At 31.3% G+C, this 70,922-nt stretch overlaps 10 protein-coding genes across 13 annotated transcripts; 6 read left to right on the plus strand and 4 right to left on the minus strand.

Moving 5' to 3' along the window:
* Nucleotides 1-3,940: 3,940 nt before the first annotated feature.
* On the plus strand, nucleotides 3,941-8,707 carry LOC114164127 (probable nucleoredoxin 2). Its single transcript, XM_028048660.1, has 3 exons — nucleotides 3,941-4,180; nucleotides 7,067-7,567; nucleotides 7,700-8,707. The coding sequence occupies exons 1-3, from the start codon at nucleotides 4,058-4,060 to the stop codon at nucleotides 8,330-8,332; spliced, it is 1,257 nt and encodes a 418-aa protein (XP_027904461.1). The 5' UTR covers nucleotides 3,941-4,057; the 3' UTR covers nucleotides 8,333-8,707.
* Nucleotides 8,708-9,328: 621 nt separating this feature from the next.
* On the plus strand, nucleotides 9,329-14,755 carry LOC114162392 (RNA pseudouridine synthase 2, chloroplastic). The gene is made up of 7 exons (XM_028046261.1): nucleotides 9,329-9,774; nucleotides 11,224-11,367; nucleotides 11,515-11,772; nucleotides 11,899-12,101; nucleotides 12,519-12,597; nucleotides 13,456-13,631; nucleotides 13,731-14,755. The coding sequence occupies exons 1-7, from the start codon at nucleotides 9,424-9,426 to the stop codon at nucleotides 13,861-13,863; spliced, it is 1,344 nt and encodes a 447-aa protein (XP_027902062.1). The 5' UTR covers nucleotides 9,329-9,423; the 3' UTR covers nucleotides 13,864-14,755.
* Nucleotides 14,756-16,813: 2,058 nt separating this feature from the next.
* LOC114196125 (probable prolyl 4-hydroxylase 3) lies at nucleotides 16,814-21,996 on the minus strand. 4 transcript variants are annotated; one of them, XR_003606626.1, is made up of 9 exons: nucleotides 21,603-21,996; nucleotides 21,429-21,504; nucleotides 20,534-20,631; nucleotides 20,321-20,418; nucleotides 19,259-19,388; nucleotides 18,963-19,150; nucleotides 18,490-18,579; nucleotides 18,095-18,148; nucleotides 16,814-17,044 (listed from the first exon to the last, which is right to left on the minus strand). XR_003606626.1 is itself a non-coding variant. In XM_028086658.1 (9 exons), the coding sequence occupies exons 1-7, from the start codon at nucleotides 21,797-21,799 to the stop codon at nucleotides 18,506-18,508; spliced, it is 861 nt and encodes a 286-aa protein (XP_027942459.1). In that variant the 5' UTR covers nucleotides 21,800-21,996; the 3' UTR covers nucleotides 17,692-18,040; nucleotides 18,134-18,148; nucleotides 18,490-18,505. The 4 variants fall into 4 exon arrangements, 2 of the variants coding, with proteins under 2 accessions (XP_027942458.1, XP_027942459.1); XR_003606625.1 differs by lacking the exon at nucleotides 16,814-17,044 and adding an exon at nucleotides 17,692-17,979; XM_028086658.1 differs by lacking the exon at nucleotides 16,814-17,044 and adding an exon at nucleotides 17,692-18,040 and having other exon boundaries at nucleotides 18,134-18,148.
* Nucleotides 21,997-24,729: 2,733 nt separating this feature from the next.
* On the plus strand, nucleotides 24,730-26,736 carry LOC114195908 (pentatricopeptide repeat-containing protein At1g20300, mitochondrial). Its single transcript, XM_028086354.1, has one exon. It carries the CDS (start codon nucleotides 24,906-24,908, stop codon nucleotides 26,496-26,498), a length of 1,593 nt encoding a protein of 530 aa, XP_027942155.1. The 5' UTR covers nucleotides 24,730-24,905; the 3' UTR covers nucleotides 26,499-26,736.
* A 3,089-nt stretch (nucleotides 26,737-29,825) lies between these two features.
* On the plus strand, nucleotides 29,826-30,941 carry LOC114196318 (uncharacterized protein At1g76070-like). The gene has a single exon (XM_028086924.1). The coding sequence runs from the start codon at nucleotides 29,916-29,918 to the stop codon at nucleotides 30,699-30,701; it is 786 nt and encodes a 261-aa protein (XP_027942725.1). The 5' UTR covers nucleotides 29,826-29,915; the 3' UTR covers nucleotides 30,702-30,941.
* Nucleotides 30,942-38,694: 7,753 nt separating this feature from the next.
* On the minus strand, nucleotides 38,695-40,133 carry LOC114164155 (24-methylenesterol C-methyltransferase 2). Its single transcript, XM_028048698.1, has one exon. It carries the CDS (start codon nucleotides 40,037-40,039, stop codon nucleotides 38,945-38,947), a length of 1,095 nt encoding a protein of 364 aa, XP_027904499.1. The 5' UTR covers nucleotides 40,040-40,133; the 3' UTR covers nucleotides 38,695-38,944.
* Nucleotides 40,134-47,441: 7,308 nt separating this feature from the next.
* On the plus strand, nucleotides 47,442-54,881 carry LOC114162515 (hippocampus abundant transcript-like protein 1). The gene is made up of 14 exons (XM_028046432.1): nucleotides 47,442-47,753; nucleotides 49,706-49,817; nucleotides 50,121-50,233; nucleotides 51,279-51,401; nucleotides 51,497-51,702; nucleotides 51,793-51,868; nucleotides 52,367-52,453; nucleotides 52,577-52,657; nucleotides 52,735-52,767; nucleotides 53,000-53,053; nucleotides 53,188-53,229; nucleotides 53,390-53,468; nucleotides 53,547-53,617; nucleotides 54,602-54,881. The coding sequence occupies exons 1-14, from the start codon at nucleotides 47,589-47,591 to the stop codon at nucleotides 54,656-54,658; spliced, it is 1,299 nt and encodes a 432-aa protein (XP_027902233.1). The 5' UTR covers nucleotides 47,442-47,588; the 3' UTR covers nucleotides 54,659-54,881.
* A 2,050-nt stretch (nucleotides 54,882-56,931) lies between these two features.
* LOC114162149 (phospholipase D delta-like) lies at nucleotides 56,932-63,308 on the plus strand. Its single transcript, XM_028045937.1, has 10 exons — nucleotides 56,932-57,852; nucleotides 58,809-58,925; nucleotides 59,502-59,696; nucleotides 60,176-60,457; nucleotides 60,547-60,615; nucleotides 60,720-60,867; nucleotides 61,488-61,636; nucleotides 61,755-61,922; nucleotides 62,236-62,436; nucleotides 62,684-63,308. Exons 1-10 carry the CDS (start codon nucleotides 56,932-56,934, stop codon nucleotides 62,975-62,977), a joined length of 2,544 nt encoding a protein of 847 aa, XP_027901738.1. The 3' UTR covers nucleotides 62,978-63,308.
* Nucleotides 63,309-63,788: 480 nt separating this feature from the next.
* LOC114195932 (plastocyanin) lies at nucleotides 63,789-64,595 on the minus strand. Its single transcript, XM_028086380.1, has one exon. It carries the CDS (start codon nucleotides 64,482-64,484, stop codon nucleotides 63,984-63,986), a length of 501 nt encoding a protein of 166 aa, XP_027942181.1. The 5' UTR covers nucleotides 64,485-64,595; the 3' UTR covers nucleotides 63,789-63,983.
* A 3,387-nt stretch (nucleotides 64,596-67,982) lies between these two features.
* On the minus strand, nucleotides 67,983-69,373 carry LOC114196020 (ornithine decarboxylase-like). Its single transcript, XM_028086507.1, has one exon. The coding sequence runs from the start codon at nucleotides 69,270-69,272 to the stop codon at nucleotides 67,983-67,985; it is 1,290 nt and encodes a 429-aa protein (XP_027942308.1). The 5' UTR covers nucleotides 69,273-69,373.
* Between the last annotated feature and the right edge of the window lie 1,549 nt (nucleotides 69,374-70,922).

A 70,922-nucleotide genomic window follows, 5' to 3' on the forward strand; every position in this document is an offset into this window, starting at 1 on the left:
AATATTAGTAATTAATTTATAAACTAATTATAATTTTTTGAAATTATTTTAATTATTAATAATTTTTAATTTATTAATTACTATCTAAATTTGAATAATCATTTTTTATTATTAAAGTTTATCATTATTTACAGATTTTTTTAGTGTTAATATAACATTAAATACATCTATAAAAGTAAAATTATGACTAGTCAATATACTATCCTTTAAGCTATCTCTTTATAAGTAAAACTATATATCTAAACACACCTTTTTCACTTGAGCAAAATCTAACACGAGAGCACTACTATTTGCTCTTAAGATTTTCCAGTTTCAATGGTTACTGTATTGTTTAAGCACCTACCATTTGAGTGTTTATTACTCTTAAGTGACAACACTTGCAAGAAATATTCTATTAAATTTTAAACTCACATTCACATCTAAACGTACACCATGTACATCAGCATACATTTAAGAAACATATACATCTTAATCATATACTATTTCATAATTTTGTATTGGATCATAATCTTTTGACAAATTATTTTAAAAAATTTACTTTTTAACACACATCAAACATTTTTTCTTTTTTTAAATTATATCAAATTTTTATTTCATTCATTAAAATATTATTACACTATTACGGGTATTTTATCAAAAATTTGTAATAAAATATATTAATAAAACTTTTTCAAAACATAATTTTCCTTTTGTATTACAATCTTACAATACTATTATTTTGAAATTTTAAACATGAACAGGCAAAGTTTGACACGCGAAATCGTTCTTGGAGATTGGAGAATGAGTTCCCACCAGCTGGGTCTTGGAATATGTAATGTATTAAGTTCCTACTAATGATTTCAAGATGCGAACTGTTTTGTTAATGACAGCTCAACTAAACAAAATGTTTTACTTCCAAATGTTGTAATAACCTCAGTAAATTATTATTATTAATATACATTTTAATTTTCAGGATTTCAATAGTTAATTTGAGATACTAATCCTATTAGATATTAAGATGATATATAAATAGGGTTAAATATGTTTTTCTCTCGTAACTTTAAGTGAATTTTAGAATTAGTTTATTTTGAAATTTTGGACCAATTTAATCTTTTATCTTTTAGAATATGTGAATTTAATTTTTTTAAATAAATTTTGTTAAGTTTATTTGACATTTTAAGCGCGTTTCATAATAGTATTCGACTTAATATTAAAATAAAAATATGTCAAACATTATAAATAACTCAAATACAATATTGAAATGCGTACGAAACATCAAATAAACGTAACAAAATTTGATTAAAATGACTAAATCCACATATTTTAAAAGATAAATGATTAAATTGATTCAAAATTTTGAAATGGACTAATTTTAAAATTCACTTAAGGATAAAAATATATTTAACCCTAAATATAATGTACCTCGTTTTAGAAAGAATAAATATGAAATGAGAATAATATGATACGAGTATGTAGGATAAATTTAGAATCCTTTAAAAATTTACTAAGTTTATTCATAAAGAAATTATGTGCAACCGCCTTTTCACAGATCCACGTTTCAGCATTTTTTTGTAACACGACATTTGCCTTTAGTTTATAACTATATGAAAAATTTCCAATGTCGTTATGTTGATTAAACATAGGTGCATTGTCCACTTTTTTTTTTCTGATTTTTTCTATGTTAAATTAAGAAAAACTCATTGCTCGGGTCATTCTCTTACACGTTTGTAACATGAAAGAGACACGCGTTGCATTGTCATTTTTTTCTTCCCTTTGAATCTAAGAATCGATAAGGCACAAGTCGCAGCAGTGATGAAGAAAGAAGGATAAGAATAAGTTGCAGAATGTAGAACGAAGTGGAAAATGTCAATGACGGATGTTTTAAGGTTGGACTTAAGTCTCCCCAAAAAGTCACCATACCCATATAAAATAGACTTATATTTTGTGTGTTCGACTTAACATTTTAACATTTGCATTACAACAAAACCATCATTTGAGTGGTTTAGAGTATATTATTTTAAGAAATTTTATAAAATAACAAGTATACTATTGGTTTTGAAGATGAAAATTAAAATTTAAAATTAATAAAACCATCATTTGAGTGGTTTAGAGTAATTATTTTAAGGAATTTTATAAAATAACAAGTGTACTATTGGTTTTGAAGACCAAAATTAAAATTTAAAATTAATAGTAGTAAGTTGTTAAAAAAAAGGTAATATTTAAGATTAATTTAGGTTATAATTTGTAAATCAATTAATTTTTTATTAATAATAAAAATAATTTTAAATATTAATAATTTGTAGTTTATAAAATAGTATCTAATTTAGTTTATATTGTAATTATTTATTTTATTTGTTAAATTCAATTATAATTTGATGATTTTCTTGTACTGTATGTTAAATAGATCAAAAATTCTCGTGTAAAGATGCTCGTGTATAGATATTGAAAATCTGTTATTTAATTGTTTTCCAGTTATGACTGAAATGGTTATATGTATGTAATTTATGACAAGTTATAATAACTAATGACTGACTTATTTTTAATTGATTTAATGAAAAGTTTTTTTTTTTTTTTTTTTTTTTTTTACTTTCAATTTATCATTTTTTGACTTAGAAAGCATTGAACTTATTTATACATAACTAATTTGAGTAACAAATACTTTTTGCTGAGGTTTTTTAGTCATTCAAGCTTGTTACGAAAATGAAATTTTAAAAATTCAGAGAGGTCAAACTGTTTTAATTAATTTAGAGGATTAGGATTCATTATTACACAGGACAAATATATATATATATATATATATATATATATATATATATATATATATATATATATATATATATATATATATATATTCTCAAAATATGTTAACTTAGCCACTTTTTACGTTACGATTGTAATTGTGTGTTGATTTGATGCATGTAAATGGATTGTCACCGGTGAGATAAACTGAAAATTATAAATTGTGTGGATATATGCTATATGTGTATTTTTATAATTGCATTTATCTTGATAAATTAAAGTTTTATATTATAAAAAAATGTAAATATATTATATATAAATCACTATATACTTTTCTGAGATGATTAGTAAAAATATTAATCTGATATATTTGCGTCTAGGAGTGTTACATTCAGTGCGGATCTTCCAAATTTTTTTGAAGTGCAAGTATAAAAAGTGTTGGAGTGTTAAGTATATGAAATATATTAAAATTAGAAAGTAAACTTTTATTTATATGCCAATTTACATGTACAAAATATAAAAAAAAATGGGAGCCTGATATAATATCTGTGACATTTCAGCTATCATTATAAAAAGTTTATTTTAAAAATTCTTTCTTTTTTTAAATACACGTTTTAGAAACAAAGAAAAGGTGACAAACATCATTTTCGAAAATTAGAAGCAAAATATGCAAAAATAAAAATAAAATAATGATAAATTGAAGGTAAGGATGTAATTAAACGTGAAAATTGTTTGTAATAACGGAAAGTGTGATTTTACACGTTACAAACAAACCACAATGTACGGAAGAAGAGTAGGCTATGAAAGCTTGAGCAGAAAGAGAGGAGTGAGGAGTGAAAAGTAAAGAGAGGAAATTAAAGGAGTGACAGGTGTTGGAAGAAGAGTTTTGCCGTATTCGGCATCATCAATTTATTCAAATTCAAAAGTCTTTTATGACAACACGGACCTTCGACATCACCGTAGCCAGAAGATGCAGCAACTAATAATAACCCCATTCAGAAATCACCACCATACACGTGGCCTTCATTTTATAACTTCACTGCACATGGATGACGTTGCGCAATCAAAAAGGCTGCACCATCATTCCCCATGTGTGTGCGGTGTAGGCTGGTATTATCCCGGGGCGCAGATGAATGCTACGTGTGAAGGTGTTGATGTGTGATTTGCGGATGCATAGGATGTAATGATGTAGAAAGAATGTGATTCTATTTTTCTAATGAATATAAGTGTCTGAGTGTATGAGAACGTTCGTACTCTCCTCCTCCCGGTGCTTTCATCTCTAGCTTGCTACAGAGTACAAAACAAAGAAAAAAAAAAAGAAAAAAAGAGAGAGAAAGTGATGAGAGCGGAGATGAAGGAAGAAACTCAAGCCCTGGTAAATGATAATTCTAACTGCGGCAAATTCTCGCAACTCCTTGCTTCCCAAGATCGTGATTATCTTCTTTCTCCAACTGGGGTTCAGGTTCTCTATCTCTCTCATAACTCACTTGTTTATCAGAGTAATAGCTGAAGATAGATAGTATATTCTTTGTATAAACAAAAAAGAAAAAAAAACTAGGATAGAGTGTGCTTCTACGGTATAATACGTGTATCGTTTAGTTCACTTTTGGCTGAGATTGTGGTCACTGGTCAGATTTCGTCTTTTACAAATTGTCTTGTTCTTGATATGATTTAACATCTGTGTGCTTTATACGTTTTTACAGACTTCCTCATGGCCCTCCAACTTTGGTTCTTAGCAGCCGAAAATATCAAGATTTCTTTAGAAATTTAAAGATAATAATAACCAGAAAATAACGAGAAAGTAATTTATGGTAATATATATGAATATGTAAATCCTTCTATTTCTTCAGTTTCCTTTATTTCAAGCTCTTCGCTGTGGCTTCTGGTGGCCAGGAGTTAGTCTTGCAACGTTTTTCTCGAATTGTTAAATTTGAATAATTAAAACATGTTTGGTGGGTTGCTGCTGCAGACGTTGGTGGCGGGTGAAGTGTTTTTGTTCAGTCATTTAGTAGCTGCTAACAAAAAATGGTTTTTTTAGTTACGCTTATATCTGTACAATATTCTCCATATTTATGTCTTTTAAAACAATTGTTATATCAACCCAAGCCTGCTCAGTGAAGACCCACTGTGTCAGTTGTTTTCTTGTAGAGTTTTGAACAGGTAAGATGTTTCTGGATTTATCTATTTATATGTGATATGTTATATATATCATAACTTGGAACATTTGCAACCTCAAAAATATGAAGGGATTGGACCAAGTTGTCCCAGTGCTAATCTTCCTACACTGAAATCATAGTCTAGGGTTTAAAAACAACTATCATATTAGTCTTATTCAAAGGATGCAACTTCTCAATTTGAAAAAAACTAGCTCTGGTTAGTTATGATCTCTCTGATTATCTGTGAACTTGCATGCAGAATATGTTCATATATGTCTTTTTTTTTCTTTAAATGTGAATCGGATGGGTAAATCCACTTCCCATGACCTTTATTGCTTGAGAACCATTAAAGGGTATTAAGAGCCTGACCCGCCCGAGTCCTTTACCCGCCCAAATAAACGGGTAAGAATAAGGTGAGAGAAGCAAGTCTTTTTGTGCTGTCTAATGTGGCTTGTCTCTACTCTACTTGCTTTTGAACAGTGCATAGTGGTTTAGTCCTTACTCTTTAAGTTCATGAATCCATCCCCAACAAACCTAAGCTTACGATTCCACTGAGTTATAGCATGTTTACAAGTAATATACTGTACGAAAGAGAGAATGGGTTATGTGTAAAAAGGGTGTTGTTTATACGAACTGCAGAAAAAAGTTGAGACTCCTCCCTCCCCAATATGAAGCCAATTTTTTTGTTTTTACACAACTCTTCTTTAATCGTAAAGATAAAGCACCGTCAATGGAGCGTTGTACATACTTATAAGTGGGTCCCGTGCTATCGTAAAAAACGATTGCTTAAGTAAACTACTGTTGCTTTACTATAGTCAATTGGTTAAGAAACTGTTGTTTAAACTTTAAGGTTGACTGTCTTTGAAGTTGCTCAACTAAGAAACCTGCTTTTAATTTTAAGTTTAACTTTTATTATATCTATAAAGAAAGAGGGAAGTTGAAAAATTAAAATAATCAATGTAAATATTTTTAAAAATTTATTGGGTGTCATTCCTTTCATTAGTTTTTGGTTAACTAAGAAAGGTGGGTTATGTACCAGCATTTTTGTTGAATATATTTAGACACTTGTAACTGCCGAACCCAAATTTGGTTATTTTAAGAGTTGGAAATGGAATTAAAAAAGAATGGTGATGATATTCTTGTTGGCTATGGAGTTGTTCGATTAGTTGGATCATAGATGCAAAGCATTCACGAGGTACACATGTCCAATAGTTGTTGTCCCTATCAGTGTGTGATGGAGGACCAAGGATTGAATCGAAGGACATGTGTCAGCTAAACATTTCCTCTAGCGTTGTCCTAGCTATTACGCTTTGCGTTGGACACGTGGCCCATTATCCCCTACAAAATAAAACACTGGGCCATTTCGGTGGCCCGTCTCTTTCACAATTTCGGATAGCACTGGATTCTGTTTCTGTTGTTATGTACCCTTGCTTTTATATATCATTGTGTACTCGGTACTCCTTTGTCGGTGTTTTATTTCTACTTGGTTCTTTCAATTTCTTTCGTATATATATATATATATATATCTCTGAATTCTTATTAAGATAAAGTGACGCTTTTATGGTTTCATAGAAACATGTCATCAATTAATTGCGAAGTTTACAGAATATAATAGAAGAAGGTACATTGAGGAATGTGTTAAGAAAAATGGGTTCTTATCTATATCTTCATGTATCTTCGTTTCCCTGTCCCCATAGTTAATTGACACCTCACAGACCAGACACATGGTCATCGCTGGAAGGTAGCCGTACGTTGTCCGGCATGGTCTTAGACTGTGTTATGCCAGCGACACGTACGAACACGTATCCACGTGATGCCCTCTTTTCTTTCTTTAGAATTTTCGTGCAAACTTTTTCTCGTCATGTTAAACTCAAGTTCGTTGAAACTATATTAATTATAAGAAGTTATTTGTTTTTATTATTTACTTGGAAAATATATTTTCTTCTGATAATATTGCTCTTAAGATATTGCCGTCAAAATCGGTAACTTCAATTTCTCCACTTGGTCGTAGCTTATATACACAATGCACTATTTGAGATTGTTCAAGTATGATATATTCGTATACGATCTATTATATATTTGTAACAAATATAAAATAACCTATTAAGTTAAGTTAGATAATTTTTTTTGACATCTTGAAACTTCACTGTTTGGTTAAGTTGAGGTTGTTGGAAACGGTGCATCTTATGCAGGTGAAGGTCTGTGATCTTGAAGGGAAAGTAGTGGGTCTATTATTCGGTGCGAATTGGTACCCACCATGCCGCGTATTCACCCAAGTCCTAGTTGGAATCTACGAGGACTTGAAAAGCCGTTTCCCTCAGTTTGAGATTGTGTACGTGTCCTCTGACGAAGACTTGGATGCTTTCAGTAGCTTCTATGGGAACATGCCATGGCTAGCGATACCGTTCTCCGATTTGGAAACAAAGAAATGGTTGACCAGAAAGTACGAGGTGGAAGGCATTCCGTGCTTGATTTTGTTGCAACCAGAGGATGGTAAAGATGAGGGAACAGTTCGTGATGGGGTTGAACTTGTTTACCGTTACGGAGCCGAAGCTTACCCATTCTGTAACGAGAGGTTGGAGCAGCTGCGAAAAGAGGACAAAGTGAAGCGTGAAAATCAAACCCTCGTTAATTTGTTGTCAAACCAGCATAGAGACTATGTTTTGAGTCACACTCACTCTGGACTTAAACAGGTAAGTAACACTCTAGAGTGCATGCCACTGTTCCTATAGAAGTGCATGCAGAGGTTCCTGTTCCTATTCCTATTCATGTTCATGTTTATTCATGTTCCTGTTCCGCGTGACGGGTGTTGGTTTTGTAAACAGGTACCTGTTGCTTCTCTAGTGGGTAAAACAATTGCACTCTACTTCTCCGCGGAGTGGTGCGTGCCATGCGCCAAGTTCACTCCCAAACTGATTTCCGTTTACGAGAAGATTAAGCAGGAGCTAGCGGAGAAGGGAGAGGAAGACTTCGAAGTTGTGCTGGTATCCAGCGACCGTGACAGAGCATCGTTTGAGTCATACTACAGCAGCATGCCTTGGTTAGCCTTGCCTTTCGGAGACTCCGAGACGAAGAACCTCGTTCGACACTTCAACGTGCAAGGGATTCCATGGTTGGTGATCATAGGTCCTGATGGTAAAACAATAACAGTGCATGGTAGGAGCTTGATAAACTTGTACCAAGAGAACGCGTACCCTTTCACGAACGCCAAAGTGGAGGAGCTGGAAAAGCAGCTTGAGGAAGAGGCCAAGGATCTTCCGGCACTGGTTTATCACGAAGGGCATCGACATGACCTGAATTTGGTGTCTGATGGGAACGGTGGAGGACCCTTTATCTGCTGTGTGTGCGATGAACAAGGGTCTAGTTGGGCCTACCAGTGTCTCCAATGTGGTTATGAAGTGCACCCCAAATGCGTCAGAACAGTGGAACGTCAGAACAGTGTGTTAATAACTAATTAACTTGCTGTTCTAATTAACTGAGTCATCTCGTTTGTGGCCAAGAGGGTGAAAACTTGAGTTGGCTATATACATATATATCTATAAACACAGATATAAATATATATTCTAATCCGCACCAGGGTGGGGACTGGAATAATGTCCTTTAGTATTATTTAGATTCCATTGTGGAGCTTTATATGGGTGTTTTTCTACTTGTTGGGAATATACGTGGCCGAAACAAAATGACAATATGATAAAGCGAAAGGAGATACTACCATCGATAAGGAGTGGAAACGGACGTGATCTGAATTTAGGTTTGAATGTTGATTTTCTGTCGGAAAAATGGTCATTCCTTGTTCTTAAATGATTAAGACGTTTATGAATTTGAGGAATCAACTATTTTTTCTTCATAGCATTAGAGAAAGGTGTTGTTTCGTCTTCCATATTTTTTGAAACTAAGATTAAAATTTCTAATAATGTAATAATATGAATAGATATGATCAGAGTATAAACGAAATTGTCATGTACTTATGTGTTTAAATACGATTTTAATATATATATACGATTCTTTTGTTTCTTCAAAAAATTATGGAAAATTTAAATATAAAGTATTTTTAATTACTTTTATTGTATTTATGTATATCATTCCAAAGCACCGTCTAATGATTTTATTTTGTTTTTTTAGATAATAAAATTGATGAAGTTAAATGACATTAAGAACTAATTTTATTTAGTTGTATTCAGAGAGTAGTATTTCATAATTTTTTTTAATTTATTAATAAATAAATACGTTATAAATATTTACTTTCAATTGTGTCCAGAGTAAGAATGATAGGTGGTGGAACAGTAATTACTCAAAGTTTTTCTAATCCAAAAAAAAATTAATAAATAGTATTCTATTTTTGTAAATATTAATTCGAACGCTGTCTTTACTCAAACATAATTCTATTTTTATTTTGAAAGTGGGCCCGCGCCTCCTTACTTATGCGCAACAGTCCAGAATGGTTCCGCCTTCTTTTTAACCCAACTAACACGTCGTCGTTTGAAATTTTCCGTCACATTTTTTATCCCAACCTTCAACGGAAAAGTGAACAAGTATCGATCAAGTAGAAATGCTATCGTTTCACTCATGTGGATGTTGCCGCGTTTCAACATCCACAGCGTTCCATTTCCAGTTTCGTACCTCACCTTCTTCACTCTTTCTCTGTTCTACGAGCTATAAATTTCGTTCTACCACAGCGAGCGCTGGTTCTGGTTTCTCTGGCGACTCAGACTCCGATGGAGATAGAAAATTGAACTTCTCCGGTGTGCGGCTGGAGGAGGCTGTCGATAGCACAATAGGATCTACAAAACTAAGACTCGATAGTTGGATCTCTTCCCGCATCAACGGCATTAGTAGAGCACGCGTTCAATCAAGTATCAAATCGGGACTCGTTCATGTCAATGGTCGTGTCGTTGATAAGGTAATCTCAGAGCTGCGTTCATGCACTAGATTCTGAACCTGATTGTAACGTTCGTTTTGTACAGTACTAAGAAAAACTGCAATTACCTGTAGATGACCGGCTCGGATTGTGTGTGCGAGTGTTTTTGGTTTCTCTTAAATTGAGTTTCAAAGTTATTTGTGACAATTTGTGCAACGATATAAATCTGCATATTTCAGTTGTGGAAGATATCCTGTTTATGCGTAGCTTATACTTGAATAGAAAATGTGCAGTGCTTAAATTTTAGAAAATATTCCATTTCCCGGTTTTTAGATATTGGAGGCGCCTCCTTTCGGTAATGATAGCCTTGTTGAAATTGAAATTAATCTGTAATGCTGGTTTTCTTTGCTGCGATCGGAGAGTTTAAGGAATCACCATTACACAGGACTCGTACTTTAGGATCACAATGAGTAGAGCTTGGACTAGGCACTATACCGCAGTTCATGAATCCATATCTGCACACGTAGAAACTTTAGTGTCCATCCTTGTACCTATGTATATTCGTAGTATGCCTATATTCACACTCATTGACCTGACTGTTTTAGTTAAATGAAATATAATTTCCTTTTAATGTATTCTATTTTTGACAAACTAATAAAATAGAATGGCTATGTTAATAATAAAGTTAACTAAGACGTACTATTAACTGAGAATTTAACATCGTGCTGGACTGAAAAATGACTAACTACTCCTGAAACTAGATGACATAAGAACATTGAGCAACATAATTACCGCAATAGGATTTAGTCTTTTGAAATGGGAAGTGTACAATCTTTTAGACTTGTGACCAGTCACCAACTTATTTGCATTGTTGCGTAAGTATGGAATTCTTTTATAATTGTATACTAATAAACTATTAAATAATCAATCTGGATATTTAATTACTCAGAAATCCATTTCCTTAATATTTTGTGGGAAATACTCATGTCATATCCAGAGAAGAATCCATTTAGAAGATTATTTTTCTATCAATCATGAATATTTTTACGGTTATCATCTGAATCCAAATTTGTATGCCTTCTTCATTAAGATGTTCGATACAATGTTCAGAGTCTAACGACAGCTTTTTCTGAATCTGTTGACAAAAGACTGTAATAAATGATTGATATGTTCCACATGACAGTCAAAATGCAAAAATGATTTATTGATTCCTAGGTGATTTACAAACACCTGCACTTGACTGTATTTTTGACACTGGTATTTGTTTGGTAATTTCAGAAATCAAAGCATCAACCAGAGCAATGTGCTTTGGTTAGTTGCGGGGATTATAATTCTTGATTAAGTAATCATAATTTTCTTTTTCATTTGCAATAGCTGGATTCCTTCATTATCCCTTGATAGGTTTAATCGTTGTCCAGTCTTCCCACTTTTAATTTTAACTGTTTTGAACTACACAGATTAAGTTACATTTTTTAATTGACGTTTGAGCAGGCTTCTTTCAACGTCAAAGCTGGGGATCAGATAAAATGCACAATCGCAGAGTTGCAGAAGTTGAGGGCTGTGCCAGAAAATATACCTTTGGATATAGTTTATGAAGATGAGCATGTTCTAGTCATAAATAAACCTGCACACATGGTAATTCTGAACCTTACTTGTAAGATTTTTGTGAAGTTATCTATCTTTTTAACTCCAATTTCTAATCATGTAAGGACTATTCACAAGGCATAATTATTAGCAGCTAATACTGAAATTACCAATTTCATTATTTGGTCTACTACCTAGGTTGTGCATCCAGCTCCTGGAAATACGTCGGGGACACTTGTCAATGGCATTCTTCACCATTGCAATCTTCCAAATGTTGAATTTTCTAAAGATGAAGCTCTTTCAGATACAGAAGATTCTGATGATGAGGTTAATAGCTATGGCTCCATGGCAAGTTCTTATGAGGGATCACATTCTAGACTGTCTATGTCATCAATTCGCCCAGGGATTGTACACAGATTGGACAAAGGCACAAGTGGGTTACTTGTTGTTGCAAAGGTGTTTCTTGGACTTTCTCAAAACCTTGCATTAGCACCCAATTTAGCAAAGAAAGGAATTTCTTGTTTATTCGTTGAAAAATTGACATTCCATTTTGTTCCTTCTATTTGTATGATTTGCTATCAGGATGAGCATTCGCATATGAAATTATCCGAGCAATTTAAACAACGCACCATCAAGAGGGTTTATGTTAGTCTTACTGCTGGGGTACCCACTCCGGTTTCTGGGCGAGTTGAGGTTCCAGTTGGCCGTGATCTTAATAACCGGTTGCGTATGACTGCTGTAGCTGGACCAGTCAATTCTAGAAAGGCCCGTCATGCTGCTAGTAGGTGATTTATGGTCCTGATACACTTCATTTATATTTGGTTATTTGCTAACTAATGTGAACTATATTTAGTAGCCTCTTATCATATTCGACTTTTTGTGAAATTTGGAACATATCAATTGAAATTTACATAAAATACTTCAAATATTTACATGACATGGAATTCAATTTTTATCATTTAATCCACACGAACTCGACAATTAGTTTAACTTGTGTGACTGGCAAATGTGATCTGGAAGATATTTGATCCATGGGGTTTTCCATTAAAAATCGATCAAAACTAAAATCATTGAGTATTTCACTTTGTGTGATCCATTAAGTGGCAGGATGCCCATGAGGACAGGTATATTTAAGGTTTTATAGCAAGTGCTACACCAGGAGCATGTGTTCATCTAAAAGTTTTTTGTTTACCATATCTCAGGTACAGAGTAATCGAGATACTTGCTGGGGGAAGTTGTTCATTGGTTGAGTGGAAGTTGGAAACTGGACGCACTCATCAGGTACTTAATGACGCATAACTTCGGAGAAATGATGCATGGATAAATTACATTTTTTCCCCTGATGTTGAGCTCGTATACTGCATAAACACTAGTTTACCTATTTTGAACCCGTATGTTTGCCGAAACAACTTTCAGTCAACTTTTATAGTTAACCGTCTGAAGATGTATAAACACTACATGCTATCATCTAAAACACATGAATCTTCCCCATGGGAATTTGTCTTTTAAACTGGGGAAAACAAAAAAGGAGGGTTTTTGGAAAGTAAACTGGACTGAAGATATTTATGATTCTAGTTTTACTTTATATTGTAATTGGTGATTTGGAATTGTAATTTCTTTTTGGATGGCCATTTATCTGTTTCGCATAGTCTTAATAGAAGGTTTGCAGAATTCCCTGTGAAGTGAGTTTGGGAGGTCTGAGAGTTGTCAGCACAGGGTCCTTCACATCTTGTTTGCAGATTTTGCCGGTGGAATTTAAGTAGAGCTTTGCTGTCCTTTCTTTCTTCCTTTTACAAAAACTTCCTTTATATTTCAGTTAGGAAGTTAACTTCAGTTGAGTTTGAAGAAAAGCAATTCACTGTAGCTTTTAAATCAATTAGAGTTTAAGGTGAATTTTACCTTTAACTGGATTTGAAAAAATGTGTCAAACATGTTGGCACAAAAGTAAACTGGAAGTGGATTTGAACGTTCCAACTGAAATCCAAGGACACCCTATATATTTACACAATTGTAAACGAATAATAGATACCAATATTTGGAAGAAAAATCTCTAATGGCATTTAATATTTTGAAGAATATTATTCCACTAGAACTAGCTAACAATTTACCTCCCAAAACAATCCATATTTACTTTTGTAGATCCGTGCTCATGCTAAGTATTTGGGAGTTCCTTTACTCGGTGATGAGGTGTATGGAGGGACAAAAAGCATGGTCTTGTCTCTACTAAGGCCCCGAACTCCTATCAGTTTGCATGGCAAAATTGTTCAAATGGTTTCTAGGCTAGATAGGCCTTGCCTTCATGCTTTGACTCTCGGGTGAGATGATAAAAGCCTATTAACGTTTTAAACCTTGCTTCTTATCTCTTTTCATAACAAAGTTGTTAAGGTTTTGCGGTTATTCCTTTGTTTTTGTAGGTTTCAGCATCCCCATACAGGGGAGCTGGTGCACTTTTCATGTGAACCCCCTGTAGACTTCGATGAGATTTTGAGCCAGCTTCGTAGAATTGGTAGTGAGAGTGTTTCTTTCTCAAAGCGTTCAAATTTTTGACGAGGGCACTGCATTCATATTTTGTAAGCAGCTTCGTCTTGTCAAATTACTTCGCATTCTTTTTTTTTTTTTTTTATATCTGTAAACTATTGTTAGATAAAAGTCTAGATATGTGCATCATTTTGCATTTACATAATACTAGTAGTTCTTTTATCAATTTTAGCTTTTTATTTTTTTAAGTTGTTCAAAATTAATAAAATAAGACAGACTGAACAACAACAAAGTCAATGATCTATTTAAATGAAATACTCCGTAAGAACTTATAAAGGTTATGCTTAAACTAATCGGTATAAACTTTCACATATAGTTTTCCTAAATTTTAACTTACTGAAAAAATCATGTTATTTTTTTCTTTTTATTTTCCTAATTTAGAAGTCCCTAGAGATCTCCTTTGGCAATTTCCTCCAATGTCGTTTTTTATTCCTCTCCACCTTTTGACATGACAAACAATCATGCTACCTACTTTTTTTTTTTTATTGTAGTCTCTTTAGGTCTTGCTTGTAATGTGAAAATCATCTTAACTGATTTTATCAGCTTTACTCAAGCAGTGATGCTAACCTTTTCTTGTATTGTATTTTGCCTTTTTAATTTGACTACACTTAATATTTCAGTTAAATTACACTTACCTATGTCTCATTTTTTTCCTTGTGGTTAGTTTGATGTTTAAGGTACGATACATAATGATATTCTATTTTATTATAATTAAATTGTTTCAATGTATCAATATCATATTCTTTATCCTATTTTATTGGTGGTGTATTTTTTGTCTTGAAAGTAACTAGATAGGATAATTGTTCTCCCTTATCCTCTCTCTTGATAGCCCATCTTGGTTACAATAATTGTTGTATACAATCCCTGTCATCACCACCATTATTTCTATTGTTTTAATTATGTCGACCATATTGTAACTGCCATTACATTATTATTACCATTCACTACCTGTTTCCACCATGTTCATATAATATGTAATCATTGAACATTTGTGCAGTTATTTTTTAAGTAAAAGAGGTTGTGTGGTTACCCAAGTTATATAATTATCAAACAATAACTTTATCTTTATTTAGTAAAGATAAAACAATACAATTCAAAAGTGATCTCAAAAAAGTGATTATTTTTCTTTATATAAATAACAATTTAAAAGATTGTGCAATTACCTAATTTGTATTATTATTATTATTAAATAGTAGATTTATTTGTATTTGGTAAAAGGATAAAACAATCTAATCCAAAAGTGAACTCAAAATATAGTTATAAAAAAATGTTTTTCTTTTTGTTTATATAGTAAGACAAATTGGGAAACCACAACCTTCTTTTTTCTTAAGATAACTACAAACCTTCAATGGTTCCAAAATTTACATGACTGCAGTTTTTTTACATCTTAAAAAAAAATCATTCTTCTGAATTTGTATCCGTTTTCTTTTTATTTCTTAAAATTGTGTCATTTTAGTAAAATTTAAAGGTGACCACATCGTTCTTGTATGTCTGTTAAAATAATAATTTCTTTTTAAAAGTTTAAGCAAGTTCTATGATGTTAGTGCAAAATGTTTATATTATGTCAAGTATTAGTTCTTAGTGTAAATTTGAAATATTTAAGTAAAAAAATTGGGTTGCATGCTTACAGTTTGGTAAAAGGGAAATATTTTTTAATTAAAAATTAAATAAAAAATATTTAAAAGTTTTTTTTAATTGCATTAGTTGAATATTAGTTGAATGATAAATATTGATACTATAATTTAAATTTGTAACAGTTACTAATTAAATTCAGTTATTAATTATAATGAGATGATTTATTATGTTAAGCTAATAATTTTTTAGTTCATTTAATTAAACAAGTTAATAAATTAATTAAATAAAAATATTTGTGTTAAATTTGATTTAAATATTTAATAAAAAATAAAGTAATTTTTCGATGGAGTAAATCAGAATTGACAGTTATCTAAACATGACAAATACTCTGTTTCATTTTATTTTATTTTTTTACGAATCCAAAACAGAGTGATCAAAATAAGATCAACTAATTTGTTTTATCACCTTTAGTTTAGGATTATTTTTATACAATTTCTAAATATAATGATGTGATTATGTAAGAGTCTAAAAAATAATATAAAAACTACAAAAAATACTTTTTAACGAAACTCCTGTAAGAGGATCTTTCTCGACTCTAAAATTAATTCATATTCATTCCCATCTCAAAGTAAAATTTCAACTATATGTTTTATCCTTATCTATTTTATACTCGTATCGATATATTTAGTAAATAACTTTACAAAAATCAAGAAAAAAAATATTATGTCACTAAAAAATATAATATTAAAACTTTTCAACATTAAATAGTAATAAATAAACTATACTTTTTTAAATTTTAAAAGAATGCCAAATATATTAAAAGTGTCTTAATAAATTAGATAAACCACCTATATATTTATTAAATTATTTTATAAAAAATCTAAAAATAAATAAAATATAATGTCATTAAAAAATATAATATTGAAAGATACACATTTTATCCTTTTCAAAATGAAAGAATAATAATAAACAAATTATACTTTTACAAATTTTTAAAAAATATAATAAAAATCTAAAAAAAGAAAATATGATGTCATTAAAAAACATAATATTAAAAGATACACATTTTATCCTTTTCAACATTAAATAATAATAAATACTTTATACTTAAATAAATTTTAAAAGAATGCTAAATATATTAAAAATATCTAAATAAATTAGATAATACCTGCAAATATAGATTTATTTGTTATCAATATTATTCCTAAATATTTGAGATATTCATTTTAGGTTGTCGCCCTTACCCTTGTCATGGGGAGAATGTCGTAAGCGAATTTGAATATGCACTTGAGTTTATCACAATAATCCAAACTTAAACAAAAAACATATGAATATGCACTTGAGTTTATCACAATAATCCATACTTAAAAAATAAAAAAACATATGACTGTATAACCCACATCTTAAATGAACTTCAATTTTAGTAGACCACATCCACCTTATTGTACCCAGAAAAATAAAGTAAAGAATAATTCTAATATACTTCAAACACATTTTAAGTGTTCATTACATTAAAACAGAAAATTTAAAATTCAAATATAAAGTATAAAGTACATTAAATATTTTAGGTTCTTCCAATTTTCACTCTCAAACTTTGTTCATTATATCTACAATACTACATGCAAACAAAAAAATTGCCTTAATTTTTGTATTGAGACAAGAATAAATGTTTTGTATGTCAGAATCAAAGTAGCATAGTATATGCTGGAGGTGAGTTATGACTTTAAATTGAAGGCAAACTCAGAAAAACTATTTGAAATTCAAATGGAAGTTGAATGCAAATCGAAGTTTTTTGTTAGGTGAAACCCTCTCTAACAACACAGAATTAAAATCCTAATAAATTGGATTGTAGCATTAGACTTCTTTTTCCGGGGATGAGGGTAACCACGGACTCCACGTGTAAAACTCATTCATTTTTTAGCTAAAAAATGCAAACTGGCACTAGCTTAAAAATGCAAACTGAAACCCACAAGGCTTACATGGGTAGGTAGTACGCTGGCCTTTGCCTAGATACCCAGTTCTAACCCAAAAAACATCTAAATTTTCTGTAATAAAATTTAACTATATGTCACCCTAGACAATAAATCATTTCTATAACGACTAAAGTATGTGAATGTGATTTTACTTATACTTATGCACAACTACAATGAATAGTTGTGCAACATAATAATCATACTAATAAATGAGATTAACTATATAATGGTGACTTGATGACGAACATTTAAACCAAGAAACAACACATAATAAAAATTACACCAATACTGCTGGAAAAATATTCTTTTTTACAAACTAAAATTTGTTTCTTCTCCAAATATGTTTTTCTTTCTTCTTAGAAACACATCACATTCTCAAAAACTTCTCTATGACCGATATGCTATCCTTTCACTATGTTAAATTACAAAATTATCTCTACTTGTATTCAACCCATCACTCCCTAGTGAGCCTCTTACCTAGAGACATCTTCCCTTTGAAAACTCTATTAAGACTAAAAATTGTAACTCCAATCATTAACCATAACCACTCTTTTTTCCCTCAGCAGCGCCAAATTATCTATCCATGGGGAAAGAAAAAGTAAATGATTGTATTCTACATGTGAAGAAAACTGGCGCACCTAAGCAAAGGAAAATATCACCAGGTATAAGAGGTTAGTATGAATGAATTGAACCTGTGTTTCTCCAGTCCAAAAAAGCGATGAAATACTCACTATACCACATTAACCCTGCAAATATAAAACCATCAGGTGCTCGGTAAATGTGTCAACTGAGGAGGTTCAATGATCCAACAACCACAGTAAGGTAGGTGCTACAGTGTTTACTATGTGAACATTCATATATACAATGAGATGTTTTGCAAAACAAGGCAAAAAATTGTTTTTGGAGAAACAATGGCTGACCATCCCTGGACTTTTTTTTTGGTACATAGCAAATATATTATTTATATATAATTGAGAAGTCCGGTCTAGAAAAAGGCGGGAGGTGAATTTTCATCTGAAAGTTATCTTAGATCATATGTGACTATTTACAAAAAAAGAATACCTTCATAATTGGTATCTAGAAGTACCTGCAAAGATGATGGCTCAAACCTTGTACTCACGGAGATGCATCCACTTCGTCGAAGACCATTTATTTCCTCTAATTACTGGACAACCACCTGGAAGCAAAGATAAAATTTAAATTAATTTACAAGTCATTGGGTTCCTGGAACCAAAAGAAATTGTGAGAATAGAATAATGTGTCGTGTGGCTTTTAATTTCCACAAGTGGTAAGAAAAAAGTATGGAATGACATGGCAAGAATATTCTCAACATATGGTTCATATATAACATATTCATTATAATTTTCTCAGAGGCCTGAAATAGAGCAAACATGCAGAAGAATAAACACAGCAGCAAATGCATACATCAATCAGAGCCTAAATGTAAAAAAATGGCTCATAATTGAATGTGGTAAAATATGTATAAATTTGAACTTAGCGCACTTTAGTAACAATCTGTATTTACAGTTCATCTGGTGACAATTATGAACAGTTTCTAACCATGTAAACTGGATGGATCTAATGTGGCATCAGGCCTCATGCTCCAAAATAGCAGAGCATCGCCTCTTTTTGGTTTCACGGACAGACCCTTTCTTGCACATTGGGATAAATCATTCCACCATGGCACAGAGCTAAAATTTGCATTTGCTGCAGGAAATACAGTCTCACCACCTTCTTCAACATCTGAACTGCAGATAAAGCAGAAAAAAAAAACGTAGGGACATATCATGTTTCAATCTAAAATCCATTAGAAACCACAGGCAAGAACATAATTTGCAAACACAATGACAGCTTACAGGTACATAAGAACTGTAGCAATCCGTTGGCCTCCATTCTTAGTGTTGAACTCATCAAGGAAGTAATCATAGTGAGGCTCGTATTTTTGCCCTACTTCGTAATGAAGAATTTGAAGTCCTTCTCCATTCTCTGAAGATGTTAAATTTAAGCATTAGTAAATGAGAAAAAATAAATAGTCAAATCATGCCCACGGATTGGAAATGCTATTAACAAACATAAAATGTTTTTGACAAATACATATGCATATACACAGTGGCCCTTAGTCCAGCTAGGCATAGGTTCATGGAGCCCTGTGTCCAAACCCAGAAAGGACCTCCTGTGTTTCCATTTGCCCCATGGACCTCCCAAGTCATGAATCTCAGAATATAACAAAAATAAATGTACTGAGACAACTTCATTATGACATTAAAAAATACTCTGGTTATGATCTCCATCCCCTATATACAGAACAATTACTACAATAATTTAGGGACCTATAAACAGAACATGGGAATTTAGAGAGCAATGTGAATACGGAAAATGAAAGAACTAGAAATAATACTTCAGTTGTTACATATTGAATGACAACAATGAAAAGAGAACAATTCTCCTCCAAGTATTTTCACTTTCTACAAAAAAATTAAAATAAAAAATAAAAAATACAAACTAAGTTCCTAAATGCTAACAAGTCTTTATAGATCTCCTTCTATCACTCTAACTATTAAAGTGATGCCCTCGCTCTTCCCCCTATAATCACCAAACTAATTCTGTAACTACTTTGTAACTAACTCCAACATCCCCACTTCACAAATTCCATTGAATCCTAATCTTATTCTGAATGGGGAAAAGTAGCAAAACAGTTCAGAATGCCAGATAACAAGCAAACTCACCTTAAGATAATTATGATTTTCAAGTTTAATGATAGATGTAAATAATTTCAAGAGCTTTTATGTAAAAAAACTATAGTTCCGCTTAACCTGAAATGCGAGCAATTGGTATACCAATACCTTTTGTATGGCTAAGCAACATATCCAGCTAATCAAACCAAATGAACGAAAAAAGGAAAGAGATAAAACTCATACCTACAGGTATGAAGGTAAAGTCAGCAATTCGTTTCTCTATATCCTGAACAACTTTGTCCCTTCCTCTCTTCAAAAACATTCCTGAACTAGTTCGAACCCTACAAGCAGGAGATATCTAGATTAGTTCATTGCAACTAGACTCTCAAAAATGTGTACAAAAATGAAACCCACAATTATTGGTTCCATTAAAAAACACAGGACAAAAGATCAAACCTGCTTTCTGTACTCTTCCCAGTCTTGCTATCAACAACACTTGATTTTACCATGTAAGGTTTGGCAAGTTCAATCAAGTACTCACATTCTTCTTTTGACTGCTTCAAATGATAAGTAAAATTAACATTTGCATAAAATATAAATTTCAGCAGTTTGCAACTGCAAGAATTTACAGCAGTAAAATACAATCTCTCAGTAAACCCTAAGTCTTTCAGCAAGTTTGAGTTAACCCAAAATCTAAATATTACACACGAACACCAGAAATTTCTTTTATCCCAAACTAAACAGAAGATCTCACTTATAACTCAGTCATCCCTGAGCCTAACCAATAATTGCAAAGATTTCAATTGGAATACCACAATTTTCCTTGATAGTTGACACAGACGCATCATCATAGATTTAGCACTGTATTCTATACTTTGAACAATTTGATCATACAGAAAACATTGAATGAACGAAATATTCGCGATCTCAACTGTACAACAAAAAAAAAAAAACAAGACCTACTAATTGGAACACCTCAATTTCTTGTATAGTTGATACGGACACAGAATCATAGACTTAGCACTCTAATCAGTGCTCGAACAATTTCATCATCCAAAAAAACATTGAAGGAACGAAATATTCGCAATCTCAAGGGTTCAACAACAACAACAACAAAAAATGACCTAAGAATTGGAACACATCAATATTCCTGTATAGTTGAAACGCTCGCAGAATCATTATCAGAATCATAGACTTAGCACTCTAATATACGCTTGAACAATTTGATAATCCAGGAAACCATTGAAGGATCGAAACATTCGAATCTCAACTGTTCAACAAAAAACTCATGACCTAAAAAAATTAAAGAACGAGAAGTGGCAGATCCATAAGTAGATGAACGAAAACTGACCAGAAAATTGTGATAGATAAACGCTCTTGGCTCCCAGGAGAGAATTTCGGTCCACTGCTCCGGATTTTTCTCCAAACTTTCACCGCGCAACAATTAAACACAAAAATTACGATTAAACGCATGTTCATCTAAAATGAAATCGAACGGAGCAGAATGAATTCACAGTTATAGCACCTTTGAGAGGTCTTGCGCCTGAAGGCTGCGAGATCCGCGGTTGGAAAATCGTCATCGGTAGTCGGAAAATAAACAATGCCGAGAGCGAGGAGCACGACAAGGATAAGAGTGAGGAAGAAAAGCATCCACAAAAATAGTGAAAATGTTGACCACTTCTTCCCCTGTGCACGGGTATGCACATGCTTTCCCTTCGCCATGTGCTCGGTGAACAACGGAATCTGTTCCGTTCCAAAACCCTAACAATGAATGTAGGATTTACTCAGTCCTACTTAAACAAATTAGTCCTCAGAATGTTGTCACGGTTTGGTTGACTCCAGCAGTTATTCATTACTCAGCCAAAATATTTCCCCGGTTTTTTTCCTAACAAGTGCTCTTCCTCTTTCTTTCTAAATAATTTTTAAAATGTAAATTCCAAATGCAGAAAGTTTGTTGACATGTCGCTTTGGTGGCGTGTTGTATGTTTTTTTGTTTTAGTAACGCGCCACCAAAAATTTAATTTAAAATATAATCTGTCTTCTTAATAAATTGAATCGCATTAATTGATGTTATATGATCTTTTAATGCAGGTTTATAAGCTTTCCAAGTTTTATTATTAATATTATGGTTTTTTAATTTAGTTTTCTTCTCAAAAAAATAAAAAGGAAAATTAAGTTTAGAGCTATCAAAATGTTATAGAACCCACGAACCAACCCGACTCATCACGGGTTTGGGTCGGGTTGAATTAAATTTTTTTTATAAATTTCAATATGAATTGATTTTTGACCCGATTTATCCGGTTGAACCCGTGGTGAGTTGGGTTGGCTCACCAACCCGCAGATAAAAGGGTCACATAAGTGTTTTTATTTATTTTTATTAAGTTGAACTTTACATTTGGGTCATGTTAAGTTGTTTTTTTATCCAACACATAAATAATTTGTATTTTTTTTATTTTGGTTTGTATTTAGATTGTATTAAAGTTTATTTGGATTTTAATTAGAATTACAATTTAGTTTTGACGAAAAAAAATTAATATTTTTTTAATTAAGTGAACCCGTAAGTCAATCCGCTGTGGGCTGGGTTAGGTTTGAATTTTTTTGACTCGCTAAAAAGTAAGCTGGGTTGGGTTGACTCACTAAATCATCAACCCATGGTGAATCGAGTCGGATCAGACCAGATTATCCATTTTAACAACTCTGATCAAATTAAATATTAAAAGATGAAAGTAATAATCACTAGTAATAAAACATTTAAACAAATAAAAAATTTATTCTGACTGTTAAACAAAATAATCAATTTTTTTACAAGCTTAATACAAAATACTTAAAAGTTATATTTTTTATTTACTTTTACTATTTTGAATGTTGCTTTTTTTTTAAGCTAATGAGTGAAATATTTTTCATTCAGAGTTAAATAGTTAATTATGTTTTTAAGTCTTCAAACAAGTAAAATTGGATTTTTCTTGCTATAACTTTAAACTAATTTTATTCGAAATATATGATTTCTAGACAATCAACGTTATTAATAATTTATGATATAATAAATGACATTAAATAATTTATGATGTAATAAACCGAGGTTGTTAGATGAGATCATACATGATTTACATATACGATGAAATTCATACAAAATAAATAATTCACTTAAATTAAAAAATTAAATAAAAACATACTTCAATCTATAATGAAACATTGTTATAATTCACCAATAGAATTATATTAACTCAGTTAAAAAAATAAGATTTATAATTGTAATATGATATTTTATTAGCAAGCATTTTGTAAATCAATTTAACATATGTGGTATATTAACTCAATAAATTTATTAAAATTATTGCATTTTTTAATATGGTATTTTGGAAAATTATTATTTCATAATGAAATTATGTGACTTAAAAGTAATCATATTTTAAATTATTTAATAATGATTAAAACTTTTGTTAATAAAATTTGAAAATTGTTGAAGTTATAAATTGAATTGATTATTTAAATAAATATTGTAAAATTTTATTTCTTTAAATTCATTAAAAAATTATCTATAAATAATTTATGTTAAAATTTAAAATTATAATTTATTCAAATGATAGCGAAATTAATTTTCAAATTAAAAATAATAACTCAATAATATTTATAAAAAACTTAAATTTTTTTTTTTAAATAATAATAGAAAGGTCTTGCTAATGTTTAAGTCACTATATAAGAATAATTATAAATATTAAATTTTACAAAAATTTCATACACAATTGTCGTGACAATAATAACCAATGATGTAATTTATTTTATTTAGAAGAAAAAAATATTCAAAAATATTATAGAATTATAATTGATAATTTATTTGATATAAAAAAGAAAATAATAATATTTAAGTAATAAAATAATTTTAATGTTGGTGTACTGTTTATTTTTCTCTTTAACAGTCTATCTTTGATTTTAAGGTTGTTAAAAATTAAAACATAATTAATTACCAAGTCATAAAATGTTAAACATTTAAACTTTTTTTAACTTTTTTTTTAATTTTTTTTTGCATTAAATAAATTATCAGTAATATATTATTTATATCCTTTAAATAAAGTAAAATATGCATTAATGAATATAAAGATAAACAATTATTTATCAGGATAAATTACAATTGTATAACACTACATAATTATATTATTTTAATTAGCAAAATTAACTATTCTAAATTTTAATATAAATGTAATAAAATAGAATATCATTTGATTAATGTTAATTATTTAATAAATTTGTTAATATCAAATGTAATTTAAATACTCTTCTACTATTCGAGACTTTTTTTAAGAATAAAACCGTGATAGAGTTCCTCGCTCCAAAGTGGACAATATTTCAGGAACATAATGATTGTTTATACACAGGTGGGATTGACAACTCCCCTTGCCCTTTACTTGAATATTTATTCCAGTACACCCGATAAATCACACATTGCTTAGGAGTCAATGTCAAAACTGTGAAGGAACCCTCCATGAAAGCAAACGTAAGGTAAATTTAAATAATAAATCACTTAAAAAGATAATACTGATAAAATAGTTGTTTTTATTTAAAAATAAATATAAATAAAAAATATTTTATATATAGTACAAATATTAAATAATTATATAAAAATCCAAACAAATTATACCTGAATTTTATTTTAAATAAGAAATAGGAACTGTACATAACCTAGCCCAATTTGGGCATTGTGTTAGCTCTGGTCCACGACTATTTTCTTCTTCTTTAGCCTATTCGGCGCCACTAACATAGTTTTAGTTGAGTGATTCTGAATTCTCAATCGGAGGACACGAACGGCGCACCAGCGTTACTTGACCTATCCATGGCTTCTATCAAATCATGTGCACGGTTGCGCCACTCCCTCTCACCGCTCCTACCCTGCACTTTCAAGCAACACTGTTCTTCGGCTTCACTTCCCGAACCTCTTCTCCAACCCGATTCAAACGACACATTCCAAACTCCAATCCTATCCTCCGAGGAAACCACCTTAGCCGACAAACTCCACGCCGCCATCAAAGAACACCACCGCAGAAACCCCACACCAAACCCTAACGCCCCGCCCCCCACTCCCAACCTTACCATCCCAGACCTCTCCCTTGACTTCTCCGCGCTCTCCGCCGCTCACACACTCTCCCCCGCCGTCGCCCGCCGCGTCATCGAGAAATGCGGCGCTGTCCGCCACGGCATCCCCTTCCTCCAATCCCTCGCGTTCTTCAACTGGGCCACCGCACTCGACGGATTTCCCACCTCGCCAGAGCCCTACAACGAGATGCTCGACCTCGCCGGAAAGCTGCGACATTTCGACCTCGCGTGGCACGTGATCGACCTAATGAAGACTCGCGGCGTCGAAATCAGCGTTCACACGTTCTCCGCTCTCGTCCGCCGCTACGTGAGGGCCGGATTACCTGCAGAGGCGGTGCACGCTTTCAACCGCATGGAGGACTATGGCTGCACTCCCGACAAGGTTGCGTTTTCAATTGTGATTAGTAGCTTGTGTAAAAAAAGAAGGGCAAATGAGGCTCAATCGTTTTTTGAGAGTCTCAAGCATAAGTTTGAGCCTGATGTTTTAGTTTACACTAGTTTGGTTTATGGGTGGTGTCGTGCTGGTAACATATCTAAGGCTGAAGAGGTGTTTAGTGATATGAAGATGGCTGGGATTAAGCCTAATGTTTATACTTACAGCATTGTGATTGATTCGTTGTGCCGATGCGGGCAAATTACGCGTGCTCACGATGTTTTCGCGGAGATGATTGATGCAGGGTGTGATCCTAACGCTGTTACTTTCAACAATTTGATGCGGGTTCATGTGAAGGCTGGGAGGACTGAGAAGGTATTGCAGATTTACAATCAGATGAAGAGGCTAGGTTGTCCTGCAGATACCATTAGCTACAATTTCATCATTGAGAGTCATTGCAGGGATGAGAATCTTGATGAGGCTGTGAAGATTCTCAATTTGATGGTGAAAAAAGGGGTTGCTCCAAATGCGTCCACTTTCAATTGTGTTTTTGGATGCATAGCTAAGTTGCATGATGTGAATGGTGCGCACAGGATGTATGCTAGAATGAAGGAGCTGAAGTGCCAGCCCAATACTTTGACTTATAATATATTGATGAGGATGTTTGCTGAGTCGCGATCTACGGATATGGTTCTGAAAATGAAGAAGGAAATGGATGAGAATCAGGTTGAGCCTAATGTAAACACTTACCGGATTTTGATTTCGATGTTTTGTGAAATGAAGCACTGGAACAATGCTTACAAGTTATTGAAGGAAATGGTTGAAGAAAAATGCCTTAGACCCAATCTCTCAGTTTATGAAACTGTTCTGGAGCTGCTCAGAAACGCTGGACAGTTGAAAAAGCACGAAGAGTTGGTGGAGAAGATGGTTTCGAGGGGATTCGTCACTCGCCCTTTGTAGAGTTTGCTTCATCCACATTTTTTAGTTAGTGTTGAAAGTAACACAAATGGTGGTATCTGTTTATTAATTGGTATTGATGAGACAAAATGTGCCTTATTCTTTTAATTTAGGTGCTCTAGTCTCTATTGCTATTTTATGTTCGTAGTGTAGAATGGTGTTATAGCTGATTGAAATCTTCGATGGAGTATTTTTTTTTTTTTTTGAAGGAAAATTTATAAACGTGATGACCATGATTTTATTATTTGGTTTGTGGCCGAAATTCTGGTGTTCAAGAGGGAAAAGCACAAATGTGATTTGAAGCATTTTGTTGAGCCTAATTGATAAATGCTGTTATGTGAAGGGAACTCGAATGAGTTATTGTTCTCCAATTGGTAGTTTGCACATTTGTGAGGTATGAATGAAAGCCAATGAGACAATTGAAATTCATTATAATTGATGAATAACAGTTAAAGCATTTTTATGAGATAATTGAAATTCATTTCATAAGATACATACTTGTTTCTGGAGACGTTATCCTTGGAGTTTGACGCTGAATAAATATTCAGTGTGGTATAATAAGACCTTTGACCTATTTGATCAACGGCGCGTAACTTTTGATGACTTAGAACCCATCATGCGGCAATCATATAATATTTTTTTACACACTTTTTTTTCTTCCAAAAATATTATTTGTTAAACTCCTTACTCCGGTTATATGTTTGAAATGAAACCATTCACACGGTTACTGAGTGTAGAGTTCCAGAACAAACAACGTGGGAAAACCATTTCTTGCACGTGTTGATTACGCGGATGTGCACGTGCTCAATTAGCTGTTTCAGCGTCGTATATATTCCAATAACGAATGTGACGGTAGAACATTAGAGTTCAGTACAGCAAAAGCCACATGCCAAATATGCTTCATTATTGACATATAAAGACACTGGAAAACAAGTAAGATCAAGCAATAGGACAAGACATTTTTTTCTTTTAATTAAAGCATAAGCAATATATAAAGAAACGCCACAAATTTAAAATCTAAATTTATTAAATTAAGAAGGCCTAACAGAAAATTCTAAATAAAGTCAGAAAGTTTAGTTTCTCACTTAAAAAAAGTAAAATTAATTACAATTCATCACTTAAACAGCATTATTCCGTTCTTTAAAAGAATTATAATTTATAATAGATTTTAGTTTGAAGCTTGTAAAATTATAATAAATAAAGGAAATAGTTTTGTTTCTTTAAACTAGTTTACCTTGCATAAAATAAACGAGTTTACCTAAAACAACTTTAATTGATAATCGAGACTAAAGATATCATAAGTTTATTAGAAAAAAAGAGAGATGACACAGTTTAATTTGTTTCTTTAATTTGACTTTACTTACAAAGTAAAACTAAAGGATAAGTAAAACTACAGAGAGTGCTTAATTTATACCTAATTAATACTTATAAAACTCCTAATGAACAGTCCAATTAATGCAAAGGGTGGAATCTTTTCCGATGAAAATATCCTTTTATTTAACATTTATTATTATTATTATTTTATTTTTTAGTATTAATATATTTATTTGATGAGTATTACAAAAATATCCATTATAATAATAAATTTGTGTGATGTTACATCAAACAACTTGTTAACCTTAATTGAAGATTTTAAAAGCATTTCAAACATCGACAACCGATAATTTAAAATTCTGATGTGAAACTTTCTTGAAAAAATCCACGTTTATGTAGTGACTCTAGTTGTCTTATTTTACGAAAACTTTGTCTTTTTCTTTTCTTTTTCTTTTTTATTTCAAAAACCACATGCCCCGTTCAATGATTTAGGTCAAAACTTAACAAGTCAGAAATGGACCACATCAAGGGCGCAAAACATCAAAAATTTATTACAGATATAAACATATATTTAAGTATACTAGTTGTATTATTACGTCTTCTACCTAATAAAGTAAATAATGTTTTAATTTCGTATAACTATATATATATATATATATATATATTTGTAAATATTAATTAGATATGTTAATTTGATTTCAGTTATTACTATTTCTGAATTAATGGTATTGATATTGATTATTTTAGTTAAATATTTTCAGATAGCTTGACACATGCACGTTAAAGTTAACATGCAAAAATAACAATGTGACACTTAACATATTTATGAAATGTTGAATATAGACAATAAGAAAAAAATAATTAGAAGCATTAACTTTAAATCGCGTCATCATTGTTTTCTCCTCCAACTTGAAAGTTTTTATTTTTCAATTTTACAGAATATTATGTTTAGGTTGTAGAGTTAGACTACTACACTAGCTCCTTTGATGAAAACTGGCAAATGAAAGACTGTTATTGTCATTTAGCAAGTTGATTTAAATGATAATTTTTTTTTCTAAAGTTAATTAAGGATTCAAACTGAGTATATTGTTTCTCTTGGTCTTCTAATTAGAGAAATATTTTTAATATTTTAATTTTGTAAAATATTACTTTTAATTTGTTGTTGACATATTTTTGCGTTATTATTATTTAATTTCTTAATCAATATGTTCGTTCATGAACATTTCTCACTTTTTCTCACACATTGCAAAATCTTAATCACAAACACAATAAGAGTTTATCTAATCTAAGTCGTCACTATCCAATAAAGATCTTGATTGAAAATAAAAAAAATTAGAAAGAGGTGATAATCATAATTTATCAAAAACTAAAATCATTTTAACAATGATCAAAACAATATCCTTCTAAATAACATCAGAGTTAACAAAATTTAATAAATATTTTTCTTTTCAAAAACAATCATATTATTAAATTAAATTTACGTGTTAAATGTAAACATTGAATATACTTTGTGACAGATGATCAACATAACTATTGTCCTATAATAATCTCAATAACTAAAAATATATATATATATATATATATATATATAAAATATCACTTAACTAAATCTACACTAAATATTAACTTATCCATCAATGTCACATCATCATCTAATTCCAAGGATTGAAAGAATCATTTTGCAAAATCTAACTCCTACAAAATAAAAATTTTAATTCAAAAAAATTGTCCTCAGTTTTGAGTTACATAAACATAACCTAAAATAACACATATCGTAATTTAATATTAAATAAAAAATTGTAGTTATGTTACTAGCATTTATTGGCCCAAACTAACAGCTGTTTTTTAATTTGCCGAGTCACACCACTGGTTTTCTTTGACCAAAACCCGTTCTCAAATACCTACCTTTCTTGACACAATCAATGATTAATAAACTAATAAAAAAAGACTAATAACATGTTCCACCCTTATCCTTAGTCAAACAATCCAAGGTGATATATATAAATAGAGTCGATCCCATTGAAACAAAACACAACACAGAACATTATCAAACATTATCAAAATCCAACTCCAGCTTCTTCTACTGATCTTTCACAAATTGTGGCTATGGTGAAACAACTAAAACTTAGGAACAAAATCTTGAAGGTGCTGCCAAAAGCAGTTGCAGCAGTGACCATGACATTTCAAAACCCTCCGTTCAGCCCAGGAAGGGACCATAAATCGAAACCTATCGTGTCCATGATACCACACGAAGCTAGAAGAAAAACCCACGATAGAAATGGCATCGATGGAGTTTATTCTCAGGAACCCACTTCACCGAAAATCTCCTGCATGGGTCAGATCAAGCACAAGAAGAAACAGATAAAACAAGCCAAGACCAAGAGCGCGACCAGGCCAAAAGAAGTTGCTTGCAACAAATCATCGACTGCTTCAAGAGACACAGAGGTGAAGAAGCACGCTTCAACGTTTCAGAAGATGTTATTATTCCACGCGGCGAAGCCAAAATCCGAGGGAAGAAAGTCCAACGCGTCTGCTCCGGGAGATATTCGTGACAGGGATGATGGTCATGGTGCGGCGGCACGTGCACCGCACGTGAGTCAGATGAGAAGGTTCTCGAGTGGACGTGACGCTCTTGCTAATTTTGATTGGAGGGTGGCTCAGGCGGCGGCGGCGGCGGATGAAGAGGAAATTGATTACTATTCCGATGACTATAGAGTGGAGAGTAGTGACGGTGAAGAAGAGGATGAAGAGGTTATGATACCTTTTTCTGCACCGATTTTGGTTGGTGGTGGAGTTGGTGTGCTTAATTTGAAACCACGGAAAGAAATTAACCTGTGGAAGAGAAGAACCATGGCTCCACCAATGCCACTTCAGTTGCACGGGACAAACTGATTGTTTTTGTTTTTTTCGTGACAGCAAAATGCAAAAAGATTGATTTTTTCTTTCCATTTTTCAGTTGGTTTTGAAACACTTTATGTGAAGATGAATAGTTACTTACAGCCAAGTAATGCAATTGGCAAGGTGTTATGGTAGACGAGTATCGTAGTGTACAAAAATATATCATGGCATCAAAATTATGATCTTTACTCTATTCCAAGTTGAAGTTCATAGAGAACGAGATTCAAACTGTAATTTGTGGTTGTACAAAACATTTTCTACAAGTTATTGCTCAGAAATTGATAATTTCTCACTCACTTTTTTTATAAACAACTATTTAAATGACGAAAATAAATACATATAAAAATTTGAAATAAAAAAAGGGTTAATTATGTTTTTCGTTCCTCAATTATTGCTATAATTTTTGGTTTTAGTCCATCACCTAACGTTTGCACTATTTTAGTTCCTGACGTTTTGAATTGGATGAAATTAGTCCTCAATTTTAAACTCCGTTAATTTCATGTGACAGTTGTCAAATAAAATGGCATGTGAGGATCCCGTTTTCAGTTGACTTAAAGTTTTTTCAAATGTGGTTATTTTTTTTGTAACGTGTGAGGGTTTGTTCTGCGTGCACTGCTCCACCACTGGCACTACCACAATGGTTCCTTCTTCCTCAAAGTCTATGGTCACCACAGACAACCATCACAACACCCACCACAGGCGTGCCTTGCCGGCGTTAGCAGCAGACCTCCTCCTTCAGTCTCTCTCTTTTACGCGCATTCTCCAGAAGAAGAAGAATGTGGACGTGGATACTTGCACGAGTAACACGTACCATGGTGCTCGCAACTGCTCATCAATTCACCAACGCATCTCTAACCCTAGCTTTTCCAAAATCCCCAAATCAAGTTTCCCCCAAAATTTTCAACAACCCTCGATTTTTCTCCCCTAATTCCACACTCACCCTTGATGATGAGCTCTCACTGGATTCTTCAGAAAATGGCGGTGACAGACATCGCGTAGAAGAAGGTGACAATGGAGAAGGAGGCCCATGGAGTGTATGTGGTGGCAATGGAGAAAAAGAAACGACCACTGATGAGTACAATTAGCTTTTTGGTTGGCAAGCTTTGTGGACAAGATGAAACTGTTAAATTGGCTTTGGAGATGCTGGAGGATATCCCTGAGGAGAAGAGGGGGTGTGCGATAAAGCCGTTTATGGCGGTTGTTCGGGCATTGTGTAGGATTAAGGAAGTTGATAAAGCCACGAAGTTATTGGTGAAGATGATTAAGGATGGGCCGTGTAGCAGAGGACGGTGAGAAACGTTGAGAAGCCAGAGGCTGCGTTGGAGAGGACGATGGCAGGGCCCAAGTAAATGGAAATCTGCTCGAAGAAAGCCGATAATCTTGTATTTTCTTTAGGCAAAACTCCATCTGCCACAAAATCCTTACCATTTTTCAACACCCTTCCGGTTATCCTGAGAATCCAAGAAAGCTCCTCCACATCACGGAGGAGGCAAACACTCGCATAAAAGAGAGAAATCGAAGGAGGAGGCCCGCTGCCAATGTCGGCGAGGTGTGCCAATGGTGGGTGTTGCGGTGGTTGTCTGTGGTGGCCATAGTCTTTGAGGAAGAAGGAACCACTGTGGCAATGTCAATGGTTGCGCGCGGCACAAACCCTCACACATTACCAAAAAAATAACCACATCCGAAAATTTTTTAAGTCAACTGAAAACTGATCCTTACGTGCCATTCCGTTTGATAACTGTCACATGAAATTAACGGAGTTTAAAATAGTGCAAATGTTAGATGAGGGACTAAAACAAAATTTAGTAATAGTTGAGAGACGAAAGACATAATTAACCCAATATATATATATATATATTAGTATATAAATAATTAAAAATAAAAATGTAATTAATGAATTTGATATAGATTTTGTTTTCTTCAAATCTAAAATTAATGTGTGCAATATTTATATATATAAATAATATTTGTGTTTGGTGATATCTTTTCGTTAGTTTTTAGTTATTTTATGTAATAAAACCGAGTCCAGATATTTTACTGGTTTTTTGGGTGTTGTTCTCTGCTGAGCATTGAAAATACACTTTGTTGACATTTTAAATATTTTATTAATATATTTTAAAACATCAAAATTAGTGATAATCAATGTATTATGAAGACACAGCACAAAAAAACTCAACCGAGAATCCAAATTCAATAAAACCTTTATATATAGGATACATTTAGGAATTAGGATAAGTTTAGGAATTATTAACTTTGTGTTTATTAAATATAAGTTGTTACGTTATTTAATATGAAAAGAAGATTTACTCGCTATTCGTTTGTTTATTTATCAGGTAACTGTTTAAAATTTTTTTGTAAATTTGTTTAAAACTTGTGAATATGTGAGGGTATCCATACATACTTGTATACCCACAAATATTTAATAAAAATATTTAGTAAAATTTATAAAAATATAAAATATCATATAAATTTAATTTTAATTTTAAATTTTTATAAATAATATCTAATACTTATACCTAACTTATTTATAAACAAATATTAAAATCCTCATTATTCACTTATATTAACTATACACCACACATTTTATTCTCAAATACTCTCGGACAAATATACTTACTTTTGCCATCTTATATATAAGTTTTCCATCCGATAATCTTTAGCCAATTTCAATATATCTAAATTGACTTTCATTCAGATTAACTTGATTTCTAAAAATAGCCCAGAACATCCTGAACTTAATTTAAACTCACTTTAGTTAGTTATTCAATTATAAACTCAATTTTAATTTGAAAATCATCAACACAACCTTAATCAATTCATCCTGATGCATATCAATTGTGTAACTCAAATTTAATTGAACATTTTATCTTAGTCTTGATTAAAGAATTTTCAAAAGCATTCTGAATTAAAAAACTTAAATTCGATTTTAGTCAATTTATCTTTCATTGACTTCAATGAATATATCTTTTGGTCAATTATCTTAGTTTATTTCGATCAATTTTGATTAGAGAATTTTTTTCAGAAGCGTTGATTTATATATTTTTAACTTAATTTAATCTACATAATTTTAAACTTATATCTGATTTAAAGTATCGTTACTTTGATCTTTTAACTAAAATACTTTTACTTATACCTTAATGAATAAATCTTCATTTGGACTTCAACTAAGTTTTTTCTTTCACATTAGTTTATATTTTGAAATTGATTCACAGTTTAAAACCAAACTTAACCAAATTCAAAGTAACTTTTAAATTGAAGCCAATTTTGTGCATTTAAATATCTAGAACCATTTAATTGGATTCTATATCCTCCCCTCCGCGACACAAATACCCCACAGTTGAAGGACCAGTTAGCTAAACTTGGACTACCTCTTCCTGAAATCCATCGTTTTTTTTTTCCTCCAATCCATAAAATCTATAATTCTCAAACTATCTTTCATCAAAAATATAATAAAATTGTGTACTTTTTCTTTTAATTTTATAAATTTATGTTCGGAAAGGTATATTTCAGATTTAAAAATATTTTCTGAAACACTCAATTGAAAAAGTATAAAATAATATATTTTAGATCGTATATTTAGAAAAATATTCTTTTATTCCGTGTTCAAAATATATTTTCAGAATATCCTATTCATAATGTAATTTTTTTATATTTTTTAGTTTAAGTGTTTAAAAGGTATTTTTGGATTAAAAAAATTGGATGTTCCGGAACTCAAAAACCCACACCCAGCTCAACCATCTTCTCCATCTATGTCCACGAATATGTTGGTTCATGAGCTTCTTGACTAAGAGAGGTGCTTCTGTTTGGGAAGATCTTCTTCAGCAAAACGAAAATGGGGAGGTAAAAACAAAACATTTAGAAACTTGGTCATTGATGGTGGTGAATCTTTTAGAACATGGGGATTTAAGGGTTGCAACAGTGAGAAAAGAAAAAAAAAACATTGATTTTGCTGGGAAACACCATTGCCGGAAAACAAAAACTATTTTATATTCAAAAGCATCTCACCGATGAAGGAAATCGAGGTGAGTGTAGGAGATGAAGTAGAGGATTAAGTGATTTATTTTAGATTGTTTTATTGAATTTTTCACTAAGGCAATGAAGTCGTTTCAATAAGGCTATGGGGTGCAGGAAGAAAACAATGTGGTGCAAAAAAAAGCAGCCCTAAACTTTACACGTACCAACATCAGACCATCACTAGTAACCTTATTTTAGTCAATGTGTAGTTTCTTCCTGCATCTCCATATATGCATTCTATATAAAAAAATTTTCTAGTATTTTTTTATAGTGAAATTCATAAATTGAAAAAAAAAATCAGTGTATAATTTGAAGATTATTTTTCGTAGTTGTGGAATCTGAAATGACTTTTAGAAAATTAAATAAATTCTAAATTATATAATTTAAAAGTTATTTTTAATTTTCAAATTATATGATTTTAAAAGAATATATTCAATTTTTTTGTATGACTTATATTTTCAAGGAGACAAATTAAGAAAAAAAATGTAATTTTTCTTTAAAATTTTCTTTATAACTACTTTTTTTGTGAAAAATATATTTTTAACGCTACGTATATTAGATTAAATTCAGTTTTAAGATATGTTAATTTGTCACCCCAAATTTTGGTGACTTAAAATTGTTCTAAATATTGGAGTTATTTTAAAATTTATTAACGTCATGCTGACAATTTTTAGTTTTTATGTTACACAAATTTTGTTTCTATGCATATGCTAGAATTTTTTTTTTCTGACTATGTTCGGTAGTTTGGGTACCGTGACAGTTGGAATTTAAATAAATATAAATTTTTTAAACATGTAATTGTCGCTACTGTCTCAAATATCATTTTATTATTCATATCTTTTTATTATTTGATTATATTTTGAAAGGTTAATATCTTTGCAGAAAGAATGATAAAGACTGCATCATAATAATAATTTTATAAAATCAATTCACATGAGAAAAAACTCTACTTTCCTGTGCCTTTACTTTCCATGGAGAAAAAAAAAAAAAAGTCTCAAATTTTCCAGAGTGAAAGTTCCTTTCCACAGAAAAGTGGAATATGATTTTTACTTTGTTATTTTTTTTGTTCAGAGTTCGAGATCCTTTCCACACACTGAAAAAGAGCACCTTAATTTTCGAAATTGATGCTTTGATGTAAAGGCTAACTCTGTAATAAATAGACTCCTCTTACATCATTTATTTTCTCTTACTTCTGTTTTACCATAACTTCTAATAATAAAATATTATATTTACCTAACAAAAATAAATACAACAAAACCTCTAAAATGAAAGATAGTTTTTAAAGGAAGCATGTTAACATCACATGATTCTTTCACTTAATGGGTTGAGTTGTGTGCACGTGTCCCTGTCTGAAATCCATTACGCGGATAAATGAGAGTTAATCTTGGTTTAACAGTAAATTTAACAAAACTATCTTCATGTTAATTAAGTATGTTCTATTTAGAGCATTCATGATGGATAGAGCCTTATTATGTCACTTAAATTTTGATCATTTTATGTAAAAAATAATAATATTAAGATTATGTCAATTTATATAAAAAATTATTTTGATATTACCACCTACCTGTCTGCTTAATTAATTCTTTGAATCTTATCATTACATACCAACACTTAAAATATTTTTTATTAACATCTTTCCATTCTCATATGATTTTTTAAATAAATACAAATAACAATATTTACATAAATAATTTATTATCATATATTTTGATGATAATTTTATTAAATGACATTAAATTATATTCAAAAGTAATCCTATTAAAGAGGACATAAGAGGCACAAAAATTCCGTCACTTATGTCATCTTTTAGCACTCACTTAGTGCATATAAATAAAGATTGAGATGATTTTTTTTAGAGTAAAACTAATGAACACGCAATCGAGTTCTTCACACTTTAATTCTAAATTTTTTTTCTTTTTAAGAAGTAATTCTTTTTAGCGCTACTTTCTAATTAAAATTTAAAGGCAACTTTAGTAAAGCAATGTCAGTTCTCAACCTTTCAACATATTTTAGGCAGATCAACAAATTGAGATTGTAATTTGAAGTATTACAAAAAGAAAACATATAAAAATGAAGTAATTTTATATCCACAGAAAACTCTTATAGTAAGAGAATAAGAAATATACAAATAAATTCTAAAATCCAGTTTTTAAATTTAGTTGAGATGTTTTTTAAAATAGTTAAAAGTTAAAATTTATATTTGAATCTAATATGTTAATATATAAATTATAATTTTAATTATTTAGTGATTGGTTTTACAAATTTTACTTTTGAACTGTTTTCTTTTAAATGCTTTCTAAAATGATAAGACTATTTCTCATCTTTCTTTTAACTACGCGACACAACTTAAAAGATAATAGAGTTTCAGATATTCTAACTCTCTTTTTTTTAGAAAGTTTTATTCTCTCCAAATCTTAAGTTTTCTCTTTCCTATATAAGTTTCATGTTTTACATTTTATGCATCAAATTATACTCGTTGTTCTATTCCATTTAAAAACTATTTTCTCGCTAACATAAGTTCTTATGACATGAACATATGTAAATATCATGTTTGGTTAGAAACCTCAACTTTTCAGAGGTAAGAAAAAAAAAACACCATGTGGGTAACTCAACCACATTACTCAAGGTGGGGTTTGTTAAAAACCGTTGAAGATATAATTTTACATTATCTCAAAGTTAACACTCCCTACAAAATAATAAGTAGAAATATTATATTATTTTCAAGTAAATTAAAAAATGTATTAACTAAATTTTAATTTTTAAAAAATTAATAATTTAATAAATACTAGGAATTTCTAAACTTTTGGTCAAAATCTATAAACTTTTCAATTAATGCATTTAGTTCCATTCACTATAAAACATTAAATTATTTTATTGACAACTAAATTTTCATGAATTTTTAATTATACAAGTGACTAAATAATAGCTGTAGAAAGATACACGGTTTCATTACAGTTCACCTTAACTGTCAACACAATACTATTATTTGTGAACTTACTACAAGACAATATCATCCTCTCTCTTAACTTGTGTTGAATAAGTCATTTGTGAACTCAATAAAAACACATCTAACATATTTATTTACAAACTTCATCAAAATCTCTTTACAAGAACTAAGTGTCAGAAAACAACAATTTGTTCTTCCCAGACCCGACAAAAAAGGTTTATGCATGTCAAGAGAAATTGATACTCTTGACACATGTACAGGAACAACAAATACTTTTGGTAGTTATTATAGAAACTAGGGATAGGATCTTCCAATTGTGTTTCAATAGAGACTTGTTCATGAAGTATACCACTACTTAGTTATATATTAATTTATAATTATATTTTATAGACTCAAATTATAAATATACTATAATTTTAAAAACCCTGCACAAATACACATACTAGATAACTTTTATAAAATAGGTTTTAAATTTCCAACTGGGTTATAATTGATAGTTATTGAAAATCACTAATACTCAAATATTTCTTAAAACAATGTACCCATATATTAGTTATTGGTTTGGCAGATCTAAAGAGAGTGCGGGCCAGATGTCCAGATGTCACGGTGGGTGTGGGGGAAGTAAAAATGGAGGCAGAACGTGACAAGAGTAAAACCAAAAAAGCAACTGAGCAGGCATCGAGGGCAGATTCAGACACTGAAAGCTCAAACATAACCACGTTACAATACAACCAGGCTAATCCCATCCTCAGTGGTCTCCACCTAATCACACGCTAATATACCCATCTAACATGTGCTCTCTTCTGTTTTCTTCTGTTCTATCTCTGTTCTTTCCCTACCCTACCCTTCCCACACGACAAAACCCTTCTTCATTAATCCACTCATTAAAATATCCTCTTCAACAACCACCACCATAAATCCCAGCATTTCAGATACTTTTTCAGATTCCTCCACCAATTAATTAGCCCAAAATCAACCAGACTACCACTACTGATGCACATTTTCTCTCCCATTCTATTCGATTCATTCCCAATCAAAAACCGTCCTCATTCAAACAAATGTGATACATTGCAAAATTAAAATTTAAAATAGAAAGATCAAAATCCGAATTACACCAAGTTCATACTACTGACAGTAATAATAGAAGCTAAAATAACTTAATCAAAAGATAATAATAATAATTATTATGAAAATAAAAATAAAAAGTACCGGAGACAAGAAACGAGGAGGTGTTTTTGTTTTCGTTATCCAATTTGTCGTCGCCAACTCAACTCACTCAGGTTTGGACGTGGTCGTCGTCACTGTCGTGGGGCTTTCTGCAGAGGATCATGTGCATCGGAGAGAAAATCCCGGAATCGCCCCCTCTGGTCAAATAATCAGCTGTCTTGAAAAGCATCTCATGCACATCGACGGTCCCCTTGGGTGCGATTCCCAAGGCGGCAAGAACAGTGACCACGATGTGGTTCCGCCAGTACGCGATCCGACCCATCTTCAAGCGGCTCCACCAGGGCTGAGCCGGTGGCTTAGCCAGATCCCGCTCCTTAACCACGACAAACCCTACCTTACGCGCGGTTTCAGCTATGTCAGTGTGGCTTCTGAGACCAGGCAAGGCGTCACCTCTCTCAATGCCCTGAATGACCTCCACGTGTTCCGGGTCATCTGAGCGGTACTTATCCGTGGTTACCCACTCATACGAGACGTAGAGTGCACCAGGCTTCAACACGCGGAAGATTTCGGCGTAGACCTGTTCGAGCTTGGGAGCGTGACACGTGGCCTCGATGGAGTAAGCGCCGTCAAAGGAGTTGTCGGGGAAGGGCATGTTGAGGAAATTGCCGCAGACGACCTCGCAGAGGGAGTCCAGGCCTGCTTTCTTGTTGTGGAGGCGGGCGCGATTCACCTGGTAGTCGTTGATTGTGATTCCAACAACGTTCGCGCGGGAATGGGCCGCGATTGCGCGCATTGGGCCGCCCACACCGCAGCCCACGTCCAGGACTCTGTCTCCGGGGCCGGCCTGGATGAGATCCACTGCCATCTCCTCGTGGAGGCGCGTGGCTTCGTGATGGGACTTGCCGGGGATCGAGGGGGAGAAATGGAAGGACTGGCCCCACCCCCACTCGTAGATGTCGGTCACTAAATTGTAGAAGGTGTCCACGAAGTCCGGGACTTTCTCCGCCGTTTCGATCTCCTTCGGGCGGCGGAAGAACGACCAGTACTGCTTGTAGTTGTCCTGGACTTTCTCCGCCGATATGGACCCGCCGGACAGATCCGTGGCGCGCTTTCCCTTCTGCTCGGCGGGGCCCAGTACGCACACGAACCAGTAGAGGCCGCCGGCGAGGAGCGCTCCGGTGCAGAGGAGAGAGAAAGAGTCCATTGTGGTTTGCGGTTGTGGGAGTGAGAGTAGTGAAGTGAAGAGATTGAAGAATATGAAAAACGATTATTTGAGGTTTACTTTCTGGAGTGGGCCTGTGGGCTGGGTTAACCCGCTATTAATTGATCTACTGGACTTCTCCCAAATCCTGTTTCTCTTTTCTTTCCACTCCACGTGCTTGCGCGTGAAACTTCTTTGGCTGCTTTCTATTAATTTATTAAACAATCACAGAGTGAAACACAACAGAAACTATCATCTTCAATATTACTCTTTAGTCCAACACTACTGTTCTCATAATGTATATTCATAACATTTTTTAACTAATACCCTTACCTATATGTTTCAAAACATTAATTTCACCAAAAGTTATATTTGTGGAAGAATATATAACTATAATAATTATTGCTCTTTAATGGATGTGAACAGACATAGTTTCGAAAGAGAGAATGTACTAGCACTGCCGGTTATAATAATAAATAATTTAGTACTTTTATGGCAGTACTTAAATATGAAATTTATTTGTTACCAATATTTAATTTTCCAACGTATTGACTTTTCTTCTTAATTAAATAAATAGTATTAGAATGATTTCTCCTTAAAAAGTTACAATTATTTGGGTTTTTTTTTTCTTTTTCTCACTTGGTTTTCATTATGTAACCCTTTGAATCATCATTTCCCACACCCATTTCCTTTTTCCCACCTACCTTTATCTCTTTTGTTTGCCCTTTTAAGAAAAATCTGAATAAACTTCGTCTCATATAACCATGATGACATTTGTGTTTAGATCACTTCTTACCACATAAAATGTGATGGTGACCATCATAATTTCCACTTTCTAAAACTTCCATTTATAAACCCTCAACTTTCAATTCAATTTTCCACAATTTATATAAATAAAGTTATTTCTCTACTTTCATTTGCTTTTTCAAACACACGTCTCAAAACTGCAAAAGTCACCCTTATAAACAAATAAAGCTAGAACAATCAATTTTATCCGTACAAAAAAACAAAATTCATTAAACACAGCCTAACCTTTAATTTGAAATACAATCTTATAAGATTCTGAAACACAACCTTCAATGGCTTGGTGGTCCTTGATTCTGAAAATTTTTCAGCTTCACTTATTACCATTAAATATAAGATATTTATTTAATAAGATGTGAGACGATAATTTGTTTATTTACTACTGTTAGCTTATGTTTAAGCATGTAAACAATTGAAAAGGGTGAATTTAAAAATGAAAGTAGAATCATTTGTTGAAGTAAGGTGAGTTTAAGATACTCGTTAACATTGGTCTATCGTTATTTATAGTTAAATTACTAATATGAGTTGCTTAAAGTTTTTTTTTTATGAAGTGATTATAATTATTTAAGTTGTATTTGAATATTCAAAATTATTGAATTATAAACTGTACGATTAACCATGTATTAATCTAATCCTTTCAAATTATTCATGCTATTTTAGATGTTTAAATTTGTCTGAAAATATTTAAAATATCGAGACATTCTAAATAAATAAAATTTAATTATATTTTAATATTGTAATTGAATTTTCCTTTGTTATTAGCTTTTAAATATATAAAAGTTCATTGAAATTAAACACACTATAGTTTTTTAAATAACCATACAAATGAAAAAGAAAGCAAAACAATTCTTTGCAAACAAAATAATTACTATACGACATGAGTTAATAATGTTTTAATTAATTTATGTCTGTTGATGATTAAATACACTTATAATAATTAAAGACTTCATTCTAATGATATTTTGAGTCCTCATAAACCACTATGGTTCATTAGTAATAGTTGGAGTCATAATTCCATTGGAAGAAAAAGTGATGAGTAATTAAATAAGTGCAAATGATATTAAGAATTAAAAATTACTACTAGATTCTCACCATTGTCTGAGAATAGATTAATTCTACCGCAAACATAGAACATAAGACATTTGTAATGAGTTGTCTTAACGAAATTTAGTTCCCCAAGAACTGGTCCTCAAAAAACTAACCAGCTAAAAGATATCTCTTGCTGTCACAACGAACTCTTGTATCATTACAATGTTGAAAGAATCAACAACCATTTTCTTATTTAGAAATTGTACAACAACTTGGCAACATAGAAACCTCAGATATATGTTGTCCTCACACGAATTTTATTTGTCTCCTCTTTTTTTTTTTATTATTTGATTATTTTGTGGAGTTTTACTTTATCAAACTTGAAGTAAGTTGTAACTGAAAAGCATAAAGTTAATTTATGTTACATTTTTATATGTTCCAAAAAAGAGTTTATCCTATATCCATGTTGATACTTATTCATTCATTATACTAAATATTAATTAAATATTTTTTACCAAAATAAAAATCACAAAAAAGAAAAATTATTATATTATTAAGGGTTAAATATGTTTTTGTCCCTTAATTTTGAGTGAAAATTGAAATTAATCTCTCTTTGAAATTTTTGTTCAATTTAGTTTCCCAACTTTATAATTTTGTGAATTTAGTCATTTTCACCATATTTTGTTAAGTTTATTTGATGTTTCAAATGCATTTCATGATAGTTTATTAGTTAACATTAAAGTAAAAATGTGTCAAACGGTGTAAACAACTCAAATATTATCACCAAACGCACTTGAAACGTCAAATAAATTTAATAAAATTTGGTTCAAATGACTAAATTCACACAGTTATAAAGTTGAGAGACTAAATTTAACCAAAGTTTTAAAAAATACTAATTTCAATTTTTACTTAAAGTTAAAGGACAAAAAATATATTTAACTCTACTATTAAATATCAATGTGAAAATGATACACATCATTTTCTATAATATTATTAAAAAAATAGTAATAATCGTGTAAACATCAAATAATTATTAAATAAATATCAAATAATTGTAAATAAAAATAAACACAATCAAATGTGTATCAATAAGTTAGAAAGCAGATAACTAAAAGAAAACTAATATAAGTTTACTAAATTACTTAACAAATTAAATATACTTTTGTAATCTAAAAAGAGATTAATACCATTACGAGGACGAGTATATAAATGAAATATAAAGGACATGTATATAGCCATCTCATTCCTATATTAGTTAAAAGTTGAATATTATTTATAATGAGATTTCTTAATAAAATGATATGAATTAATCGTGTTTTTTTCTTCAAAAGTCTAAATTTAATATTGTAAAAGTCTATTATATCTAAAAACATGATTACTATCGTTGGCGGATTTTGACCACAAAATTTGGAGGGGCCAAAATAATGTAATTATTTGATTATTATATTACATCATTAGTATAATGCTTTAAAAAAGGTTAAATATGTTTTTGGTCCCTCAAGTTTCAGCGAAAATTGGAATTAGTCTCTCATCAAAACTTTTGATCAATTTAGTCATTCATCTTTCAAAATGCGTGAATTTAGTCCTTTTAACCAAATTTTGTTAAGTTTATTTTTTACGTTTCAAGCGCATTTCATGATAGTATTTAAATTATTTACACTGTTCAACACATTTTTGTTTCAATGTTAACTTAAATACTATCATGAAATACGCTTGAAACGTCAAATAAACTTAACAAAATTTGGTTAAAAGGACTAAATTCATGCATTTTGAAAGATAAAAGACTAAATTGGTATAAAGTTTTGATGAGGGACTAATTCCAAAATTTACTAAAACTTGAGGGACCAAAAACATATTTAACCCTTTAAAAAATAACTTCTCTGATTGGACAATTTGATCATTAGGTTGGATCATTAGTACAATATTTTAAGATATGTAAAGAAGAAAAATCTATCTTGTTTTCATCTTTACCAACAACTTCTCTTTTATCATTTTATGGTTTCATTCTTTATCAATATACTTTTAAAAAAGTTGATGTTAAAAAATAATTTATCATAATCTAATGAAAATTGAGAGAAGTAATTATTAAAAGAAAAATATATTATAATCAAGTCACAAAATCGATTTGAAAAAACAGATAATACATTTTTTTTTCTTCTATATTAATAAAAAAATAATATACAAAGGTTCATGGAATAAAAATAATGTTAATAACTATTAAACTAATAGTTTATTATCAAATGAAACAAGAGAGTTGCCTTTTTTTCTTCAAAGAAAAAAGAAAACAAATGACAAATGAGAGTAAAAGTATTGAGTTTGTCTCTAATTTCTTTTTTTATTTAAAAGTAAAAAGAAAACATATGAGACTGAAAGATGAGTGCAAATTTGTAAAAATCTAAAAAAAAAATAAAAAAAAAATAAAAAATATCTTAATAAATATTTGTTTTAATTACTTTTTTGATTTTTTTTTCAAAAATGTAAGTTGATTCTCTAGTTGATTTAGTCTCAATTTATTTTGATTTTTTAGTCAAAATTTGACATTTTTTTGATAAAAACAAAGATAAAAAATAATTAAACCTAAATATTTATACTCTTTATTATATTCATTTTTATGTTTTATTATTTAGTAGCATTAAATATTATGTTTTATAAATAAAAAAAACACAATTTAATTTCTATAATTTTTAAAGTGTATTACTTATAATTTTAAAAAATTTCAAAATTTCAAAAATACATATAATTTTAAAAAAATCCAAAAGTACATATATATAATTTTTAGAAAAATCAAAATTATTTTGGGGTGCCACGGCCACTTCCCGCTTCTTGTATAATCCGCTCCTGATTACTATTATGTATTAATGAATTTTAATATGTGATAAAACCCACAGCTGGGGGACTTAATAATGGACTTACACTTAAAAGCGTTTCTAAACTTTTAAAATGAAGTACAAAAATATATAATGTTCAAATATTTTGTTATACATTACTATATATCAGTAGTGTATTGATAATATTTCATTATTATTACTGCATTTCCTTAAATATGTTGGTTGTTTTCTCTAAATATTCTTTCAAATGGTTTGAAATATATAATTTTCAATTAAATTAAGTAGATTTCAAAAGGTCTTAATATTTATCCAAAAAACTAGGTTTGAATTAAACAAATCATAAAATGGGTTACTCAATAAGTCCTTCGCATAATTGAACTACCATAAAACAATTTTAATGAAAGGTACATTTAGATAAAAGTTTCGTTAACATTTATAAGAAAAAATAAAATAAATTTATTTATACGGTAATTTTATAAATAAATTTCAAAAATAAAATAATTTCATAAATGAACTTATGTATAAGTTAATTTTAGTTGTTCCTTTCCTACAAATATTCGAGAAATAATTTGCTAAATTGTACCCTAATTTAATATTTACCACAATAGTAGATTATGGTTGATATACTATCCTTAGACACAAATAAGAATTCGACATGGTTTATATCCCTTGTGACTAATTTGTTGTCACCATGAAATGGAAAATTGGTATAACAGGATTCATTAATTTTTTGTATTGATGCATAATAAAGGACAATGAAAAAGTTAAATAATGAAAATATTGGATTAGTCACTTACTATTAAAGCAAAATTTATAGTTGATAATATACTCAAGATTGTGACAACTAAAATATAACCATTTTTTTTTTACATATAACTGTAACCAATCAGATCACATAATTCTACCGTGTTTTAACTTATTTAATATCAGGGGACAATTAATGCTGGTAACAGAAAATAACTTACTTATAGAATTTTTATTTTATTTTATTATGACAGTAAATGATTTTTTTATACTTTTAATACGCGTGGATAATTTATTTTATTGATACTGTGCTATATTTTATTAATTTTAACACTTTTTAGGAACTAAAACTAGTCTTAAACTGAAATGAATTTTTAATGACAAATATTATAGAGTCTATTAAAATAAATGAAATTATAATTTTGTTATGATCAATCTTAAGTTCAAACTATTTTTTTTTTTCGCAATTGTTCTTAAAATTCTTCTAAATATTACATTTAGATTTACATGATCAACTAACAATGATTATTAGAGAAAAATCAATCGCAATAACAAAACTAGGCGAATAAGAATTGTTATAGATAGAGTTAGTAATCAAATTGAAAAAAAGTTCTTTCGCATCGCATTAGAGAGATTGAGCCTTGTGCTTTGATTTTTTTTTTTTTAAATTAGTCTTATTATTATTTATCTTTTTAATTTCTTGTATCTCTGGAATTTGAAATTTATTGGATTCTGAAAAAAAAATCTATTTAAATGATAATCACTAATTACTTTGTCCAAAAAAAGTTTAGCTTTATTATTACTAATGTCTAAGCTATATTTTCATGCACCACTATACCACTGGATATAAATGATATGTTAAATAAACGGATTAAGGTATAACTATTGATCCTTTATTTTATTATATTTATTTAAATTTTGGAATAATTATTTTTACTAATTAAAATAAAATAAATTTATATAACAGTTTTTTAAAGATAAAAATATTTTTTTTGTTATGCTTATAATCGTATTTTAAACACAAAACTATTAAATTGAACTTTTTATATTATTAGTTTTATGTTTTTATAACTAATAATTTCATATATTAAAATATTGTGTGTTTCTTTTATATAAGGAATTTTGTTAAGTTAATAAAAATATTGAAAAAGGTTCTTTAAGAGAAAATAAAATTTAATGAAGTTTTAAATTCATATTCTATTTTTTTTTAATTTTTTAGATATTTAACACAACTTTATTCGATTATGAATTAAATTATGTGGGCAGGATATAAACATACTTTTCATAAACAACATGACTAAGCATAAACTTATTCGTTTGATTTTTTTTCATGCACGTTATTAAATATTCAAAGCAAAAAATTATGTACACATACTTAAACAGGACAAGCGAATTATGAAGCTATGACATGTAGTTTAGTGGCCCAAAGATATTTTTTCTGAGACAAAACGTTAAAAGCTTTCAAACTCTTGATTTAAATTAAACACATACAATATAACATCACGTCCTTAATTAAAACTTAACGAGAGATTAATCCCCTATCTTTTCAATATTTGTCTAATTAAATGCATTAGTTATATATACTTAATCCATTAATTTCACAAGATATTATTTTAGCCCATTTGGATGATGCTTTGCTTGCTTGTTTAAAAAAGGGTATTCATAAACTTGCACGCTTCGAGGCGTAAGTTAATCTAGTAATTTATATAATCTTTGACGCCACGCATTCCACTGAACAGACAGAATTTAACTAAATACTCGAAAAAATAATTAGCGGCACTTCAGCTTCGTGACTAAAAACCAATACCGTCACTGTTAATTTATATTTGTGTAAAAAAAGCAAGCATTTGCTTCCTTTTTTACCTTCACACTGTGCAACTCACTTGAACTCATGCAAAATTGTGAGACACAAGTAAAAGCAATAGAGAGAGGTACACCACATTGGTCTCTTATGATTAGCTTTGAGGTCATAGTCTTATATATAGGGTGCTTCTAAGTGAACCATGAATATGCATGTAGTGTGGCTAAAAGTAGAGAGGTAGCTTTCCCTGTAAGTTGAAACCTTACCTAGAATTCTAGCAAGGTAGTTCTTTAGTCATATCAAAGGGAAACTAAGAGTGTGTGTTTGTGTGTGAGAGAGGGTAATCATGGAGAAATTATATGGTTTGAGTCATCTCTTCATGACAGTGTTTCTTCACAACTTTGCCATATTCATGGTGGTGCCAGCCATCACTGATGTAACAATGGCTGCTCTTTGTCCTGGACAAGATGAATGCTCAATTGCCATCTACCTCACTGGTTTTCAACAAGCGGTGAGTTTATACATTCGTTGCAATTTTTCTTCACTCATTCTGCTTTCAATCTTATATGTTTGAGTTCCTTAATCTGTGATTAGTTACTGGAATTTGAGTTAAGTTCTCATTAGTGAGCAACACAAAACATGGCTAAAACGTAGGAGAACTGCTATAAAACCAGATGAAACTCACTTTCTTCCATATATTTAACAAATTTAGCAAAGTGTTTAAATTTTCATGTATTAATGTTTCATCCTTTTGGTGGAAAACTATTTTATGAATCAACTTTCATATGCGTTAGTTCAGACATTCATCCCACTCATTATGGGACTTAAATAAATTAACCTCGTATTACATAATAAAAAGAATCTGGATTAATTACATCCTTTCATTTCCGATTAAATTATGATAACTTAGACATATAGTCGTGATAAATTATTGCAAACGAAATTATTATTTTTTTATTTATTATTCTCGGTTCAACGTCGATGAAAAATGTCGTGGATGAAAAGCTTGATATACATTTATTTTTGCTACATTTATTTCTAAGATGAACATATTAAATATATTTTTTGTGCGTTAAATGGCGTGTTTGATAACAAACTTTTTTGTTTCTGATATTATTTTTTTTTGCTTTGCATATAATAATGCATAGTACATTTTTTTCCTAAATTAAAAACATTACCTTTTCGTAATTTCGTAATAAAGATAACATTTAGCAATTATTTCTTGACAAAATTCATGTTTAAGCCGATTACTACCAACTAACACAGGTGGCTGAAAAATTAAATAGAATTGAATTTACAATTTAAAATAATAAAATCGTAAGGAATATCTCTGATTAATTTGGGACAGATAAAATTTTAAAAGATTATTGTCCACATCGAATTTAAAATTGATGAATCTATGATACTTCATTTGTTGGTGTAACCCATAAATGATGAGTGTTGAGTAGAGAAACTCAAAATTCAAAAGCAATTAATTAGTGGTAAAGTTAAATTGTGACGGAGATAACGTCTATTTGGGTAACCCTGTCCCCACCAGAGAAAGAAATTTCCTTGTGATTTCGTTAGCCTCATAGGTTTCCAATTTTTCTAACTTGTTACCAAAATTTAAAACTCACTCGGTTGCTTAACTTTTTTCCAAGCAGTTAATGTTTGATGCATTTCCATGCTTTTTCCTCTGCTTGTCGTGGTTTCAGTTTTCTTTTGTCTCGTCCAATGTGAATCAGTTTTTTTTTTTTTTTATCGATAGTACCGTTTTTGTCCATCTGAGAACACTTGTCACTTTATAAGGCCCACTTTAATAAGTTCTTATTGGGCCTAATAAAAACGTAACGAGTTATGTCAGGACAAACCCATCACTTGGTCCAGTACACAGTACAAAATGAAATATAGTGTCTACTACTAATCACAAGAAGAACATTTTTCAATTAATTAAATCTTTCATCATACAAATTTCATTGATCGAGTCTCGAAAATATTTATTGTCTCCACGACATGTTTTTTTTTTTTTGTAGCTTCAACCCATTACAAATTAATCATAGATTTTTAAAAATGATTTAGAAAGAGTAATTTATAGATAATAAGTCGTTGGTGTGAGAGATAACGAGTTTGACTTTTTTAAGGAATCTACCTAATTCAAACATGAAAATAGATTAGAGAGAAGATTCCCTAAAGATGCAACCACCAAATAAATACCGCACCAAGAGTATGACTACCATTTTTTACCCAATGTTTTAATGATACGAATAAGAAAATATGTATTTTTTGTATGAAATAATTTAAATATGAGTCTAATAGAAATCACACAATTAAACACAATATATAAATAAAAAGCGTAAATTCATTATTTTGAAGTTTTTAAGTAAAAGATGTGTTAATTTCTTATATGGTGTTATATATATATATATATATATATAAATTTTTTTTCTCCGTATATAAAAATAAAAAACCCATGATTTTGTACAGATGATTGGAGTGGGCACGCTTGTGATGATGCCACTGTTAGGTAATCTCTCCGATAAGTATGGGAGGAAGGCCATTCTCACAGTTCCTATGATCCTCACAATCATTCCCACAGGTATATTAAAATTAAAGTTTCATTTTTTGAGTAAAGTAATATTACATAATTAAACGTTAAGGCAAGTTTTTTTTTTTTACACAATATACAAAGAGATAAAAAGTTGTGCACATAATTAATTAAAATGAAATTATTTTATTTTTGAAGTTGCATAAACACACATGGCAATAATAAAAAATCAAGTTTAAAAATACACCTGATTCTTTTTAGGTGTATTCGAATATTGTGCATGTAGATTAAGAAAACACGTGTGATGAATTTGTGTTTGGTGTTTATAAATAGTAAATGATCTTTGTTTGACAGGCATATTAGCTTACAACAGGACCAAAAAATTCTTCTATGTTTACTATGTGTTCAAAATACTCATTTCAATGGTTTGCGAAGGAAGCGTCCCTTGCCTCGCTCTAGCTTATGTGGTAAGTCTTTGATATTTTTCTTGACTTTAAATAAGTTATTATTCACTCAATTATTTATTATTATTATTATTTCTTAAAAGACCTTAGTTATCTTAGTGATTGGTTTAAACAAATATATTATGATTTCTGTATTAAAAGTCTCTTTAAACAAATGCATTTTGTTATGATAAATGACAGTACAATTATGGATTACTAGTGAGGTACCTGTTGTGTTAGAAAAGATGTACCAATATGATTCTTCGTTTATCTTATCTAATCAAATAAAAAAATCACAGAATACATTTTATTTAACGACAGAGTAAAAATAAGATAATTCATTTTTTAAGACTGAAACAAAACGTTACTATATTAGTAAGAATTGAAAAAAAAATGTTTCTCTTTTTTAAATTGATCTAGATGGAGAATTGTTGTTGAGTTCTAGGTCATTTTCCCCCTTCACTATGATTGGTTGTGGTTTATCTTATGTTTTTTTTCCCTCAAAGCTCGAATTTTAAGCTCTAATTCACTTTTTATTCCGAATTCAAATAATTAAATTTGAAGTTCAAATTCATATATATATATATATATATATATAACAATTTATTAAATACGTAATTCATATTTATTATTTTTATGAAGTAAACTTTAAATTTAATTCAATATTATAATAAAATTACCTTTAAACCTAATTTAATATTATACAATTATTATTTCAAGGTGAAATATTTAACACACAGTGATATTCTGATTAAATACAAACTCTTTAAGACCTTCTCAAGATCTTATAATGTACTATGACATTTCTCATCTTATAAGTAGCACAGCAGTAGTGGTTTTGTTTGATATGAAAGGAAATGACTTTGTTGACCCTGTATAGCGATGAGACACAATGATTGTTTCTTCTTGATCAAGTTCTTTATCCTCAGTCATTGTTAATTTTCTCCAACTTCATATAATGCTCGGTTTTTTGGACACATTTTCTTATCCAACAACTCTGTTTGATATTAATTTATGAACACATTTTCTGAGACATTCACTAATTTTACTACATCTCTATATTTTTCAGGCAGATAACATTCCAGAAAGTGGAAGAAGCACTGCATTTGGAATTATTTCAGGGATAGGATCCGCTGCGTTCGTATGTGCCACTTTATCAGCACGATTCTTATCCACTGCCCAAACTTTTCAGGTATTTTGCTTTCCCTTTTCTCTCTGCAATTACAATACCCTATTCTCATTTTTTTTCTTAGAATTGAAATGCTAACACCTTTTTCCCTGAATAAGGTGTCTACTTTTATTGCTGTGATTGGAGCAGTGTACATGAAACTTTTTCTTCCAGATTCAGTCATTGATGACAGACACCTTTACACCCCAATCATTTCACAACAAAAGCCCACAGTTTCTTCGGTCGATGCAAAATTGGAAAGAAACAAGCATCTTCTTAAAGCATTGCGTTCTTTCAAGGACCTAACCTCCTTCCTCACTAGCAGGTACAACAATTTTCTTTCTTCTCCTCCCATCAAAGAAACATTCTTTTTTTCTTTTTGTCATAATTATACACCTTTGATTCGATTTTCCAGCTTCACTATTACACAAGCAGCAATTGTTGCATTCTTCAGTAACCTTGCCGATGTTGGCCTTCATGGATCAATGCTGGTATTTTTTTTTTCCACCTTTCATATACCTTTTTCTTTAATTTCTATCCTTCCCGAGTTCCATTTTTTATAACACACTCACACATTATTGATTTGTTTTTATTTGTAAGTTTAGGTTTTGGGAAAGTTTATGCAGTTTTATATATCAGTGTTAGAGCATACATTGATCCTTACACACATTCTTCATCGGTTGAATCTTGTTCCTTAGCTTCAAACCAAATGATAGTGTTCAAGAATGTTGTATTTATATATCTTTACTTGTTAACTCTCCCTTGGCTTATTGGAGTCATACCCTGCTATAGGCTTTTGTTATATTTGATTAGAATTTTACTGAACTTTAATTTCTTTCATTTTAAACCCTTATAGAATGGATTAATTGATACTTACAATTGCATTATCTTTGACAAGTTGACACATTAAAATATTTTTTATGTATATAACTAGAGCTAGTTAGTCAAGTTTCAGTCCTTGGTAACACTTTGTTTTCTTTGGTGTGCAGTATTTCTTAAAGGCTCAATTTCATTTTGATAAGAATCAATTTGCTGATTTGATGGTCATTTCTGGAATTTCAGGGACTGTGTCGCAGGTATTTTTACATGGTTATGTTTCAATTATCAATTAATTGATATGCCTCTTGTTGTTCCATAAATCTTGAATTTCTTTGAGTTCATGTACTAAGAATCTAAATATTAAATATTGATTGTCATAGCTTCTTGTTATGCCCATTTTGGCTCCTATTCTGGGCGAGGCAAGGCTACTTTCAATAGGCCTATTCTTTCACTGTGTACACGTGAGTATTTTTTTTTTAATACAATCATACAACATTTTCTCTTTTATGAAATTCTAAATTTTTAAAATTGGATGCAGATGTTCCTTTACAGCATAGCGTGGTCCTCCTTGGTATGTCTTTTGCAACTTTATTTCTAATTGCATTTTTGTTCCTGTAAATTATTTTTCCATATATAATATCATTATATCTTAGAGTTTATGATCCCTAACATTATAAGGTTAAACTTGAGATATAGTGGTTGATTATTCACACTTGTATACATCTCTATTATCCTTTTGTTGTCTGCGTTTCTTCTTTTTTTCCTTTTATGTGATATAACTTATACTGTGTGAATTTTGACAGGTTCCTTATGCTTCTGCCATGTTCTCAATTTTATTTGTTTTCTCACAACCTTGTGTGAGTTTTTACTTCCTCATTTTATCTTTCAATATTCTTTAAAAGCATAACTTTCTTCATCATTATCATCCTTCAAGTTAAATAGTTTATTCAAAACACAATGCTGAGTGAGTGATCTCATTTTACATTTGCAGATACGAAGTATTGTGTCTAAACAAGTTGGTCCCCATGAGCAGGTACGGAGTTAATAATACTTATTAACGTTAAACAAGCTGGTTAAGATATTTTTAATACAGTGAAGAATATTTTTCATTTTCAGTTTTTGTTTTTTACAATAACATTTGGTAGATAACTTTAAATTTGTTTAATTTTCCTCCTCATTTCTCTTCCTTTTAGGGAAAGGCTCAAGGTTGCATCTCTGGCATATGTTCAGTTGCACATATAGTTTCTCCATTAGTTTTCTCTCCATTAACAGGTGAGAGCATGCGAATATGTGACATTAGATTTTGATAGTCACCCCAATTTATTAACAAGAACCTTTTTCAATTTTCAGCTCTCTTCCTTTCTGAAAAGGCACCTTTCAATTTTCCCGGATTTAGTATAATGTGCATTGGGTTTGCTTCGGTAAGAACTTAACTTGATTGAGAATGTTCTAATTTTTCCCTGATATTGATATTGATGTTTTCCAATATTTTTATTACAATTGTGAATAGTAATTAGTTTAGTTATAGTGTTCAGTTGAACTAGGGTGATTCATTCACATAATGCAGATTCACAACACTAAAATGTAACACGATTTTTTATTTATGATATATTTAGAATGTTAGATTTTTCGAGAGGAGACAATCATGAGACACGAAAAGATTTATAGAAAATATCACAACACTACTTATCATATAAAGTCTTTCTATTGGTCTTTCTACTTATATATTGTTCGTTTTTTACTCAATTTAAAACTTTTAACTTACCTTAAAATAACAAGTGTGAGTCTCTCCATATTATTTTATACCATATTCGTATGAATCATTACTGAAATGAATATATATTGCTATTAAGGTTTTTGAATGGAGATACTAGAAAGATTTTGCACCAATGAAATTTCTAACAAACTCATAAAAGATTGCGACTTTACTTCCAATGTAAAATTTTAAAAAAAATAGTTTATGAATTTTGTGGTTCTTTATACTTGTTTTTATCTGATATAAGATTTTCGACACATTAAAATTCTAATAGAAAAATGTCTCCATGAGAAATTTAAGAAGAAAAAACACATTAATTATAAAAAGTTAATTTGTAGAAAATCTCAAATATAATTTTTCTATATCTTTATTTTTAATTTATAACTAAATCTAACTAGTTATTTATATCTTCTTTTATAAAAGTTCCTAATAAGAAGCTTTCCTAAATATATCAATGACTCATTTAGGTTAGATTCTCTTATTTATATTTTTATACTAGACAACTGACTGCATTCTTTAATTGTCAATTAAAAAATTATCCTATATATTATTATATTTGAAGTATAATCGGGCCTTACTTCACTTTATTTTCATTGAATTTTTATATTTATGTATTTACATGCTCTTTGTGGTTGAATTTTTATTACAGATGGTATCTTTTGTTCAAAGTATGATGCTTCGAGTGGTTCCTCCAATTTTGAGTTAGGCAAAAATAAATCAGAAGGAGCCTTTTTAGTTTTAACGATAGCAAACGTTTTGTGGTCGACACGAGTTTTGTCTTTAGTGATGCTTATGGGGAAACAATATGTTATATAAGCTGTTTCCCAGAATGGACATTTGATAGTTTCATACTATTCGATACTCTGTTTCCTTTTATATCAATTATGGGATTTAAATAAAAGGATAAGAAGGTCAACTTTTATAGTTTACGGTCATTGTTATTTTGTTGCCTAGATTATTATTATTTGTTTTGTTTTGCTTAATTTGAAATAGAAGTTTCAATCATGATTTTTAATTATTTATGCGGTCAAGTTTTTCAATTTTAAATTATGTTAATATATCGATGTATTTATTTTAAAATTCAATTACGTTTTTTTAATGTTTTAAAATAATATAATATGATAATTTTATATGTTGAAGTTAACGTTGCCAATTTAGTAAATTATTATTGTCAATTATAAATTGTTATAAATAGATTAAAATGATTAATATTTATTACTTAACAATTTTTATATTAGATAGATGAAAATTAATTATATTATTAATTTTTTTCAAAATGAAATATTATATTTTATTAATAGTAAAAATAAATGGAATAAAATAATTAAATAATGAAATTTAAAAAGTGTTATTAATCCTACTTTAGTTATCACGTTGCAACTGGGAAGTCATGATAAGATAGGTAGGTGTAAAGTTGTATGGTTGAATTTTATTATTTCGTAAGCGCGTTATCAATAAATGCTAATTTTTAAAATAAGTTTACTTTTAGCCAAAAAAATATCAATCTTTAGTTTTTTATTTGATTTTTTCTTATCTATTTAATCGATTGATTATATTATTATATATGACAAAGACGGGTTAGTTTGGTCTATTTTGATATGTTTCGTCTATTTTAGTCCATCTTGTAATTCAAAAATGAGATAAATAATTTTTTTTCCATAATAGTTGATATTCATTTTCTATCAAAATAATTCAAATTAGTTTAACTAACCAAAGACAATAAACAATAACAGTGAAGATTATAGCTAAAATAAAATGACAATGTGTCACCTTACAATATAAGTATAAATTTGTTAATCTAAAAATACATAAAAAGATATTTCATATTCAAGGACTAAAATCATTATCTTATATACAATGATTATAAATAATAATAATAATAATAATAAAAGAAACTTACAATAACAACATAATGAATTGTGTGAAAATTGAAAAAATAAGAATATTTAATTTTGTAAACGAATGAGTAGGTCAGTCTATCCCACCTTGCCTCCTTCACCTCACATAAACTACAGGCCTGTGCGTAACGAATTTGTGTAGACCAACAGATTCAATATTTCAAATTGTTCATATTTTTTTTTTTTGCGAATCTACGGACCAAGCGGCCTACTCGTCCTAAATTGCCACCCACCCCTACATATTATCATCAAATAAGCCCTACATATTATCATCAAATAAGAATGTGATAATCACAAAAGCAGTTACGTCTTATTTGATAGAATAATTATTTAACATCTTATAGCATTTATATATTTTTTTTCTTTATTCTTTCTAAAATATTGACTTATAGTTTCTCAATGATTTTTCTTATGACCTTAATCTTTATTTTTTTAAAGAAATAAATTTTGGTCTCTTAATAATTTTTAGATTTGTCTTATTTTTGTGATAATTATGTTGAATCTCTCTGTCAAATATAAATATGTAGATGTTAACAAGAAGGAATAATAAGAACTGCATAGTCTGTATAAGAGTAGGATGTATGGTAGTAAGACATTTGACAGCAATTTATAATTAATGATGGATATGGATACGTTAAGGTAGAAAATGGAATGAGGTGACAGGGCAGGCCCAAAGGAGTAAAAAAGGGCCCACAAAGTATTTATTGGACTCACACGAGTGGATCTTGTTCCATTACCACTGCACGTCCCCTAAATCTGCCATTTACACGTGTTGATGTGTCCAAAATTAGACGCCAACGGCAACGAACAGCAGAGAACGTCAATCCCGTTACTCTCTCTTTCCCGCTAACGCCACCATATTAAGTAAGTTATAATATTTATTGCACATACCATTGGGTTTCGCCGGCGAAAAAATAAACCGACGGAGGAGTAATAATGCTGTAACCTCCGTAACGCCGTATCGTGGTAGCGAGCGTTCGAAGGTTCCGCCTTGCATTATTCTACGACGCTCCCTATCACTCTCCCTTCCAGAACCTCCTTCAATCTAATCTCACCCGCCGGTGATCCCTCCCCCATCACAATGTCTCAAAAATACAGCACCGTGGTCTACCTCCATGGGACCCTCGATCTGGTAATCGTCGAGGCTCGCTGCCTTCCCAACATGGATTTGCTCTCTGAGCGTGTCCGAAGGTTCTTCTCCGCCCTCAACACTTGCAGCACCTCCATCTCAGCAAAACGGAAGCTCCACCGTGCGCGCCACCACCACCACAAGATCATCACCAGCGATCCTTACGTCACCGTGTGCCTTGCTGGAGCCACCGTCGCGCGCACCCGCGTCATCTCGAATTCGCAGAGCCCTGCCTGGGACGAGCACTTCAAGATTCCACTCGCGCACCCGGCCGCACAGGTCGACTTCTTCGTGAAGGACAACGACATGTTCGGCGCCGACCTCATCGGAATCGTCACCATCTCCGCCGAGAGGATCCTCGCAGGTGGACCAATCAGCGACTGGTTTCCGATCATCGGCTCGTTCGGAAAGCCGCCTAAGCCTGACTGTGCGCTGTGCCTAGCGATGAAATTCACGAAGTGCGAGGACATTCGCTTGTTCCGGTCTCTCAAAGAACCGGATCCGGATCGGTTCGTGGTTCGGGACTCGTATTTCCCGGTCCGGCATGGAGGGGCGGTGACGCTGTATCAGGACGCGCACGTGCCAGAGGCGATGTTGCCGGAGGTTGAGTTAGAGGAGGGTGTGGTGTTTGAGCATGGGAGGTGCTGGGAAGATATATGCCACGCTATTTTGGAAGCGCACCATTTGGTTTACATTGTGGGTTGGTCCATCTACCACAAGGTTAGGCTCGTGAGAGAGCCTACCAAACCCTTACCAAGCGGTGGTAGTTTGAATTTGGGGGAGTTGCTGAAGTACAAGTCCCAAGAAGGTTTGCGAGTTTTACTTTTGGTTTGGGATGATAAGACTTCGCACAGCAAGTTTTTCATTAACACGGTACGTACGTTTCAGTACTTGTTTTGTGGTGAAAATTGAATGTTTCAGTACTTGTTTTGTGGTGAAAAAATGGAATGTTCGATGGCAATGTTTATTCGTGTTTCTGTTTGTTTGTTTTTTTTTTTTTTTTAAATGGAAATTTTACTGTACAGACTGATGAATGATAGCTTTGCAGTTTTAATTTAATCTTCTTGTATTTATTTGCTATTTTGTAAGTTGATTGATTTTTGTCAATTAAACTGACATGTGACAACTCACCACCAACTTAATAAATTAAGCATCCATTTATTACAGTACTGTTCATCTTTGTTCCATTTCTAGCAGGAATTGTTCTCACCATATAAATACGTATTGCATTTTTTATTCAAAATTGATAAATTGTATAGTGTAAACTGAATTTCCAAAAGAAACTCAAATCTTAATTATTTGAGAACTTCGATTCACACAAAATATAGGTGCGCAAACACACTGAGAATAACCAATTATGATAAAAAAACAGAGTTTATTTCCCTAACAGAATCCAGACATAGTTGTAAATGAAGTTTTTATTTATATTTTTAGCTTACAAAGTCTGAGGAGTAACATGTTGATGTGATTTTTGTTCTTTTATTGGAACATGCTTGTGACATAACTTTTAGGAATGGTCTGATGATCCTCCGTTACTGATATTGGATTTTGGTATTCAAATCGGTCCTTACAGTTGTACTGCTCTTCAATCTTTATTTTAATACCCAGTGACAAATTACGTATTCAATTGATATGTTGTATAGCCACATGACTGTGTGTTCATCATCTAATTTCTAACTTATATGCACTTCGATTTTGTACTTCCCAGTTGCTTGAACATCTAAACCAATTGGACATATATGCTTTGTTTGGCATTCTGCCTAGTTGGATATGGTGTCTGTTAACTTTTTTCTTTTTGCAACCTTACAAGTTTGTAAATTTGATTGCAGGCTGGAGTAATGCAAACACATGATGAAGAAACTCGAAAGTTTTTCAAGCATTCTTCAGTTAGATGTTTACTGTCACCCAGATATGCCAGCAGTAAGCTTAGCATTTTCAGGCAGCAGGCATGCTTTATGCTATGGTTTAGCAGCTTTCCCAGAGTTTTTCATTTTTCTGTTACAAAGTTCTAGATACTTGATCACGTTCGTTTTCCATGTCTTCAGAATATTTCTCTAGTTTTAATATATGCATAGGAGGGATGGATCCTAAGTTAAAATTTTACATGATAAAATAATACTTCTTTGTCTTGATAGACAGTAAACAGGGGAGGCCATATCAAAATCTATAAATGTTAATGAAGAGAGAAATAGACAAAAAACAATTTATTTGACAAGATCATGCAAAGTGTAACAGGAAGTTAATTCCCATTCACAGGATAAATTCCTGCCTTGAACTTTGCATTGATGTGTCACTGAATTAGTTGGAACCCTTCCTTTTGTGTTGTCCAAATTGCATGCCTGACATATGTAAACTGTTAATTTAACAGTTAACCCAGAAAAAAAAAATTGTTAATTTAACAATCAACAGTTGAGATTTTTTCAATCTCAACAAAGTTGCTTGTTCTTTCTAAAAACACTTTATTTTTGTTTTTGAAAATTTGATAACATGTTTTGACTATATTACTTGGCGCCAAACTTCAGGTCGTTGGAACGCTCTTTACACATCATCAGAAATGTGTGATTGTGGATACTCAAGCACATGGCAATAATAGGAAGATAACTGCATTTATAGGTGGTCTAGATCTTTGTGATGGCCGCTATGATACACCTGAGCACAGACTTTTTCGCGATATTGACACTGTTTATCAGGACGATTATCATAACCCCACTTTTTGCGTAAGTTCATGATCTCTGAGGACGTAGAAGTTGTTGCATTCTAAAACATGCATCGATTACACACACATATAAAAGCGTTTTTTCTTAGGTCGATATATGTTTATGTCCAGTTCCTGTTTCCTTCTCTAATAGGCAAAAGTAGAGTTGTTTTATTCTGTGAGGTTAATTAATAAGAGTATACATGTTCATAAGCTAATAGCGACTTCTTAGTTTGATGTATAGATATTCATTCACTAGGACATTGTTTTAACATATTATAATTCTTTAACATGTTAAAAATAGTGACAAAAAGCTTTCAGGCCTTTCACTCATTCGGCAGGTTTAGCTTGTTATAAATACTGTTGATATTGGCACTTCGCATCATGTAGTTGCTTCATAAATATAAAGTGTCATTTGATGTTTGTTTTGATACCGATATTGAGATCGTAAGTGTACGGTTACCAACTGAAATGTGTCCCGTCTTCCACTTTTCTTAATAGACGGGAACCAAAGGTCCAAGGCAACCATGGCATGATTTACATTGCAAAATTGAAGGCCCTGCTGCATATGATATACTCGCTAATTTTGAGCAGCGTTGGAAAAAGGCCACGAGATGGTCTGAGTTGGGTCGAAAGCTCAAAAGAGTGTCTCACTGGCACGATGATTCTTTGATCAAGTTAGAACGCATCTCTTGGATCCTTAGTCCTTCAGAATTAATTCAAACTGATGATCCTGAACTCTGGGTTTCGAAGGAAGGCGATCCTAAAAATTGGCATGTTCAGGTCACTAGTTCACTGTCTTCTGTCTTCTGTTCCGTTTTTTTTTTCAACAGAGAATTTGTTTAGTTGTACTTGGTTTATGTTTTTCACAGGTTTTTCGATCCATAGATTCTGGCTCTTTGAAAGGATTTCCTAAGGATGTATTTGAAGCTGAGACCCAGGTAAGTTATCCAAACATTGAGTTTCTCAATATTTATAATAATGTCTTACAACTTTTTGGATTCCCCTGTCTCGTTAAGTTCTTTTTTATTGCCATTCATTGCAGAACCTTGTGTGTGCAAAAAATCTGGTTATAGACAAGAGTATTCAAACAGCGTATATACATGCCATCAGATCTGCTCAACATTTTATTTATATCGAGAATCAATATTTTGTTGGATCATCCTTTGCTTGGCCAGTTTACAAAGATGCAGGTTTTGGCAGAATATTGATACTTACTCATGTAACTTGTTGCATCTGCTTAGTGCTCACAATTTCTATATAAGCACCTATGACTAGTATTTAGCCTGTAGCATGGTTTTGCTGCTTTTAAGCAGAGAACGCTACAAAATTCCTTAAACAAAAGGAAAAAATAGAAATAGACCTAATTATGATTCCAACAGAATGATACACACGTCGGTATCCTAGAATAATGTTGTTACACACAATACAGAAACAATAATGGATTCCTAATAATATCCTTTTTGAATATCATTAATAGAAGACAAAATATGCTATTATTCTTCCTTTGGGCCTAACAGTAAGAATGAGTTTGGATCATATCACCATACCGTTGCTTTTAGGTCCCATGGTGTAAATCGAACATCTGCTTAACACACTCGATGAATGAAAAACTGGGTCTAAGTAAATTATAAGGTATTTACTACGATTGTGTGTCCTGAATACCTGCATCACTTGAAAGATCATTGTTTTTCCCTCAATAAAAGCCCACCTGGTGGGACCAAACTTGGTTATTGACATCGTTCTTTTCGCTATATTTTTTTTGTAACATTTTCTACCTATCAAAAATTCCATTTTTTTTTTCATTGATCAGGTGCTGATAACCTAATTCCGATGGAGTTGGCACTGAAGATAGTTAGTAAGATACGATCCAAGGAGAGATTTACAGTTTATATAGTCATCCCAATGTGGCCCGAAGGTAACCCTTCCTCTGCTTCTGTGCAAGAGATACTCTTTTGGCAGGTTAGTTAAAAAATTACGTTGCTAGCTTATCATGCAAAAGTCTAAAATAGGAAAAATTTGTTCGTTGATCAATTGTAAGTGTTATATTTATTAATTAAAAAGGAATTCACATTTTCAGGCACAAACTATGCAAATGATGTATAGTGTCATAGCTCGGGAATTAAAAGTTATGGAACTTGACCATCATCCACAAGATTATCTCAACTTCTATTGTCTTGGAAACCGAGAGCCGTTGAAAAATGACTTTTTAAGTCCAAGTAGTTCGTCTCCAGATAATGGCGAAACGGTAATCGTTCAAATATTTTTCTGAGTTTGGTACCTTATTAAAGGAACGAATCAATAAACAAGCAATTGACAGTTGAACTTACTTCAGCTTATTTAGTAACATTATTTCTAAAACACTTTTCGTTTAATGTTGATTCCATTTTTAAAGACTTCTTTTTATTTCTAATATCAAGTTACAATGAGAGAGATTTTAGAAAACAAGTTCTTGCTTTTTAATTGCGAAGTAATGACCAATTTACTGGTTGGTGGATAAGTAGTTCGGGGTTATTATTCTTGTTTTGCATCTAATCACATTAACATCTTTATGTAATCAGATTTCAGCCTCACAAAAGTTCCGAAGGTTCATGATTTATGTACATGCCAAGGGAATGATTGTGGATGACGAATATGTAATTCTTGGGTCTGCCAATATCAATCAACGATCTATGGCTGGATCAAGAGACACTGAGATAGCAATGGGTGCGTATCAACCCCATCATACATGGGGTAAGAAAAAGGGACATCCGCATGGTCAGGTTTGTATCATTAAATATATGCTGTCAATTATTATTTTACATAACTTTCTTTTTGGTGCGTGTGTGTGTGTGAGTGTATATACTGTAAATTGAGTTAGTTAGTTATCTACTTCTCTCGGGCTTATTCAACATTCTGCACCCCTTTAACTAGGGAGAGTCACTCCGCATGAACCTTTTTGTAAAATTGGGTCACGAATTGAATCAGGCTTGTCTTTCATTGGAGAAAACTTAGTTACGGTATTTGCAGGTATATGGGTATAGGATGTCTTTATGGGCAGAACACATAGGGTGCATACAAGGTTGCTTCAAGGATCCTGAAAGTCTGGAATGCGTGAAAAGTGTGAACAGTATTGCTGAAGATAACTGGAGGAGGTACACATCTGACGATAATAATCCATTGCAAGGGCACCTGTTGAAATATCCTGTGAATATAAATGCCAATGGGAAGGTAAAGTCCATACCTGGATTTGAGTGTTTCCCAGATGTTGGAGGCAAGGTGCTTGGCTCCAGATCCAACCTTCCTGATGCATTAACCACATAGGCATAGCAGACACTCTTAATTTCTACGTCAAAAAAGCCTCAGATGAGAGTGCTCAATTGGTATAGAAAAAGTTAAAACATTTTTTGAATCATCTACAAGGTATATATAGTATGCTACAGGCTGCGTATAGTAATTATTAGTGGACTGCATTTTACGCCCACATTGTACATGTTCATCAATTCTTTTCTGCCTAATGGTCTAACGTCCAAAAACCATTCATTCGTTTCCTTCCACTTGTACATTTGCATCCCCAATTCTTAAATCAGACAACAGTTGTTACTCACTCTGCCGATGCAAATTTAACATTTCAGTATCAAATATATTTATATATCGCTAATTTATATTATAGATAGATGTTTTTCTATACCATAAATTAATATATATAATTGAACAGAGTGAAATCCGTACTCGTAAATTTTGTAATCTCTTATAACTGCACATTCTTAATATCCAATTTGGTTTCTATACGTTTCGTAATTGTAAATATTATTTTCTGCAGTGCATCGCATTGTAGTCTTTTCATTAAAGGAGAGAAAAAAATATGTACGATCTCGTAATGAATTATGAATCTCAGCTCCAACAATTTAAAGATCAACAAAAAGAAGAGTTAAATAAACTTATTTGCATGATATAACTATCTTGACATACAATAGATATTTTCAAATTTTTAAGATTTAAATAATTTTAATTTCTTAAATATAGAGTATACTTGTTTCTGGTCATCCGTGGAAGTGATTACAGTATTTCTTTAACTTCATTAATTATTCAAAGAAAATAATAGTTACTTAACCAGTGAACCAACACGAGCGAGGATTAAAGGGAGAATAATTAATCCACGAAAGGAAGTAAATGAATTACAAGAAAGGCATAATATGGGTTCATTCATGACATAAACAATATATATATCCCATGATAACAAGAACGATGTAGATTAAGCTCTTCTACAAAAACAAGATCACAAGAAGGAACCACGGGAATCTTGTTGTTCTGTCACAGACACAGAGATTCAGTTAACAGTGACTTTTCCGACCATACCAGCTCCTTGGTGAGGCGAGCAGTAGAAACTGTAGGCTCCCTTGGCACTGAGAGTGACGCTGTAAGTCTCACCAGGTGCGTTCAGCAACTCTTCCTCGGGCATGGAGATTGATCCTGCATCCACGCCACTGGGAACCTCGTCCTCATCGAAAACAACGTTGTGCGGGAACCCTGCGTTGTTCTTGAACACGATCTTTTCTCCGGAGGCGACGGAGAAATCGCTGGGAACGAACACCAGACCTCCGTCACTGCTACCGAGCAAGACTTCAACGGCCATGGCATTGCTGGCGAGGACGGCGCTGGCGGCGGTGGCCACTACGGCGGCTCCAAGGTCTTTGAGGGAAGCCTTGATGCCGAAGCGCGGGGCCTGGGGAACTGAGACTTTAACTGCGGCACTCGCTTTGGTTGCTCCACTCGCCTTGAGGCCGGTGAATGAGGGAATGGCGACGGCGGCGGAGGTGACGGCGGCCATGTCTGTTCGTTAAGGAAGGTGTGGCGAGTGAGGTTTGAGTGTGGAAGGGGAAATCAAATTTGTTTGCAAAGCTAAAGTTGTGTTTTATAGAATGAGAGAATGGAGAAAGGTGTGGATTGGTGTTTGTGTGGCTGAGAGAAGAGGAGCAATGGGTGATGCAGATAATGCAGAGTGAAGATTTTATCTCATCATCTCATCACCATTGCTGCCATTGGTTCAATCAGATGTTATCCTCTGACGTGGCGTAGATTTTTTTTTTTTTTTCATTTCTTTCACTGTCACATACATATGCAGTAGAATCTCTGTTATGTAATTAACACAAGAAAAAAAAAGGTGGTGGTGAATCTTATTGGTAAGACACTCACCACAAACTTTCAAGAAAACCACATTATTTTTTGTGTTTTCTATTTTTTTTATCTAACTAAATAAAAGAAAATAATTGATTTTATTTAGAGTGTTTTTTGTCTAAATGTCAATTTATCGTCTTGAATTGATTTTAAAAATTAATTCGGAATGTTTTAAACAATTTTTTAACATAGATTCATTTTAGAAATTTGATATTGGATGTATCCAACAGAAAACCAAACACACATACACATTAGATCCTATAAAGAGTTTGAGATTATTACTAATAATCAATCCACAAATACAATTAAATATACGATTATTTAGATAAATAAAAATACGAAAAAAATATAATTAAGAGAAATTATCTCCGTTTATTTTGATGAATAAAAAAAATAACTAACAAATAAATGAATAGTATAAAAAAAATAATCTCAGAGTAATTAAGTAATGTTTTTCTTAACATTAATTTTATTTTTAAACTATTTTGATATTGTATAGTTAAAAATTAAAGTAAAAAGGAATAAAACAAAATAGAGAGAACCGTTACCTTTTTCTCATATCATTCAAAATTATTGAAAATGTTTTGCAAAGAGTAACATGAAAATCAATACAATCATATTTGTTTTGTAAGGACCTATAAAAAAATTAATTTTCTTTTGTCTTGAAAATGTTTTGCGAAGGTATTATATATATATATATATATATATATATATATATATGTATATATATATATATATATACATATATATATATATATACATATATATATATATATATATATTTAAACATTATATCTAACAAAAAATAAATAGTTTTTAAAGCTATTTTTAAAATATTTTATAGGAAAAATTGGATATGAAAATTTTCTTCTTCAGTACTTACAACTTGTTATCCTTATTTATTGATAGTTAAAATAATGTTGCCAACAAAATTTTATCCCCACTAAATTGTGATATGATTTCTATGATTACCAGAGTGGAAAAATTCCATTCCTCATGCTGAATTTGTTAAACTATGCAACTTTCTACTCATTATTTAGGTTTATTTATGAATTTAATCCCTAAAATTTAGAAGAAAAAAAACAACTCGTAAAAGACTTACTTATCTATGTCATAGATACAAAGGTAAAGTAGTTTGTAAAGTAAAAAAAGAAGAATAATGAAATTATCTTTTATCATGGGTATGGCTATAAGTAATCCGATCCATTCTTAAATGTCAAATTAAAATGTTTGGGCTACTGCTTTTTGTAACTTACCAAATTGCTTCCTACACCCTGTAATCAGAATTTATTTTTCGAAAAAAAAAATTCGAACGAAATCGCTCCTCTTATTATGGAGAGTATTTTCAGGAAGTTTTTGACGGGATGGGAGAAAATATTTGATGGGAGTGTAGGTAGCGATAGGTCCACAGGCTAATAAATCATTTTTTGCCCAATTAAACATTTTTTTTTAAATTACAACTTCTCCATAAATAAGATCATATATATTGTAACATAGAAGTGTAAAGCTTAATATTCAACTATAAGAAAATTTATACAATAACATATTATACATATTGATTCAGATGTTATATGTATAAATGACAAACAAACTTGTCGTAAGGGTGTTCAAAAAAAAAATTCTCTTTGTTTTGACGGAAAATTTATACTTTTATCGAGTATGAGTATATTAAATATCATACTTTTTTTCATTGGATACGAAAATAAGATTTAATAGTTTTTATATCCATCACAATATTCATCTTCATTTAAATTATTAAAATACTCGTTATAATAACCTTATAAATTAAAAATATTAAATAATTGGTTGAAGTTAAAAAAATAACGTATTAGTACGACGAAGCCTATTGAATCACAATTTTAATAGTTTCTGTCAAGATAAGCTCATAAGTTTTATCGCACCTAGGTCTGCAGCCTGTGCCCTAGGCGAATGTGTAAGTATAGTCCAGTTAACTCTTACGTGTATGATGTTATAAAAAAGGGAAAATTATTTGTTTGAAAGATTTTATTTTACAAATTTGATAAAGTTTGTATAAATAATAATTATTTTTTAATTAAAATAAAGTAGTAAAGTAGTATTTTTTTTATCTTAAAAAATTAGTTTGTAAAATTTTATTAGTTTTTTTTTTGTTGAAATACCATTACCCTAAAGAAATTATTATATTTGTTTATTTTCTTTCTTTACTGTTGATTTTCAAATAATTCATAAAATTAAAAAAATCTAATTATTTTTTATTATCCTATAAACATAACGAAAAACGAAAAAGAAAGAAATATAAAACATGAAACTTACAAAAGTAGAGTATGAACAATAAACCAAGTTTATCGGAACATCTAAGTTAGGTGTCTGAAATTAGGTTTTTTTTGTATATGAGGATTTTTTATCAAAAAATTTAAAATAGGATCAGTTGATTTTTTTTTAAAGATTTTAAGGGTGAAACCGTCCTCTTCCATACCGGTTTTGCTTTTCTTTTAAAAAAAAATAATGTCGTTATTTTTTATAACGATTTCTACTAAATTGAGAAGTGAAATCGTACTGTAGCATGACGACTTCACTTTTCATTTCTTTTTCCTTTTACTTTTCAGTTTTAATTTTTTTTAGTTTTTCACTTTTCATTATTTTTTTTTAAATATTTCAATTATTTTTTTCCTTTTTTTTAAATGAACTGTTTTGATTATTTTTTTTTTAATTTTCAGTTTTCGTTATTTTTTTTAAATTTATAAGTTATCAATGTTTTTTAAATTTATAAGTTATTTATTTTTTTAAAATATATTAATTTAAAATTTACTTTTATTCTATTAATTTTTTTACTGTTTATTTTTCTTTTAAAAGCAAAAATGTTATAGTATAGTACTACATTATTTAAAAAAAAAAAAAAAGTTCGTTAGGGAAGATGACTTCACGTCCAACAACTTGACCCATCTTCAAAAAAAGAAAATAATAAACCCATTTATACAAATTCTAATTCTAACATAGTCCAAAATATAAAAAGCCCTGAAATTACAAAATGAAAAAAAAAATACACCGAAGAGAGAAACCACGCGGCGGTCACCACCACCCATTCCGCCATTATTGACTTTCCCAAGCAAAAGAGAGACAAATCAAAAACAACACATGTTTAAGAAAAGCCCATCTTCAGTTTGGGATTGGACTACAACATGGTCTGTTCCCGCGTAATAGGGTTGGTGTATGCGAGGAATGTGGACTTCACTGAGGAACTAAAGCCGTTGAAGTTAGTGCTGGACGAGGTTGTGTAAGCACCCATGTTTGGGAACACGAGCCAATCGTTCACTTGCAGCTCCGGAAGCTGGTAATCTGACAGAACAGTGTCAAGTGAATCGCAGGTTGGTCCAAACACGGTGGAAGAGTAGGTTTTGGAATCCATGCAAGAAGGGTTCTCAGGTTTCGAGGTGCAGGCGAGTGGCATGCACGTGACGGTAGCGTAATCAAATACAATGTTAATAAGCGTTCCATAAATTCCATCGTCAATCCAATACTCCCTCAACTCACCTCTCACGCGTTTCCCGATAACCTTCGTGGCCAACGTGAAAGCCGTTTCGGCAAAGTAACGACCCGGCTCGCCGATAACCACCAGCTCCTCTTCATTCCCGAAGCTACCTTGAATCGCCGCGTTGATTTTCATAGCCGCGGCGTCGAACACCGGCCCGGAGGTGAAGCCGCCGCCGATGTCGAGAACACGCATTCTCGGCAAGCCGAGTCGGGAAGCCGTATCGAAGACGGACTTTGCCGCTGATATGGCTCCTTCGTAAGCTTGCGCGTCGCCTCCACCACTTCCAATGTGGAAGGACACGCCGGTAACTTTGAGTCCGGCGGCATGAGCCACGCTCAGAAGCTCCGGGACTTCTTCGGGAAGCGCGCCGTACTTGAGGCCCAAACTGGTGCGCGCTCCACTTTCTTGCGGCGGCCTAATGCGGAGGATCAACTCGCACGTGGGGTGGCATTTGCGTATCTTTTCTACCTCGTGTTTAGAGTCGTAGGTTGTGACGTTGACGCCTACGGTGGCGGCGTATCGGATGTGGGATTCGGGTTTGCAAGGGTTGGCGTAGATGATGCGGTCGGGTGAGACTCCGAGGGATAAAATGGCTTGAATCTCGGCTTTGCTGGCGCAGTCGAAGCTGGTGCCGAGGGCGGCGAGGGCGGCGATGAGGGAGAGGTTGGGGTTGCACTTGACGGCGTAGAAGGGTTGGACTGTGGGAAGTTTTGTGGCCCATTTTTCGAACAAGGCCATTACGACCCCCAAATCTAGGACGCTGAATGGAGAGTCAATGTCTGGTTTTTCGGCAATGATTGTTCGAATGAAATCAGTGAGGGCATTTTCTTGTGGTGACAGTGCAGTGACTCGTTTGCCCTTAATGCCCGAGGCACTGAAAACATGCTTCAAGCTCATGGCTTGGAATGGTTCAGAAACTAGTGTAGCCATTTTTGGTAGTAACGGTAAACTAAGAGGTGAAGGTTATTGGAGAGTGTTAAAGTACGTGAGTGAGCACTGGATGGATTAATGTTTTGGATGTTTGAGAAGCGCAGGACCTACTATGTTTATATATTAAAGAAAATAATAATATGCAATTTTTTTTTTTTAACCTTATACGGTAGTGGTTTTTATTTTTTATTTTTCTATTTTTAATATTTTAAAATTATTAGTGAATTTTTTAGATATTCTGTTTCACTTTATATTGGATCGTTAACGGATATATCTCGGCGTGAGAGATTTGTTGAAAGTATCAGTAAAGATAATGTCAATTTATAATAATATAAGTGAGGTGTAAACTTCATCTACAAGCAATTTTGTAGGATTGATTTAGACTTAAAATTCACTTCTAACATGGTATTAATATTTAAAATTTAATAATCAAAAATCATTTTTCATATATTAAAAGTAATATTTTGGTTAAATATATTTTTTTAAAATTATGGAAAAGCAACCATTGCGTGAGTGATTGAATATAAAATAATTCAGATGAGTTTAATTCATCCAGAACCAAAGAAACACCATGAATAAAGTATTAGCATTACATATCAGCGCGACGAATCGAGAAAGCTTATGAAAGGATATGATATCTAATCACTCTCTCATCTTCCTTATATATAAAAAACAAGAAATTTCATGCAGGTTGTTGTTATACAGAAAGAATACAGTTTTCACCGATGATCTAAAAGTGAGTTAACCTAAATCATATGAGATAAATTAAAAATAAGTTCGGTCAATTTGATTAATTTTTTTTTTGTTAAATTTTTTAAATATTTACATTTTAAAATAAATTTTATTAACTTATTAAATAATGTTTTATTAATTTATTTTTATAAAATTATTACAAGTAGAGTATGTCTTAACTTTTTAAAGAATATTTATCAAATTTATTTTATGTATTTATTAAAGTATATAATAAAAGTGAATAGCATCTATAATAATAATATAAAAAATAAAAATGTTATTTCATTAATTATTAACTATAATTGTACAATAATATTGTAAAAATAATGGGTGAAAATTAAGATGGCAATCTATATAAAACAAACAAACAAATTTAATATATAAATAAGGCAACATTAATTGTAATATTAAAAATAATTGATAACTAAATGTCAATTTATATAATTGAAATAATTAAATAATAATTATAGTAAAAAACTATTACTAATAAATTATAGATCAATATATTTTTAATTCAGCTCAAACTCAATTAATGAACAAGTGAGTTAGATATAATTTCGCTGATTAAATATCTTTGTAAATTATCATTAAACTTTATTATGTCACTGTTCCTAAGTTTAGTTTTTATAAATTATATTAGACTATAGATACAGTTTATTTGTCAACTTTCTCAATAATTAAATGAAGAAAAAAGAAAACTAACATGACCCCTTGCTAGATCTATTGGCTAAAGACATTTTTGTGGTCCATTACATTCAAATACACGTTTTTAAGTTAAAAAATAAATATAGAAACAGAGATAATAAAAGCATTGGAAATAAACTAAATACAAAATAATTTAATATTTAGTTGTTTTATAAAATAAAAGAAATGAAAAATAAATAATTTTCAAATAATGTAATTTAATTATTTTACTAA

Source organism: Vigna unguiculata, chromosome 9, assembly GCF_004118075.2.
Source record: "Vigna unguiculata cultivar IT97K-499-35 chromosome 9, ASM411807v1, whole genome shotgun sequence".
Taxonomy (NCBI): Eukaryota; Viridiplantae; Streptophyta; class Magnoliopsida; order Fabales; family Fabaceae; genus Vigna; species Vigna unguiculata.

Coding starts and splice junctions, on each gene's coding strand:
- LOC114164127 (XM_028048660.1), top strand. CDS start 4,058: ATGAGAGCGGAGATGAAGGAAGAAACTCAAGCCCTGGTAAATGATAAT. Junction 4,181..7,066: donor TTTCTCCAACTGGGGTTCAG/GTTCTCTATCTC, acceptor CATCTTATGCAG/GTGAAGGTCTGTGATCTTGA. Junction 7,568..7,699: donor CTCACTCTGGACTTAAACAG/GTAAGTAACACT, acceptor TTTTGTAAACAG/GTACCTGTTGCTTCTCTAGT.
- LOC114162392 (XM_028046261.1), top strand. CDS start 9,424: ATGCTATCGTTTCACTCATGTGGATGTTGCCGCGTTTCAACATCCACA. Junction 11,368..11,514: donor TAAATAAACCTGCACACATG/GTAATTCTGAAC, acceptor TCTACTACCTAG/GTTGTGCATCCAGCTCCTGG. Junction 13,632..13,730: donor CTTCATGCTTTGACTCTCGG/GTGAGATGATAA, acceptor TTGTTTTTGTAG/GTTTCAGCATCCCCATACAG.
- LOC114196125 (XM_028086657.1), bottom strand. CDS start 21,799: ATGGCGAAGGGAAAGCATGTGCATACCCGTGCACAGGGGAAGAAGTGG. Junction 20,419..20,533: donor GGGAAGAGTACAGAAAGCAG/GTTTGATCTTTT, acceptor TCCTGCTTGTAG/GGTTCGAACTAGTTCAGGAA. Junction 19,389..20,320: donor CTTTACCTTCATACCTGTAG/GTATGAGTTTTA, acceptor TAACATCTTCAG/AGAATGGAGAAGGACTTCAA.
- LOC114195908 (XM_028086354.1), top strand. CDS start 24,906: ATGGCTTCTATCAAATCATGTGCACGGTTGCGCCACTCCCTCTCACCG.
- LOC114196318 (XM_028086924.1), top strand. CDS start 29,916: ATGGTGAAACAACTAAAACTTAGGAACAAAATCTTGAAGGTGCTGCCA.
- LOC114164155 (XM_028048698.1), bottom strand. CDS start 40,039: ATGGACTCTTTCTCTCTCCTCTGCACCGGAGCGCTCCTCGCCGGCGGC.
- LOC114162515 (XM_028046432.1), top strand. CDS start 47,589: ATGGAGAAATTATATGGTTTGAGTCATCTCTTCATGACAGTGTTTCTT. Junction 51,869..52,366: donor GCCTTCATGGATCAATGCTG/GTATTTTTTTTT, acceptor TTTGGTGTGCAG/TATTTCTTAAAGGCTCAATT. Junction 53,469..53,546: donor AGTTTTCTCTCCATTAACAG/GTGAGAGCATGC, acceptor TTCAATTTTCAG/CTCTCTTCCTTTCTGAAAAG.
- LOC114162149 (XM_028045937.1), top strand. CDS start 56,932: ATGTCTCAAAAATACAGCACCGTGGTCTACCTCCATGGGACCCTCGAT. Junction 57,853..58,808: donor GCAAGTTTTTCATTAACACG/GTACGTACGTTT, acceptor ATTTGATTGCAG/GCTGGAGTAATGCAAACACA. Junction 60,458..60,546: donor CTAAAAATTGGCATGTTCAG/GTCACTAGTTCA, acceptor TGTTTTTCACAG/GTTTTTCGATCCATAGATTC.
- LOC114195932 (XM_028086380.1), bottom strand. CDS start 64,484: ATGGCCGCCGTCACCTCCGCCGCCGTCGCCATTCCCTCATTCACCGGC.
- LOC114196020 (XM_028086507.1), bottom strand. CDS start 69,272: ATGGCTACACTAGTTTCTGAACCATTCCAAGCCATGAGCTTGAAGCAT.